Source organism: Primulina tabacum, chromosome 16 (genome assembly GCF_025594145.1).
Source record: "Primulina tabacum isolate GXHZ01 chromosome 16, ASM2559414v2, whole genome shotgun sequence".
NCBI lineage: Eukaryota > Viridiplantae > Streptophyta > Magnoliopsida > Lamiales > Gesneriaceae > Primulina > Primulina tabacum.
The window spans coordinates 22966574-23027568 of NC_134565.1; the positions used below are offsets into that span (position 1 = coordinate 22966574).

The window sequence follows — 60995 nt, forward strand, 5'->3', positions numbered from 1 at the left end:
GTGAAAAGCTCGGGCGAATGAACTCCTTGTCAAGAAGTTCCTGAATCTGTTTCTTGAGTTCTGCCATCTCTGTCGGTGCTAATCGGTATGGTGCTTTCGATATCGGTGTGGTACCTGGCATAAGCTCAATAGAAAATTTCACCTCTCGCAGAGGTGGTAAACCAGAGACGTCATCAGGAAAAACGTCTAGAAAGTCCCGGACAATAGAAACATCGGATGCTGACTGTTTGGGCGTCTCGGGAACAGATACAAGAGTAGCTAAAAATGCTCGGCACCCTCGATGCATGAGTTTCCTAGCCTGGACATAAGGTATTATACGCGGTAAATTAAAATACATGTCTGGTTCGAATAAGAATTGTTTCATCCCAGGCGGTCGGACGAGAACAGATCTCCGCTGGAAATCAATCAAAACTCTATTCCTCAATAGCCAGTCCATCCCTAGAATTATATCAAATTCTGGCATCGGCAGAACGATAAGATCCGAACACACGAGATTACCATGAAATTCAAGGTCTATATCTTGGATCACATTAGTAGCTGTCATCTCTTCTCCAGAAGGCAATGCTACTGAATACGCTATGTCTAGCCCAATTGTCTTGATCTGAGAGAATTTACAAAGGTGTCTGAAATGAATGAATGAGTAGCCCCTGAATCTATCAAGACTTTCGTAGCTGAACCGGCTATAAAGATTCTCCCTGAAAGATTGAAATATTATGCTAAACCCAATAGTTTTACAAGAACTATGCTTATAGACATGCAAAGGTCAAAGTTCTTTTAACCTAAATTCCCGTAGCTAACACTGATTAGAACATGCAATCCTATCATAAATTCTAAGTTCAAATTCTTAACCCAAAACATTAAACTTCTAATACATTTTAAAGATTTAGGATACCTGTCATGAGCATCTTCTCCGGGTTAGTCTCCGTAGCATGGAGAGCAAAAACTCTGCCTTGGGTAGGCAGATTCTTCTGAGGGCAATTCTTCAATATGTGGTCAGTACTACCACATTTGTAACACTTTCCCGAACCATACATACAAGTCCCAGCATGACGACGTGAGCACTTGGCACAGACTGGATACTCCACTGTCCTCGGGACTGCTCATCCCTGTTGTTGCTGCTGTTGCCCTCTGATCCTGGGTGGACCGTGGAAAGGTCTTTTATTCTGATGCTGCTGCTGAGGGGGACGGTGTGGTGCATGAAATTGTCGTTTACCCTGGCGATCGCGCTCAATATCATTCTGGTCTTGCTCTGCCGCTAGAGCTCTAGAAACAGCAACATCATAGGTAGTAGGGCCAGCCACCCTAACATCACGGTGTAAGATCGACCGTAGACCATTCATAAACTGCCTCAACTTGGCTCCCGCATCATTTGCAATCAGGGGCACAAAATGGCAACCCCTCTCGAACTTACGGATGAACTCCGTAACAGTCAAGTCTCCCTGCCTCAGGGTCATGAACTCCGTGGTCAATCTGGAACGCACCTCTTCAGTAAAATATTTAGAGTAGAATACCTCTGTGAAACGCGTCCAGCTCAAGGTAGCCAAATCCAAAGCTACGGATGCTCCTTCCTACCACATGCGAGCGTCTCCTCCAAACAGATAAGTCGCACAATGAAACCTATCTCCATCTTCGAGCCCCATGAACTCAAAAATAACCTCAAGGGACTTAATCCAGCCCTCGGCAGCCATAGGATCGGACGTCCCTAAGAACTCCTTCGGTCGCATCTTCATGAACCGATCATAGATAGCCTCCGATCCCGTCTGTCTTGCTCCCAATGCATTGTTCGCCGCAAACTGTGCGAAGAACTGAGTCATCCCAGCTAGCATCTGGGCATTCATGTCTGGTGGAGGGGGTGGTGGTAAATCTCTCTCCTCGTTCTCATGACGATGCTCATCGCCTCCCGTGCGATCAATAATGCGTCTAGGAGGCATGCTGTTCCATAATTATAACCCATACGTAACCAACATGCATAATTCCACTATTTTCTTTAAATTCAAATAAATATTGCATAATCGTAATCTTGACATAAAATATTTCATGAAAACATGATGTTAAAATATTTTATGCTTTAAACGAAATGCGTAAACGTAAAACTTACAGACCGAAGATATGACTTCATTAGCTTCTCAAGAGCAGTAGTAGTACAACCCTTTACAAGATCATAGGCTCTGATACCAACTGTAAAGGCCCGTATTTCGTATTCATATTTTTGCGGAATTATTAAAAATTTTCTAAATAAATAATTATCTTGCCTCATTTATAAAATAAGCATGTAAATAATTTTAACTTTAAAATAACAACGGAAGTAAATATTGTTTCAAACAACAACTTAAAAATATATCCAACGAATTAAAACTGAGTTTGAACATAAAAAAAATGTATAAACTAAAACATGAGGTCCTCGGGTTTACTACTGCTGACCCAAGCCAACTCACTGGTCTCCGCCCTCAGCCTCGACCTCATCAGTACCTACAACAATCAATTCTAGTGAGTCTAAAGACTCAACATGTATATATCGTGAATAACAAATAAATATATCATAAAATCGCATGCAACGTAAAAATATAGTATCGTAAAGCGCATGGTGAAAATAGTATCATGAATAATTATAACTACGTACATATCTGAAAATCATACGTAAAAGCTTTGCTCAATAGAGCCCTGTCATGTCATATCATAATTTTCTGGTAGAGATAATGTTTCTAAGCAAGTGGCCCATAACATAACGTGAGTGCCTGATCAGACTAAACCACAGTATACTGGGCGGTAGAGATCACCACAGCCCTTGGACTGGATATCCGTACCCATACATAATCATAAACCTGTCGTAAGTCACCGGGTGGAGAGGTCCTCGGTTGCGCCTACCGACTTCCAAACCCATAAACATAAGGTGGCCACAAGACATAACACATATATCTCAAAAATAAACATTTTATATTTTATGCACTTAATATAATTATAACCTTATTTTTACCAGATGAGTTAGATCGCTCCCAGGCTTGCTGCGACTTAATTCTAATATGTGACACATGCAATAAATCTCATCTTGACCAAAACTTAGCAATAGAACCAAAAACGAGACGATTAGAACCCATAACTTGATTTTTAATCATGGCTTCGTACCAAACCGAACCAACTATTAAACCAACGTTTAACCATGATTTAAATACCCCTAATATACTGGAAAATAACCATGGGAACAGCTGTACACGAAAATTGGTGAAGGGAATCCAAAAACATAAAACACTCTTCCGAGAGTCATTTTGGCACCTTGCACCGTAAATTCTCGTACGACCTCTAAACTCTACCGAATCACAAACGGCCAAAAACATGACTTTTCTAACTCATTAAGGTACTGTCCAGTCCAAGACCATGAGCTAAAAGCCAACCAAGAACTGAAACAAGCACCAAAACCGAACTGAAAGTTGCTGTCAAATTACAGCAGTAGCAGCTTGTGTGTTTGTTGTGTAAACTCTGAAATTTAATGACCAATGGCTTGCACCACCGCCCAAGGACTCTTACCAACATCCTAAGGCATGGCTTGGACCATGGCTAAGGGCTAAAAGCCAAACACAACCCAAGCAAACACCTAGGACAATCACAGCATACCAACCGAAAGCACCACTTGCTGTGTAGTGTGTTGTATTGAACCATTTTACTGTCTTGTCTCATTCCAAGGGCCATTTTATCGACCATGGCTCGATCTAGACATGATGGAGTGTTGTATGAACCACAGTTATGGGCTAGAAGCCAACCACCATCCATCCAACACCCAAAAACCGAAGGTGTACACTCACAGAAAATGAAGAAAACCGAAATGCACTTGTGTTGTTTTGGTGAAATTTCTATGGATCCGTGAACCAATCCTTGAAGGAGTGGTTTGGTCACGTCCTTGACATGTTAAGGTACAGTTCTAACCATGGCTACAGCCCCTAGGACAGCAAAGATTCGAACACACCCATTAAACACTAAATGACAGAAAAACGTGCACCAAATCTGTAGCTTGTGGAAATAGTTGATGTCATGCTTTTATTTGAAATGTTTGGACTCAAACCAATGAATCACTAACATCCTAACATACTCTAAATCATGCCTAGCAACAGCCATGGGTGCCTTGAAAATGAGCCAACCTCCTGAACCACAAAGCAAACCAAAACCGTGAGACACAAAGAGGAAGTCAAAACTTCTGTGCAGAAAATTGTGTAATTGCTGTCCAAATTTCATGATGTTGCATGAATCATGATTATGTATTGGTTTAAAAATATCTACAGGACTTGATTGAAGAGTCAAGAAACCATATATACATGCCTGGAATTTGTTTTGAGGAAAAACAAATCAATACGACCAATACGAGCGGCGGAGTCGGAGTTGGATTTCCTTTCTTGTTCTTTTGTTGTTCTTACACGATTTAAGCTGCTGTTTTCTGATGTTTTTCGAAGGTAATAGTGTGGATTTGCTAGACACTGAATATGAGTGTTATAGGAGGTGTTAAAGGTGCCATAATATACATTAAGTTGGGAGGTTACAAGTCAAGAATTTGAATGGATTTGAATGGCTTCCCATTCCTTGCTGCCGTGGGTTTCTTTCCTTTGTTTTGCTGCATATTTTCGATGGTTTTCTTAGTAGTTAGTTGGGGAGAAATGAGGTGTAATATTGTGTTTGAATTACTACTAATTAGTGAATTAAAAATGAGAAATGAATACCCCATGAATTGCAATTAGGAGTGGTTTGAATGGAGAGTTATTAACATTTGAATTATTTTAATGTTGGACCCAAAATTATTACTAATTTGCATGGTATATTTTTATTAAATCTTGCATTTTAATTGTTTAAGATTTTAAACCTCCATTATATATATTTTAAATGCATTAACAAATTAATTTAGTTTTGCTTGACCTCAAATTTAAGTATTTAAATGCTATGTTTAATTTATTGAATATATTATACCTAGATTAATTCATCCACATTTGTTCACATATTTTAATTTAAGCTTTAATTAAATATTGAACCTAAAAGAACTTATTTACCAACTTAGCTCTAATTAATTAAATAAATTCTAAAACATTCTATTTCTTTAAATTAAATTATTCCTTGACTTAAATTAAATTTAGGAATATTTTCTTATTATTAATCTTATCTCAAATCTCCAAACTCCGGTCCGGCCTCGCGAATTTATCCTGAAAAGATAAAACTAAACATCTACCTTTAAAATAAATAATCATGACTTAAAATTATTAAAATAAATCAAACACTTCATATATATATAAAATATTCATTCATTTTTTTTAAATTTAAATAGTAGCAATTATGCATGGCTTATACGTAATCTGATTTTCGGGTTCTACAAAAGATCAATTCTAGAATCTCATGCTTGGCCTAGAGGTACATAAGTGTGTAGCACAGTATGATGTAGCACCAGTCGGTGGCTCCCAAACTTAATCAAATCTTGGACCTGCAATATCTCGGGCCACCATAGCACTCTATGCCAAAGCACTATTGGGTGGCTCTCCATTCCTGATTGTCCAAGAAAAATGGTTGAGCAGCCCCACTAATCAAGGCTAACTCAAAGATAAAGATCCAACGTGATATTCAATGCAATGTATAAATCGTGAAAAGAAACATACATAATATAATGACAAATAATTATCAAACACATAAGAATGTATGCTTCATTGGCCATCTCAGTTAGTACTTATGTATATCCAATAATGATCGGTAATGCCTACTCATCTGAACCTAGACATTACAACCAAACCAGATATTATACCTTTCCAGATCCATAATGTTTAAAACATGTTTTCTAATTCTTCCTATTATTCCCAACTATTACAGAGGATTTCAGATCACACCTTCGTCAATATTTATTCCCTTGGGGATGCTTACTTCGCCAACTGATCCTCAGGACATAGCCTACTTTGGAAGTACTTCCACTACAAGAAAATTCAGAATCAACAACACAGATACGACAACGGTTTTAACTAAAACCGTTGTTAAAAAACTTTTAACAACGGTTTTAACTAAAACCGTTGTCGTAGATAATTTTTTAAGCAACAGACAACGGTTTTTAAAGACAACGGTTTTTAGGGTCAATAACAACGGTTCTGTAAAACCGTTGTCTTTGAACATTTATGACAACGGTTTCATGAACCGTTGTCTATTAGCGTGTTTTTTTGGACAATCGACAACGGTTTTAGAAAACCGTTGTCGATTAGCGTGTGAAGACAACGTTATTTAGGAAAACCGTCGCTAATGTTAGCGACTGTTTTACCTATATCGTCGCTTATTTCAAATTAGCGACAGTTATATTGAAATCGTCGCTAAAGTTAGCAACAATATCATGTAAAATCGTCGCTAATTTGATATTAGCGACGGTTTAAAATTAACCGTCGCTAAGTTTAGCGACGGTTTAAAATAAACCATTGCTAATATTTGCAACGGTTCTAAATTAACCGTCGCAAATTCAAAAATTCTATCCCGCCTAAACTTCCCTCCATTTTCTTCCATTCACTTCAAATTAGCGACGGTTATTTTAAAACCGTCACTAATTTCAAATTAGCGACAGTTACATTTGAACTGTCGCTAAAGTTAGCAACAGTGTCATGTACAACCGTCGCTAATTTGATATTAGCGACGATTTTAGGAAAACTGTCGCTAAATTTAGCGACAGTTTAGCTTAAACCGTTGATAACATTCGCGACGGTCCTAAGCCAACCGTCGCAAATTCAAAAATTCGATCTCGCCTAAACTTCCCTCCATTTTCTTCCACCACTCTCTACAAATACCTTCAAATTCGCTTCATTTTCTTTCATTCACTTCACAACACTTAAAATTTTCTCACTTACAAGATTTTACAACTTCACAACACTTAAAAATTTTTATCTCTTACACGATTTTACCACTTCACAACACTTAAAATTTTTATCTCTTACACGATTTTTTTACCACTTCAAAACAATTAAAATTTTTATCTCTTACACGATTTTATCACTTCACGACACTTAAATTTTTTTATCTCTTACACGATTGTACCAATTCAAAACACAGATTTATTAAATTGTAAAATTTTTTTTGATTTTACCTAAACAATTAGCGACGGAATGTATAAACTGTCGCTAATTAGAGACGGCTTTGCACATAAATACCGTCGCTACATTTAGCCGGTTAATAAGAAACCGTCGCTAAATTTAGCGACGACGTAAAGAACAGTCGCTAATTAGTGACGGTTGATATATGCTGACCATCGCAAATATCTTTTGCGACGGTTTTGAAAATTGTAGCTACGACAACGGTTTTTCATTTGCGACGGTTTTAAAAACCATCGCAAATTGTAGCTACGACAATGGTGAAAAACCGTTGTCTTTGACCGGACCATTAACAACACTGACTTTAGCAACAGTTTTAAAATGGCTACGACAACGGTTTTTAAAAACCGTTGTTGTATAGCATTTTTCTTGTAGTGTTCATGACTCGACTTGCTTATAGAAGTTGGCTAGAGAAGCCTAAAAAAAGACTCGGAAGTCGGGAAAGAAGAGGGGAGAGTTGAAGAAAATGAAACGACTGAATGGCCTAACTAGGGGATTTTAGAAGGTACAGACTTTTGTTCGGTAGGTCGAACCGGTCCTGTGCTACGTGTCGAGTTCTTACTGATTGATCTGGAATTCTGCCCGTCATAAGTTTTGATCTCTAGGAAACGTGTTAAACTATCATTAGCCATGCTGCCCGTCATAAGTTTAAGTTCGTGAAATGTATGTTGAATACGGTATTTTCACTGCTGTGTGCTACGTATATGTACTTGCTTTTAACAGTGCAGGTGTGTTAAGTCTTTACTCATTAGGCGTGTTTGTTGCATGTGAGCATTTAGATGAGGAGATTGGAGGTGCCGAACTTTGAGTAGGCAGGGCTGGATGTGCGAGCACGACCCGAGGACCACATTTTTTCGCACATCACGTTTTTATGAGCTTTGAGCAGACACGATCAGTTTTACACGTTTTTATGATACGTTGTTGATATTCAGGATTTTTACTTGTTTGTTTTATTCATGCATTATTGAAGGTCGAGTTGGCAATTTTTACATTACATCATTTCTTTTTGTCGATTGTTTACGATTAATTTTTTAATGGCATATTTCTCAGCAGAGTTGCATGCATGCAAATTATTTAAAGTTTTATTTTCGAAAATGTTAGATTTTTAAAAAAATATCCACATTTTAAATTAGTAGACGTTTCTGTCACGCCCCGGGACGGGGGTTAGTTGACACCGGTGTTGCTCTCAAATTTACATTCGAAAACAACAAGCCTCAGAAGTACAAAATTCAGAAACCAGTCTTTTATTCATAATAATCATTGTCTGATACAAATGTCTTACAGCGGAAATGTAAAACTGAAAATAATACTGTCTTAACAGATGCAGCGGAATCTAATTACAAATCAGAACTAAGAACAGCGATCTTCATCACCAGCCCCAAAACTGAAGTTGCTCTCGTTCTTCTAACAACTCTTCCTCGTTTTTATCTGAGATGGGTTTGGTGGGTGAGTGATATGATTGTCACTCAGTAAGCGGGGGCGGGAATAACTCCAAGTTTTCGAAATCATTTTCATACAGAAACAGTAATACGAATAATATACAAAAATTCTTATTTTCATAACAGAAATCAGTATTCAGTATTCAGAAATCAGTAATCAGTATTCAGTAATCAGAAATCAGAAGTTTAACAAGTAAGCACTGACCACGTTCGTGAATTTCATGGCTAAATTGATATCAGTCCCCTATATGTTCTCTCCTCTAAGGGGTGAGGCTAGTAATCAATAATCAGTAATGTTCAGAATATATATTCCTACCATTAGTTCACTAGGTTTCAGTGCTTCAAAATTTAGATATCAGAAATCGATCATACAGAAACTTTGCTTTAAAACATAAATCATCAAACTGGATTCAAGATATTTATACATAAGCCCACTTACTGTAATTTGCTAAATATTTCGGTTGAATTTTGGAAATCTGTTTGTTCTTGCTACTTGTTTCTACTGCTCTGAAAAATGCACTCTCTTCGCTCTAATTTCAAGTGATCTCAAGATTTTGGTAACAACCATTTCAGAGATTGAGGGTGCTATTTATAGGCCAAAATTTAACTGTTAGCCTTCCAATTAATGACTATAATCTGTCATTAACAGCCTTTATTTCATGTTAAATACTTCAGTTACAAGTCCTGAGCAGAACCAGTAGCTATCTGCTGGAATCTCGCTACTGAACTCTTCTACTGCTGGATTTTGTCTGCTGGAAAATACCATCTTCTAAAATATGATTTGCTGCTGGAATTGATAGCTTCTACTGAAATCTGCTAGCTCCTGCTACTGCTGGAATATGAGGTTCTCACATCCCTCCCTCCTTATGAGAAGTTTCGTCCTCGAAACTTGGCTATATATGATCTTCAAAGAGATAAGGGTATTGTGCTCGCATCTTTTCTTCCAACTCCCAAGTAGCTTCTCTTTCGGTGTGGTTGGATCATTGTACTTTGACATATGGAATAGTTCGTCGCCTCAGTACTTGGTCTTTGAAATCCACAATTCGAATCGGAATTTCTTCATACTTCAGCTCTTCATTTAGATTGTTCTCAACCAGAAGTGGTCCAACTTCCAGAATGTGACTTGGATCAGAAATATATCTCCTCATCTACGAGACGTGGAATACATTGTGAATTCTTGACATGTCAGGTGGGAGTGCTAATCTATAAGCAAGTGTTCTCATTTTCTCAAGAATTTCGAATGGTCCGACGTATCTGGGATTCAGTTTCCCAGCCTTATTGAATCGGATAACACCCTTCATGGGTGACACTTTCACATATGTCTTCTCTCCAACTTCGAATTGCACGGGTCTTTTTTTCAAGTCAGCCCAGCTTTTCTGTCGATCTTGTGCAGTTTTCAATCTCTCCTTAATCACAGCAACTTTATCCACTGTTTCTTGGATTAGTTCGGGTCCAACGATGGCTTTTTCCCCTACTTCATCCCAATACAGTGGTGATCGACATTTTCGTCCATACAGAGCTTCGTATGGTGCCATCCCAATACTGCTGTGGTAACTATTATTGTAGGCGAACTCGATTAAAGGTAGGTTCTCACTCCAATTACCACTGAAGTCTAGAGCACATGCTCTCAGCATATTTTCTAGAGTTTGAATTGTCCTCTCAGTTTGGCCATCAGTTTGAGGATGGTACGCCGTACTAAGAGTAACTTTTATCCCCATAGCTTGTTGAAAGCTCTTCCAAAATCGAGATGTAAACCTAGGGTCTCTGTCGGATAGTATGTTAGCTGGAACTCCATGTAATCATACGATCTCATTCATGTACAGTGTGGCTAGCTTGTCCAAATTATAGTTCATGCGGACATGTAAGAAATGTGCAGATTTTGTGAGTCTATCTACGATTACCCAGATGCCGTCATGACTTTGTCTAGACTTTGGTAACCCGACAACAAAGTCCATGGAGATATGTTCTCATTTCCATTCTGAAATTTCTAGAGGTTGCAGAAGTCCTCCAGGTCTTTGGTGCTCCGCCTTGACTTGCTGGCACACGTGACACTTGGAAACAAACATTGTCACGTCTTTTTTTTCATTCCAACCACCAAAAATTTTTCTTCAAATCTCTGTACATCTTGGTACTGCCAGGATAGACTGAAAATTTTGACTTATGTGCTTCAGACATTACTTCTTGTCGAAGGTTATCGATGTCTGGTACACACAATCGTCCTTTCGTCCACAAGATTCCTTTGTTATCGATCTCAAAATCTGGTGATTTCCCTTCTTTAGTTTGCTCTTTCAATTTCACCAAAGCGGAATCTCTATCTTGACTTATCTTGATTGTCTCTCGAAGACATGGTTGTGCTGAAAGTGATGTCAGGATCACCTTACTCATATTCTTTCGACTTAAAGCATCTGCTACCTTGTTGGCTTTGCCTGGATGGTAGCTTATCGTCAAGTCGTAATCCTTCATGAGTTCAATCCACCGTCTTTGTCTCATATTTAGTTCCTTTTGAGTGAACAAATATTTGAGACTTTGGTGATCAGTGAAAATCTCACATTTGGCTCCATAAAGGTAATGTCTCCAAATTTTTAGTGCGAACACCACTGCGGCTAGTTCGAGATCATGCGTTGGGTAATTCTGTTCATACGGCTTCAACTGTCTTGACGCGTATGCTATCACCCTTCCCTCTTGCATGAGTACACATCCTAAACCTTCTTTAGATGCATCACTATAGATGGTGAAGTCTTTGCCTTCAGTTGGCAATACCAGCACTGGTGTGGATGTAAGATTCTTCTTCAAAATGTCAAAGCTTTGCTCACATTCTTCACTCCATTGAAACTTAAAGTTTTTCTGTGTGAGCTTGGTGAGGGGTATGGCTATTGGAGAGAATCCTTCAACAAATTTTCGATAATAGCCTGCTAGTCCCAAGAAGCTTCGAATTTCTGTCACATTCTTTGGTCTAGGCCAATCTGAGATTGCCTCTACTTTCTTAGGGTCAACAAATACTCCTGCTGCTGATATTATGTGTCCCAAGAATGCAACGCTCTCTAGCCAGAATTCGCATTTCTTGAACTTGGCGTAAAGTTCTTTTTCTCTCAGCGTCTGGAGGGTGAGACGAAGATGTTCTTTGTGGTCTTCCTCACTTGACGAATATACCAGAATATCGTCGATGAATACCACAACAAACTTGTCAAGAAATGGTTTGAACACTCTGTTCATGAGATCCATGAATACTGTCGGAGCGTTTGTTAACCCGAACGGCATCACCATGAACTCATAGTGTCCATACCTTGTTCTGAAGGCTGTCTTCGGAATATCGTCTGTCTTGACCTTCAGTTGGTGGTAGCCTGACCTTAAGTCGAGCTTGGAAAAGACTGAAGCTCCTTTGAGTTGGTCAAACAGGTCATCTATCCTTGGAAGCGGATACTTGTTTTTTATTGTGATCTTATTCAGCTCTCTGTAATCTATACACATTCTCATGATTCCGTCCTTCTTCTTTACAAATAGGACAGGAGCTCCCCACGGAGATGCACTTGGTCGAATTTGCTTCTTATCCAACAATTTTTGAAGTTACTCTTTGAGTTCTTTCAACTCTGCCGGAGCCATTCGGTATGGTGCTTTTGAGATTGGTGCGGCATTGGGCACTAAATTAATCTCAAATTCCACCTCGCGATCGGGAAGTTCGCCAGGGAGTTCTTCAGGAAAGACATCCGGAAATTCTTGTACTACCGGAATCTCTTCTAGGGTAAGTGTGGTTTCTTTCTTTACCTCGCTTAACATAGCTAGGCAAACTTCTTCTCCACTTTTCATGGCTTTCCAAGTTTGAGAAGCAGAAAGAAGATTCATTCGTTCTTTTGTCTTACCATGAAATAAAAGTTTCTCTTGGTGTGGAGCTTGGATGGTTACCGTCTTTCCATGACAGTCTACTAAAGCATGATTCTTGGCTAACCAAACCATTCCAAGAATCACGTCGAATTCCACCATATTTAGTTGAATCAGGTTTGCCTTGAAATTATGCTCTTCTATAAGAACACTAATATCCCAATATAGAGTGCGAGTTTCTAAAATTCGATTTGCAGGAGTTGCTACTCTATATGGTTCTTCTAAGTTATCAGGCTTAGCACCTAACTTCTTCTCAAATCTCTTAGATATGAATGAATGTGTAGCACCACAATCAAATAACACATAAGCAGGTATATTATTGATTAGAATGGTACCAGCTACGACATCATTTGAGTTGTCAGCCTCTTCTTGAGTGATAGCATAAACTCGAGCATTTGGCTTGTTCTCCTTAGGCTTGTTTGGAGTTGTTCCTCCTGCTGGACCACCCCTTGGATCCGGAAAAGGGCATTGAGCAATGCGGTGGCCCAACTTTCCACAACGGAAACAAGCTCCAGAATTCTTACAGCATTCACCAGTGTGAGTGAATCCACAATTTTGGCACTTGACTCCTTCTTTGCTTGATGGAGAAGAAGTGGTTTCTGTAGCTGGAGCACTGGTGAATTGATTGCTTGAAAACCTAGGCCTCTTGAATTGTTGGCCCGGTTTGTATTGGCTTGACTGAGGACGTTTGAGTTTGTTCTCACCTTCACGCCTCTTGATGTCATTCTCAGCCCTGATGGCGGCTCCCATCAATTCATCAAAACTATTGGGCTCGATAACGGCAAGAGCAGATTGAATACGGCTGTTCAATCCCTTCTTGAAGCGATGCATCTTCAAGGCCTCGTCTCCCATGATGGTTGGGGAGTAAGTTCCCAATGAGTGGAACTTGGATGAATACTCCACCACTGTCATGTTTGGTTCTTGAACCAAACTTTCAAATTCTGACAGATTTTGCACTCGAACTGCTGTTGGGAAGTACTGCTTCAGAAATGCCTCTCGGAACCTTTGCCAAGTGATAGGTCCCGCCCTTACCATAGCTGGTGAGACTCCTTCCCACCATTTGGCTGCTTTATCCACAAGAAAAGGTGTAATCATATCTACCTTGACTCCTTGTGGAACCTCAAGTAGTCGAAGATGGTTCTCCACCTCTTTCATCCAATTCTGTCCGACCTCAGGATCGGCGCTTCCGTCGAAATTCGGGACTCTTGCTCTTCGGAGAGCCTCATAGTGTTGTGTAGTCTCATTCTGAGCTGGAGGTGGTGGCGGTGGCTGATTAGCATTAGGGTTCACAAACCCTTGTAGAGTGGTTGCCACAATCGTGGCTATAGCCATCAAATCCGCCTGACTGAGGCCAACTGCTGGTGGTGGTTGTTGTTGTGCATCCTCAACATTGCGGTTGTTATTGCGGTTATTGTAACGAGGATTGCGATTGTTTCTAACTGGTCGTCCAACCATTTCCTACAATTATGAAAGTTCTAAGGTTGATGGCAGAATAGAGACTAAACAACGGAAGCAAAATGATTGAGTAATTGCTCCAAAAATTAAATATGAAACCAATGGATAGAAATAGATTTTATTGATTCCTCAAGAAAGTGCAATTACAACGAAACATCGAAATTGAAAACAGAAATGCAATTGGAACAAGTGATATTACAAAGAAAACCACAACTAATGTTCTAATCTATCACTTCTCCTAATCCCAAATCCATAGGATCCTCCACGACTTCTTTATCTTCTTCGGGATCCTCTTCAGGTTCATCTTGGTTGGCTATTACTGTTTGTAGATGTTCAATATGACCATGCAGAATTGCATTCTGGTCACTAAGAACTTCGACAGTGTCCTGCAGCTCTTGAATCTGAGCATCAGTATGTTCACTATACTGATTATGCTGGTGTACAAGTTGGTGATTTTGATCCTTAAGCACTTGGATCTTCTCAACCAAGGTATCACACAACTCGATAAACTCGGCAACAGTCTCTTGAGAGGTCTCAAACTCTTCTTGAGTCTTGCTATTCCTCTCTTCTGCTTCATGCAGATAGTGAGCATATCGTTGAACATCACACCTCAAGTGTTCTGCTCGACGCTCTAACTCGTCTTTGTCCAGCTCTAGGCAATAGTTATGCTCCTTGAGTTTCTCTAGCTTCCTCTCTAAGCTTTTAATGTAGCTACTCTGGTCAGCCATATCCTACATCCAAAACATGGAAGAGAATGTTCAGAAATGATCTCAAAAACACAGGTCAAGTTATAGACGAATACTGGAATGAACAAAATCAGTACTGTCTATTCATTTAATAGAAGAAATAGCTCAAAAATTTTCGGTCTCAGAATTCCGTTAAAAATTTACTAAAAATTCTTCACATCAAGAACATAAATGGTGCCAAGTTTGGTGCAAAAATGCGAAGCCGTTTGGAAATAAAAATTCCTCAAAGTTTTGAAAAGTTGAAAAATTTTACGGAAATGATGATATCACTATCTTAACGAAGGATTTTGGGGTTCGTTGGCGATGCTAGATAGATTGAATGGTTCTAGGTTAGGTTTTTCTCGTCGAGAGCTTTCCAACGCATACTCTTAATAGTAAAAATTCTTCCTGGATCAAAAGTTATGGCCGTTTGAAGTTTGCGCGGAAAACACCTCAACTTCCATGCCATTTGCAAGGTCTACTGCATGCACCTGCTAGAATTCGCAGTCTACTGCCATCAGTCTGCTGCTTTTCCAGCACTGTCTGCTGCTTTTCAGCACTGTAAGAACCAGTCTGCTGCATTCCGAGTCTACTGACCCAGTCTTCTGCATTCAGACCTACTGGTTTCCATCTATTGGTTCTGATTTCAGACTACTGGTCTGATACTACTGTTTTCGGTCTACTGGTTTTGGTCTACTGTTTTTTTTTCTACTCATTTCGAACATGCTGCTGAAACACTCAGAGCTCTACTGTATTCTGATTTGTTTCCCTTACTGATTTTTCCCAACTGTACGTAGTTAGTCTATATTTTCAGTAGTCTATTACAGTAGTTAATTTTCAGAAGTCTATTACAGTAGCTTATTTTCAGTAGTCTATTACCGTAATTTATTTTCAGTAGTCTATTACAGTAACTTTTAGGACTTATTTTCAGAAGTCTATCAGAACTTATTATTTCTAGTTCCTCCTCCCTAGATTATGAAACCTGGTTTGCTCTGATACCACTTCAATGCACGCCCCGGGACGGGGGTTAGTTGACACCGGCGTTGCTCTCAAATTTACATTCGAAAACAACAAGCCTCAGAAGTACAAAATTCAGAAACCAGTCTTTTATTCATAATAATCATTGTCTGATACAAATGTCTTACAGCGGAAATGTAAAACCGAACATAATACTGTCTTAACAGATGCAGCGGAATCTAATTACAAATCAGAACTAAGAACAGCGATCTTCATCACCAACCCCAAAACTGAAGTTGCTCCCCTTCTTCTAACAACTCTTCCTCGTTCTTATCTGAGATGGGTTTGGTGGGTGAGTGATATGATTGTCACTCAGTAAGCGGGGGCGGGAATAACTCTCAGTTTTCGAAATCGTTTTCATACAGAAACGGTAATACGAATAATATATAGAAATTCTTATTTTCATAACAGAAATCAGTATTCAGTATTCAGAAATCAGTAATCAGTATTCAGTAATCAGAAATCAGAAGTTTAACAAGTAAGCACTGACCACGTTCGTGAATTTCATGGCTAAATTGATATCAGTCCCCTATATGTTCTCTCCTCTAAGGGGTGAGGCTAGTAATCAGTAATGTTCAGAATATATATTCCTACCATTAGTTCACTAGGTTTCAGTGCTTCAAAATTCAGATATCAGAAATCGATCATACAGAAACTTTGCTTTAAAACATAAATCATCAAACTGGATTCAAGATATTTATACATAAGCCCACTTACTGTAATTTGCTAAATATTTCGGTTGAAGTTTGGAAATCTGTTTGTTCTTGCTACTTGTTTCTACTGCTCCGAAAAATGCACTCTCTTCGCTCTAATTTCAAGTGATCTCAAGATTTTGGTAACAACCATTTCAGAGATTGAGGGTGCTATTTATAGGCCAAAATTTGACTGTTAGCCTTCCAATTAATGACCATAATCTGCCATTAACAGCCTTTATTCCATGTTAAATTCTTCAGTTACACGTCCTGAGCAGAACCAGTAGCTATCTGCTGGAATCTCGCTACTGAACTCTTCTGCTGCTGGATTTTGTCTGCTGGAAAATACCATCTTCTTAAATATGAGTTGCTGCTGGAATTGATAGCTTCTACTGAAATCTGCTAGCTGCTCCTACTGCTGGAATATGACGTTCTCACAGTTTCAAGGACGGTTTTCGAGTGAGGCTATAGCGAGGTGACAAAAGGTGTTCCAACACTTTGGCTTGTTCATACAAATTATACACTCTCAGAATAATCTATGTTTAGAGTTTATTATTGGATCAGCTAATGAGCCTTGTGTTTTCTGATTTGATATTTAAAGCTGTGGCTCCTTGGTCGTTGTCATCTCTTATTTTAAAACTTACGATCCACTTCAAAAATCACCCACCGATGAATGACCCAAGATTGAGTATTATAGTACTGTTTGAGAGTCCAACGATCGGAAATCTTAAATTCAAATCTAATACAAACTCAGCCACCAAATTTATCACAAAATAATCTTTTTACTAACTTTCTTTTTTATCGTACTGTTATTTTGCCATCAAATACTGTTGTATTTCAAATGATATGCTTGATCTGATAGCTGTTAAGATTGAAATTAAAGCCACTGTTCAGGTTCGGAAGACTATCAGAATATTTTTTTTTTCTGATCCAAAGATTTAGACTTAAGAAAAATTCAGAGTGTTGAGATGTATCAGCTCCAGTTTGGATCAAATCATTTGCTTCCCTGAGATACTTCTCTAATTTCTTCTTATTTTCTGATTTGTTGAAGCCTACTTCTCACAACTTTTCTTCTGATAGATAATGGCTTCTCTGATAATTCTAATTTGAGCTTCATTGTTTCTTTGCTTCCGAAGCTTTACATTATTCTGATATGATGCACTGCTTAGTAGGTTGATCTGATAGTTCTGTACTGCTACGCTATTCTGCTTTGCTTCTTCTCTGCTCTAATCTACTAATAATAATAATCTTGAGCTGATCTTTATAATAATAATAACAATAATAAATAATAGATATATTTAATAATTATATTATGGATTAAAAATTATGCAAAATTTAGGCTTCGCTGCTTGCGGGACAATAAAAAATATACGACTCATTTTAAATTTAATTAAATAAAAGGGATTTTGACTTTTTTAAATCGAAAAAAAAGGAGTTGACTGCTGTTAATTAGGTGAGTTCATTTATTAGGTCATTAATTAGTTAGTTAGATTTTACTTTTTTAAAAAATATTTTTTTAATTGATATATCCCTCCTCGATTTGAGTTTTCATTTATTCCCGTTATTTTTGTGTTCTTCATGACAAAATAATCAAAAATCATTTGAAAATTTGAAGATTTGTAGAGAAGTAAGTATATACTCGAATGCTCTGTATTGCTAGATTTGTTTCAATTTAGTTCTGATTGTTTTTTTTTTTTTTTTAGAATTTTTGTGAGTGGAGTTAGTGTGAGTATTTACAGTCGAGGAACGTGTTTATTGTGTGGGTCGAGAAGGTGGATGGAGTGTGATTCGAGTATGATCCTATGTGCTAGGTCTGGATAGTGGAGTGTGGGTAGAGAGTGCTAGTTCCGGTTATTGTCTCGAGTGGGTCGAGGTGCAGCTGGCACACCTCGACCCCAGCATGTGCACCAACCTGTGAGTCGAGGTGTGCATGTGCACAACTCGACCCACATAATACGTTTATATAATAGCATATTTATAATATAACATATTTTTTTAAATACATACTATTGTCTATAATATAATAATCTTATCTATGTTTTGTAGGTTATGCCACCTGTGATCAAGAGAAGACGTGGAAGGAAAAAATAAAACAGATTTTCATCTGTAGGAGAATTTGGTAGAAAATAAGATTGAATGATATGTAATTGGTTTGAATTTAAAGACAATCGATTTGATTTTATTAATATGTAATGTGTTTGTGGTGAATTTTTAATTTTGGTGTGGGTCGAGTGGACAAGATTGTAATGTGTGTAGTATATTTTTAAATTTGGGTCGCGCGGGTGGTAAATTATTTCAATTTTGGGACGAGTGGGTCGAGTGATAATGTTAGAGGTTTGGTTTAGGGTTTTGTTTAGGGTTTAGGGTTTGGGTCGAGTGGGTAGGAAATTTTTGATAATTTTGAGTTTTGATCATTTTATAATATATAATTCACTTTATATATAATTAGAATGTAAATATATATAAAAAATTTATTTGTGTAAGCATTAGTTATATGTTATAATTTAAGTATGTTAGTTAAAAAATTCATAACAAGTAGAAGAATGTATCTCTTATTCTAACAATGTGGGTTGAATTTATACTCGACTAAAAATCTTAACAAATTTTATAATTCCACTAAAATTCATAACAAATTTTATAATAATAGAACTAAAAAAATTCATAACAAATTTCATTACATATTCACTTTAATTAATATATATCGAAGCATATGAAATTAATATTTATTGTATATAAATATTAACAAATTTTGTAATTATACTAAAATTCTTAACAAATTTTATAATAATAGAACTAAAAAAATTCATAATAAATTTCATTGCATATTCACTTTAATGTAATGAATGTATATCAAAGTATATGAAATTAATGTTTATTATATATAAACATTAACAAATTTATAAATTTTATAATTATACTAAAATTTTTAGCAAATTTTATAATAATATGCTTCTCGACCCATCTATTACAATATATTAAAATCTATATAGATTTTACAATATATTAAAATATATATATATATATATATATATATATATATATATAGATAGCTTTATGGGTCGAGAAGCCAAAATTATGTGTCTCGACCCATCTCGACCCACGCGACCCAAAAAATTGAGTCGCGTGGGTCGAGTATAATCTCGACCAAATTTTGTGACGAGTCCTAACCCTCGACCCAGTTTTGATTGAAATTGTTATAATCCTTAGCACATAAAATTAAATTATCAAATTGAGTGTACTGCACCAAATATTCTATCTCTTTCTCATTTAAAAATGATACAATATTCTTACAGATTTCAACATATCTTGATCCTAAAGTTAACTTGCAATCAAAAAATTAATTCCTTCCAAGTTTAGTGGGAAAGTAAACATATAAAAAAAACTTAACAAACAAAAAGATTATTAGTTGTATAAATTTAAAACAAAACAAAAGTTATTAATTATAAAAATTTAAAATTAATGGGTCGTTAAGTCTTCACGTCACGACCCCGAGTGAGTCGTGAAGTCACGACCCTGGGTCGTGAAGCACGGCGTGCTTCACGACCCAACTTTGGGTGCCGTGCTTCACGACCCAACTTTGGGTTTCACGACCCAGGGTCGTGAAGTCGTGGGTCGTGAAAGTCGTGTTTCATGACCCTTGGCTTCACGACCCAGGGTGAAGCTCTTCACCTTGGGTCGTGAATACTGACGAGATCCAATAAATTTCATATCTCAAAATAAATTTTTTATCAATACGTGGTTTTCTTGTTGGATTTGTTGCAGAGGAATAACTTGTAGACTCGTGGTTTTTGTTAGCTAAAAAATGAGAGGATGGAAGGTTGAGAAAAAAATTTTTTTTGTGAAGATAAAGAATGAAATGGGATCTAGGATTGAGTCGAGAATGATGGAAAAATTGAGTCAAGGAAGTTTTTTTATTTAATTAAATTATAAATTTTATTATATAAAAAATTAAAATACACTAATAAAAAAATTAGTTTTTAAACAAAATATAAAAAATAAATTACATATGCTACTTTTTTTTAATAAACTAATGCGTGACTCCCGTTTTCCTCTTTTTCCCGCTGCTACCATACGCTCGGGCGTCGGAGCTTAAATACATATCGCCGCCTTGCGCAACCGCGCCACTTTCACCGACCGATTAAGAAATGGGAGCAATTGACGACAACCCTGATCAGGATATCTCTTCTCCTTCGAGTGTGACCTCATTAGACCCGTGGAAACACCGAATTCTCATCCCTGCTTTACTGGCAGGTATCTTCTTCTTGTATTTATCACTTAATTTCAAATCCGCGATTAATTTTGCTCAATCAGTGTTTCTTTGATACGTTTGTTTTTGACTGTTCCACCACTTATTTGAGATAAAAGTCAAAACTATGTTTTTCAGTCTACTTTTGTGATTGGAAAGCTCACCCGTTTGTGCTAAGAAATGATCTGTTTGTTTCCTGTATAAATCAGGAGTTGCTGGAGGAGGAGTTGGGTTAATATCAAAGCATGGAAAAGTTCTTGGCCTTTCTAAAACAGCCGCAGCTTATGCATCTAATTTTGCAATTGTCACCGGTTGTTATTGCGGTAAATTTGTTTTTGTTTTTTGAACCTTTTATTCTTGGTATTTGAATTGTTGTACTCTGAAGTAATGTTGGTCTACCTGCCTTTCAGTTACGTTTCTTGCAATGCATTTACCTAAGGTTATTGCTTGGATTGATGGTTTTGAGACTTGGATTTAAAATTATTTGACTTGTTCGAATGAACAAATTTTAAGTGGATGTCACTATATATCAAGTCATATAATTTCAATGGTAATTATGATTGATTTCAAATACACTCGAGATGTGTCATTTGAAATACGTTCCATTCAAATATACCCAAGTGTCATTTGAAATTTACCCCAAATCAAATTCATTCATTTGTATAAAATTCATCATTCCAAGTGTAATCTAATAGTTTGAAGAAAAATGGTTTTGATATTTGGACATGCCTTGGATATGTACCTTAATATGTGATATGTGCATCATTTTGGCTTTCAGCTTTGCGTATGGATGCGATTATGCAGTAATTTTCTTGTTAAAACTTAAAAATCACATCATATTTTGAAAAAGTGGATTCTCATTGTAGTGTTGAGTTGAATGAACTAGGGATGAATTCTGAGATATGTATTTATTTAATAAATTTGTTCTTCGGAGCAATGCCAATTTATTCATTGTTCTAAATATCCATAAGCTATCTCCTTTTTGGTCAGTCCAATAATCAAGATTATAACTAATTTTACAATATTATCACATCTATGCTTATTATGGGAATCACTATATGTGTGTCTGTGTGTATTATCAAAAATTGCATTTTTTTTTGGAGTACAAAGGTGAAGAGTCTCTCCATGTATAATTGATTTCAGGCACAATAAACTCTTGTTGAGAAGACCATGATAAGCTCCTTTGAATTTGGTTCTTGGATGGCCAACCAAGTGCATTATTTGTTTTTGTGCGTATATATATAGATGAGAGTTATAACTGTTGTCCAAAAGTTTTATCTTTGTCCATAAAACAGTGGACTGAAGACCACAAGGGTTGAGACCCCAAAAGAATTTTATTTATCACTAAAATTGTTTCTGTAATGTCTTTATGAACAGATTAATAGAAATAAGGAATGTTTAATTTGTACACCAAGCAAATGAATGTATTATTGGTCAACTCATTCTACAAACTACTCATCATAGTTCTTTAATTCACAGGTTCGCGTGAATTTGTCAGGGTTAGTAGAACGGGAAAACCAGATGATTTGCTGAATTCAGTTGTTGGAGGCCTTGGCAGCGGAGCTATTCTTGGACGCCTTCAAGGTCAGAATCTAAAAATTAAGCATTAAAATTCCTGTCTGTATCAAGTGATTTATGGCATTTGGATGGCCTTTACAAACAAAAAAAATCCGGGACCTAATTTTTACTTCTGTTTTTCTCTTGAAGCCAAAAATCTCTACTCCATCCAAAAAGAAAAAAAAATTACTGCCTTTCCTTTTTTTGGTTTTAAATAGAAACAATTCTTAACAAAGCACTTTTTAAAGCCAGGTGCTGCTTTATCTAAAGTAGCTCTTAATCTCCAGCCTTCTAAATTGCACACTTGGTTGAATGTAAAACTTGCAAACAAATTATTGTGGTACTTTATGCATGTTTTGCATTTTATGAACACTCTATTCTAAAAAAATTATAGACATGCTTGATTTTGTTTGTTTGTGGTTTGTGTTTCTAATGGGCGAAGATCAACATAGATTGGTTTTACATTTACTTTCAACTTTTGTAAATTTAGTGGTTTCTCACTTTACTATTCTCCCCTTGCATGAATGCAAAATTTAGGGTCCCCCCTCATTCTTTATTCTAGCTTCTGCTCAAGATTTCGTTCATGGATATTCATATTTGATCTTGCTGCCTCATACATCAACTCTCTCTGATGAGAATACCTGGAAAGTATCATCACTCGCAATGCACTAACTATTCATAAATCCTCCAATTCTGTTCATCCTTGGGGAAATCTTTTATTTGTGTCTTCTTTGTCTGTTTTTCTATGAATCTGTGGTACAAAGAAGCGATATTATTCATAGAAAGAGACTGGTTTGTTACTATTAGACGTTTGATAATAAAACTTGAGCGGGAGAGATAAGTGTAAAGATGACAAATTCTATCATAACTTTCGTAGTATCTCCGATCTATATGGCATGATATACATTTATATGTATAGCTCTTGAATGAGAGTACATTTAACCTTTAGCAGAATAATTACCAGCCTTTCTTGTGAACGTCTGAACCTTTTTGATTCATTTGAATTTTCTTTATGTTCTGCATATTTGATTCTTGTTAATTGAACAATTAGTCACCTCTCTTGGTTATGTTTCATTAGCTGGTCAAGCTGGTGCTGTTCGATATTCGGTTATTTTTGCTGCTGTTGGGACGGCTGTTGATTATGCTACAATAAAATTAAGACATGTCATAAGCGAATTCCGGGATAAAAGTGGCGGTTGGTTCAAGTTGCCGGAGTGGTCACCCATACAGGTACTTGATGATGAAGCAGTTGCTGCGAAACGTGCTCGGGAACAAGACATATATAGAACTGTCCATAATCTGAAAAAAGAAGAATCATGATATATCTTTTAGTTCCTCTTTATTAGCTGTCTGTCTTACTTCTGGATGTGAATCTTGATCTTCTGACTTACAAGGATTCGGCTCATTTCTTTACTACACAGTTATATCGGATATGTATGAAAACTGTGTTTATGCTTTCGTTTTTCTCTCAAGAATAACAATGATACGGATAGGTTAGGACAGGGTATTACCAAGACGACGTTGCAACCACGATTTATGTATAATAATAGTAGATGAACTAAACTGACCCTGAGATAATCTTTGTGCCCTGGTCAAGGTAAAACTTGTGTGAGATGGTCTCACGGATCATATTTTGTGAGACGGATCTCTTATTTGAGTCATCCATTAAAAGTATTATTTTATATGCTAAGAGTATTACTTTTTATTGTGAATATCGGTAGAGTTGACCCGTTTCACAGATAAAGATTCGTGAGACCGTCTCACAAAAGACATACCTCCTGGTCAAAAGCTAGTCAGTATGCCTAGCACAAGTTAGTTAACGCCTATAGCGATATTTGAGTTCGTAACACGTGCATACATATATGTACAACAATATTATACATACATAAAAATAAACAGTATCCGAATTGTTACTTAGAGATAGATTCTCTCCCTTCTCACTAAAATGGAAAGGAGTGGCGCGTTTCAATCCTGGTTCTCGAGCTCTTGATCTCTGGTTTGCTTACTGAATTTTATCTTCTCGGTGGTTAGATTTCTTGTTCTAATCTTTGCATCTACGGGTTTGCTCGCTCGCTTTTTCGCGATTTTCAAATCGCGATTAGGGTTCCTTCGAGTGGGTAACTTACAGTTCGTTGGTATCTCTTCTTATAATTTTGGGTTGTTTGAGAGTGTTATCTCCTTTTTCAGTTACTTGCTTTGGATTTCCTGATTGCCGTGTTTAGAGTTCGCATTTTACACTTGAAAGTGTAATACATATTTCACTGCAGTCTATGTGTTTGTGTTATTGTCATAATGAGTTCAGCGAGCACCAATACAGATGTTAGGGCTGCGCAACAGAGCTCTAATCCTACTTCTGATGGTTTGAGAATGGAACAGAGAGTGCAAGAGCAGATTGTGAATGGGACGAATGATGTTGTTGTTGACAGTTTAGAGCAGCTTACAGTGCCTATTGTGAACCATTCTCTTAACAACTCGACTAAGGGCGTGGATGGTTTATCTGATAATATCAAGAAACCCGCGAAGACTATTCCAACAAATATGAACACACGCACTGGTACTCCTGTTATGAATAGCAAGAAAGACAGAGTATCATATGCGAGTTTGTTTAAGAACAATAGAACGGCAAATGAAGATTACAAGCTCGAATTTGTTGACACTGGCAGCGATAAACTCAAGTTTGGCTTTAATGATATTGATTCCATCGAGGATACATATGGTATATGCCTTCTTGGCTATGTGATTAGTGGAAAACCTCCTACTGTAGCATTATTTGATTTAGTGAGGAGGTGGGGCTCAGATGTTAAGTTCCAAGCACATGAGACTGGCTGGATTGTCTTCACTTTTCCTAATGTTGAAGCTAAAGAACGTATCTTATGTGGAGGAGCTTACATGGTTTTCGGATTCCACTTGTTCCTTAAAGAAATGCCGAGATGTTTTAGATTTAGAGAGAAAGATATGAATACCGTGCCATCTTGGGTACAAATTCATGGTTTACCTCCGGATTGTTGGAATTTCAACATATTGAGTAAATTGGCTTTTCGATTAGGCACCCCTATACATATGGATATGCTTACTCATCAACGCAAAAGGGTTAGATATGCTAGTGTTGATTGAAATTGAAACCTCCAAACCAAATATTTCTGAGTTGGATATTGAGTTGCCAATAGGTGATGTGGTCATTACTTTCGAATATGAACAAGATCTGAAAAACTATACAATTTGTCACAAGGTAGGACATACTAAGGACACTTGTGCACAGAATCAGCGAGGCGGTCATGGTTTGAATGAAGGTGTAGAACATAACAGAGACAATCCAAAACGTGCTCGTTCTAAGAGTGTTACTTGGAGACCAGGCCCTCCTAGAAGGCGTTCTGCTGCGAGGAAGACATCGAATCCAGGTACATCGCGTAATTCTTCAGTAGCAACAACAAAAAAGGATGACAAACCTACTGTTCAACCAACTGAAGTTGTTGATAAATCTGTCATGCAAACCGATGTATTGCACCCTGCTGTAGATACAACCATTAATCAACAGTGTACTACTATCGATAAAGGTAAGCAACCGATGGAATGTGAGCATAATGGCACAGATACTTGCACAGCTAGAAATCCTGTTGATGATTTCAAAACCGTGAGTAACAAGAAGAAAAATAAGAAGTTTAAGAAGAATAATAAAGGGGAGGAACTTGGTCATGGTAACAACAAGGATATGACAGTGTTCTTTGAAGATATGGAAGCTACAATTTCTTGTGACACGGAGTTTGTTGGTATGAACAATTCGACCAATCAAACTCGGTATTTTGGGAATAACGTAAAGGGGCGGCAACCCAAAATTGCCTCTGGTTCTCAATGAAGGTGGCTTGTTGGAATGTTAGAGGTTTTCATAAACTTCTAAAACAAAAGAGTACCCAATCTATTATGGGTACTCATAGGATCGATGTTTTTGGTATTCTTGAATCGAAATTTGATGATAAGGCGCTCAACAACATGTTGCGTGTTAGATTCGGAGGTATGAATGTCATTCATAATTTTCAGCTTAGTCCCAAAGGTAGAATTTTTGTTTTATGGAACCCCTTGCGGTTGATCTCGATGTCACTGGTATGCATGAGCAATATATCCATGTTAGAATCATTTGTCGCAAAACACAATATATGTTTTTGGCTACTTTCGTGTATGGGCTGAATACTATTTGTCAAAGACGATCGTTATGGAATGGTTTGATTGCTTTTGGTACTACTTGCCAAGATCCTTGGATGCAATTGGGCGATTTTAATAATGTGTTGTCTTAGGAAGAGAAGCTAGGTGGTCTAAAAGTTAAGAACTATGAAACCAAAGATTTTGTGGAATGTGTTAGTTCAGTTGATCTTTCAGACCTACGTTACATTGGTTGCTTCTATACGTGGCTGAGTCCTCATGTGCGTAGCAAGTTAGATCGGGTGCTTGTAAACAATCATTGGTTCAACTCGAATGTTGTGGGCTTGGCAGAGTTCTTGGCTCCGGGTTGTGTGTCGGATCATACCCTTGCTATAGTCTCCTTCCTCGAGAATTCGGAGCAAAAGAAAATACCATTCAAATTTTTCAATATGTGGGCATTGAGTGACAATTTCGAGTTATTGGTGAAGAGAAATTGGAAGTGCAGAGAACGTGGTACAGAACAATTCAGACTCAAGCAAATGTTTAAATGCTTAAAGAAACATCTTTAGGTGCTCAATCGAAGCCAGTTTAGTCACATTTCGTCACGTGCTACTAAAGCGAAACAGGAGCTTGTTGGCTTGCAGGAAGCATTATTGAACATTGATATCGTGCATGAGGGATACAAAGATGTGAAGAGCAAGGCAGAGAGATTGTTGGAGGCCGAGAGATTATTCATTGCTCAGAAGGCGAAAATCAAGTATACACAACAAGGTGACCGTTGCACAAAATTCTTTTATGACCTTATTAAGAGAAATAACAAGCGTAATGCTATTGTGGCCCTTCAAAAATCAGACAGTAGCATCACCACTGTTACGCATGAAATTGCTAATGAGTTCATCATTAATTTTAAGAGTTTATTGGGCTCGAAAGTTGCAACGTCTTTTTGTTCGGGAAACCAATTAGATGGACCGAGAGTACATACTGATGCTTGGCATAATCTTGTCAAAATCCCAACTAAGCCTGAGGTTGAAGCTGCATTGTTTGATATTGATAATGACAAAGCTCCGGGATCGGATGGATTTGGCGTATACTTCTTCAAAAAAACTTGGCATATTATCGGTCCAGATGTATCCAATGCTGTGTTTGAGTTCTTTAGAAATGGGCGCCTTCTGAAACAGTGGAACCACTCCATAATATCATTGATACCGAAAATGGCGGCTGCTACAACAGTTAATGACTACAGACCTATTTCGTGTTGCACGGTATTCTACAAGATCATCTCGAAAATGCTTGTTAATAGACTGAGACAGGTGATTGGTAATTTGGTTGACGGTGCTCAAGCGGGCTTTATTGAAGGAAGATCGATTGTGGACGATATTCATTTGGCACAAGAGCTACTACGGAAATACACTAGAAAACGTGGCTCGCCTAGGTGTATGCTGAAAGTTGATTTGTAGAAGGCTTATGACACGGTAAATTGGAGCTTCTTGAATGAGGTACTAAATTACTTAAATTTTCCAAGTACATTTATTACATGGATCAAGGAGTGTGTATTGATGACTTCTTACTTTGTTTTCATCAATGGACATTTCCACGGTCACTTTGAAGGGCAACGAGGACTTCGACAAGGTGACCCGCTATCCCCCTATCTATTCACTTTGTGTATTGAAGTTTTGGCTCGTGATTTAAAGCGAATGTCTCGTGACCATGAGTTTGGTTTCCACCCTAAGTGCCGAAACTTAGGAATCACTCACTTAGCATATGCCGATGATCTGTTGTTGTTGTCTAGAGGTGATGTTTCTAGTGTCTCTATGATCATGAGTTGTTTGAATAATTTTGGGGACATGGCTGGGCTTAGGATAAATTTTTTGAAATCTAATGTCTACATGGCAAGTGTATCAGATGCAGTCACACACGAAATCATTGATGTCACTGGCTTCACACCTGGGGCCTTACCGTTTCGGTATTTGGGAGTTCCACTTGCGGTACACAGGCTTACAACATCAGATTACAGCGCCTTGGTCGATGCAAAATTTAAAAGCATGAAATAAATCGTTGATTGCAAAAACTCTATGGAACATCCACATAAAGAAAGACTGCCTATGGATAAAGTGGGTGAATCATTTGTATAGCCACGTGCCAAATGTCTGGAGTTGGGACTGGAATAAAGAACAACCACCTCTTATAAAACAGATCATTAAGATTCGAGATGAAATGATTTCCGTGCATCGATCAGTGCAAGCTTCGGTTTTGGTGTTGGATAGTTGGTTCGGGGGCAATAGCGGTTTGTCAAATGCTTATGATTTCTTTGTGGGTAGATGGAATCGATGGCCTTGGAAACCTCTCCTTGCAAAAAACTGTATTTTACCGAAACACAGGTTCACGTTGTGGCTCGTTGCTCACCGCAAATTGCTTACTAGAGATAGTTTGGGTTACCTTGAGGATAGATCATGTGTTCTGTGCCATGATGAATATGAATCGGCTAACCACTTGTTCTTTCAATGTCCAATTTCACGTGCAATCTGGATGCTATTCGCTCTTGGCTAGGAATGCGAAAGCTCATAGGCTCACCAAATGCTGTACTAGCTGCGTTTAGAAGTGCTTATCGAGGTAGCTCTGCATTGAATAACATGCGTTGTGTCGCTTTTGCTGCCACAATGTATCAAATATGGAACATCAGAAATAGGATGATTTTTGACAATGAAGAAGCAGATATCGAAGGAGTGAAGATGAAGATCAAAATTCACATGCTACGTAGTGTTCCGAATGCAATTGATGTAATTTGATTTTCGACATACATTAGTTTTTTGTTATTGTCTACTGATCGTGTAGGTTGTACGTGTTCCTGGGGATGCCCGGTGTATTTGTTTCTGTTTTAATTTTTACCTCTTTTAATAAATTATTCATTAAAAAAAATATTATACATACATAGAATGGATATATTTACACATACATTTCATGTTAATTAAAGATATCGTAATTTTAATAAAATTTGCATTATAAACGCATGTTATTTTATTCATATTAATCATACAGAAAACTAATTAAATCAATATAATTCCATAATTTATGCTGGCAATATAATCTATCTAAAAGAGTCATTAGTGAATTTTCTGCTGACATACTAATAGATTATGTAAAATAAGGATTACTATTTATCGACTCGACGACTTAATTAATAATCATTGTAGAGCTTGAAAAAACTAGATTTTAAGGGTGAGTATAAAAAAAATTATATTGCGGGTCAAAAGTAGGAAAATTATTTTCTTTGATATTTGATATATTCTGAAAAAATCATGAAAAGGAATGGAGAAACTCCAATATGTGTGAGACCCCAATTAACCCATAAACAAGCACAATCGAACGTAAAAGAAAATTACATATTGATCATCTCATCCTATCCCATAAAACCATAACTAAACAAATAAAATTAGCAGGTTCAATTATAATTGAACAGTAAATATATAAAACTGGGCTGGATGATATAGAGTGAATGGCTGATGGCCGTACATGATAAACGACATGTGAAAAACAGCATATTGCTTGGGAAAAAGAAATAGATGTGTTATGAGTACGGCCATGGTTTATATTCAACACCATGAGTTTAGTTACATTTTACTTGGCAAATTCACGAGACTAGTGAGACTAGAGAGACAAACTCATGAGTCACGTGTCCCTTGGATCTTGTGTTGATAACAAAGTGCTCCGGATATTTTCTCACCAGAACGAGCAGCCCGTACCATGGTTTTCCTTTGACTTCTGGACCGGAATAATCCTCAGATGTCAGGTATCTTCTGACACGACTGTGATGCCAGATATTACTGAATTGTTCCACCAACTGCACAGTAAAAATGCTGATTATTGAAGGCACATCACGTTGCCACTTGCCAACAAGTAAACTTCATAGGATGTACATCATTGAGCAAGAAAGATTTGCAGAATGACATCGAATCTATGTTTGGGCCTTGGATTCCTCAGAGGAAAAAGCACTTCTTAACTATACCTTCGAGTAAAATCTGAAAGAAAAGCTTCCGTATGCATGCTTCAGTTTTTTGGGTGCACTATATTATATTCAACTCCATTTAACATGTTAAAAAGCTTGATATAGATATCGACTCTGATTAAAAGCCTCATCACTTGACTTCAAATCAAACCTAACAAACCTTATCAACAAGTTACAGATACAATTTGAAAATATAATCCAGAAACACACAAAATATGTAAATTTGAATGGCGGTTAAAAACATGATGACAGGATATATTTAACATGTTAAAAAGCTTGATATAGATATTGACTCTGATTAAAAGCCTCATCACTTGACTTCAAATCAAACCTAACAAACCTCATTCTGCAAGTCACAGCTCACAATCAACAAGCTACAGATACAATTTGAAAATACAATCCAGAAACACACAAAATATGTAAATTTGAATGGCGGTTAAAAACATGATGACAGGATATAACACATCTAATGTCAAAACAAAGATTCCAATAAATTCAAACTCCCTGACCGTTATTGATAGGTAAAGCTGAGAAGAGTGGGGTTTAAGAGTTCAAATTAAAGTTGGTACAAATAAACAACCTCATAATGAAGATTCTCCATAGGCATCCATTCTCCAGGACCACATAAATCAGACAACAGTGTGGCCACTGATGATACAACATCTTTCTCTTCCAACTGAAGGAGCTGCTGGTTGTCAGCTTCCCTATCCACTCGTAATCTCCCTTCAGCCTTCTTATCTGCAATCAACTTCCATTCAACTCAAATTATAGTGGATTGATATAACAGGTAGGAAACATATCTTAACCCTCAATTGTAATTTTTTTTTTTGAAGGATGGGAATTGTTGGTTTTTGAACCAATGACCTCCTCCCATTTTTGGAAGGGATGATGCCACTCTATCAAATCGTCAAATTTAGTTTTTTATTAGTTACCTTGCATTCCCATTTTTCTTTAGTCTTGCCCCAATAAAATGTGGTTAAATGCCTAAAAATTTAAATGGAACAAAAAGGGTGAAAACGACTTAAGAACTTATGGACTCCACGTGGTGACTAGAACATTTGAACCAATCACAAACAGCCAAAAAAATATGTTATTAGAATCGGATTAGAATTTTCTTTAAAAGTTGTCAAATAATGTGACTGGTCTGGATAGAGTTAGCTATATAAGACCTGATTTTCTCAACACTTTGAAACAGTCAGACCACAAATTTGTACGAAAACGGTCCGATAGTTCTTATGAAGTTATACACTCAAATATAACGGATTAATAAGATAAATAACTGTGAAAATTACACAAGTATTTTTATGGATGTTCGGAGATTTAAGCTACTATGTCACCCCTTCTTCCACTTAGTAAGGATTTCACTAAAAGACTTTGGTTTGTAATATCTCACTTCAATCTTAGGACTTATCAACTGTATAAGTTGAAACTCCAAGTGTTTTCACAAATGGTTGAGACTCGCGGTCTAACAACCAATACAACACGAATGAAATAAAGTAATGAATCCTTCGATTCAATATGTCGAAAAACTCTTCAAACAATCTAGGCAAGAAATGGTAGAGTGAGTTGATAGAAGCCATTGAAGATCTGATGAATGTTCTTTGATGAGTGGGCTGTTGAGTAGTGTATATCTAGTGAGGATTAAGAGTGCTCCGAAATTTTTTTTAGAGAATGCTTCAAGTGTGTACAAATCTCGCCGTTGTTCTCTCTTCATGGCATTCTCTATATATAGTTCTTCATTTTTCATTCAATGTTCGACTGTAGGTCAATAAATGAGCATTAATGCAATAGTTCTGTTGTCATTTTCCTTTCCTTATATATCGTAAACTTTAATTAATGAGCAATTTGACCTATACCAAATCTAAGAGGTAACAACAATTAACTACCTTTCGTAGACTTTTAAGGAAAACAGTATGATCATCTAATATCCTGTTTTATCGTGCATGATCAGTCTACCAATTTTCTGATAAAGTAGGTGAGATCTTTGTAAGATGTTTGGCTTATATATGAAGATAACTTTACTCGACCGTTGATTAATGTTCTTGGATAAAAAGAACGGTCGATTGGTCCATGTGCCACAGACTGGTGCACAGGAACAATTGAGTAGATCAATTATTCTGCTGATGATGAAGCGGTTGAATAGCTTAGCATTACATGACCGATTAAATGGATTCTTTTGAAGCGGTCGAGTACCTGGAATACATATCAAACGGCAATTAGATCTAATATGATAAGTTATTATTTGTTATCACCGAAACCAAAGGATCTAACTTCTTTTTTTTTGTGATGACAAAACCTAAGCCTCTGAGATAATACGCGATAAAAGAAAAATCTAATATACCTTCTAAACCAGGAGCTTCCACCGGATCCACCACCTCTCTTTTGATGGTCTCTCTTCTTCTCCTCTTCAGCTGCTACTCTTCTTCTAACTTCGTCTAGCCGCCCTTTAACCTCTTCTTGCCTTCGTTGTACTTCTTCCCCCTTTTTTGCATAAACTTTCTGAAAATGATCTATAATTTCTTACAGCTAGGTGCCAAGGGTAGCCTGAAGAACGTCGATACGATCCCCAAGTCTTGGTTCAGTTTTTGTTGACTGTCTAGACAACGTGACTATGACATCGCTGGTGTGCTTATTTGTACTCTTAACTTCATCCATGCAACTTCAGTCGGATTTAATTTCTGACAAATTACATATGATAGCTTGGCGAAGAATAGAGATTCTAATGTCGGAAGAGTGTAGACGAGCATCAAAGTCAACCATCAACTTTCGAACCTTCTCAAGATGGAAGTTAACCTCCGCAAAGTGTGCATCGACCGCAATTGGATCAAGTTTAACTGAGGGTTCAGCATCAGAGATGATGTTTGAATCTGACCAGTCATGTTCATTGTCATTTACTGTCTCCACATGCTCCAGAAGTGCCTTCACGACTTGGGAGGATAGGACAGGCATCTTTTGGAATCTCGGACTCGACCGGTGGAGAAGAGATGATAGGAGAAGTAACATCAGTAGTAATCTTCGGAGAAGGTGAGGACCAGGGCACTTTCTCTTCAAAAATAATCTCAGGAGGTGCACTTTTGGGACCTGCATCTTGATCTATGTCCATGCGAACTTGAAGCCGATGGTCAAGACATCCGATCCAGCTGTGTTACGACGGCAACATCATCGGGAGCGTTGGGCTGTTGGCATCAAAATTTGACTGCCGCTAGATTATTATCAACTAGAAAAGGCTTTCCTTTAGTTGAAAAACGATAAATGTCCCGCGGCCCAGAGCTACTTCATTTTCATCCGTCTCGGGCCAATCTAGAATCTTCCCCTACGGAACTGCCAATTTCTTTAGAAGGTCCTCCAGAATGGTCTTGAACAGTACAGATGCGCGATATTCAAACCATCTGTCTAACATCTTCATTCTTTTTGCCAGCGCCTTTAATACTTGGGACTGTGTCAGAGCGACATATGTCTGAACAGCAATGAAAGGTTTGATGGCGGCTACATTGCCCTTGTCCTTAGGGTCCAATGGAGGAGCAGTGGATGTTGAGGAAGAACAACACCTTCAGAAATGCGGATGTCAGCCGCCGATCGAATGGGCTGGACTTGTGGAGCAGTTTCGTTGAGTCACTTCGGACGCCAACTTGATTTTCTTCTTCTTGGGCTGCTCATCACCCTTTGACTGCTTGGGGTCATCAGTATTCGACGTTTTGATGCAGTGGTCGGAATTTGGGGCTTGGTGAACACTTGTTTTAGAGAGACGCTCTCCTGGTTATCCTCTTCATTGGTCCAGAGTAGACCATCTTCCTTTTGATCGGTGCCCTAGCCAGTGCCGCCTTCTTTTTCTGAGCATGTTGCTCAGCACCTACCTTTGTCAGTGATTGCTCAGTGGCGGTGGACAAAGTGTTCTTCTGCAGGAATTCGGTGACGGTCGCAACATTGAGCCATTTCTTTGGATGTAGCATCTCGGTGATGCCAAACGTCACCTTCAAAATTTCAAGCAGATGACAGATCTGCAAACTGAACCTTTCCTTTGGTCATTTCGCAAAAGAGTCCCAAATAAAATATCAGACCAGTTGACACCGATCTTCGATGTTATCATCGCTATGTACTGGAACTTCTCCTGGGTGATCTTGTCGTATGCCTCTGCTTTGGCTAAAAAAGGCTTTGGCCACAATATTGGCAAAGAATCTAAATTCCATCTTCAGATTATGCTTCTCTATCGGAATAGACATACGGCTACAAGCCAGAGAACTCAATGCTCCATATTTCGGCCTTTCTGTCTGGAGATCTGAAACTTTTGCCAAACCGGTTGCCAGCATTTCCAGAGCATCTCCGAAAATTTGAAAGAAGCTGATATAGTTTGACGCTCCGATTGTGGATATGATGCTCTCATGCTCCATCCTCGCTGAGGCGAAGTACTGCTTGACAACAGATGGATTGAAAGTGGAGTTGCAGGTCAGAAACTTTCTCAGACCGGAAGCTTCTAGCATCTCCAGAACGGAAGAGATAGTCTCGTTCTTAATGTAGAGAATTGGTTCAAAATCGATGGTAAGACAAGTCTTTTGTGAAAGCACAGAGAATTTTAAGAGAACTAAATTTGCAGAAAGCTTTTGAAAATATTTGTGAGTGTAAACATGTGTAAAGGTAGAAAATGAGGTATATATTTGATTAAATGAGACAATCACAACAGTACGCGTGTCAGTACAGTTGTGGATATTTGAATTTTGAAATTTTAAAAGGACATATGAAACAACGCTGAAATAAAGTCGTGCGTGAAAGCTGTAAGTAATTTTAATATGAAACATTTTTCCCTCAAATCAATTTAAATATAATATTGAAGACCTTAAATGTCAGTGGTCAGATAAAATCACAGTCTCCAAAATTCATTCAACCATTTTGATGAAAAACTTTTTGTGCCAGCTGGAAAATTGTTTTATAACGCTTGAAATGTCTTTACTTCATTATAATATGATGAAATGTCAATTATTATTCCCCTGAACATATGTTTACCAAACAAATAATGTTTCTAAAGTAAGAAAACTTAGCATCCGGTAACGGTTTGGTACGAATGTTTGCTGCCTGTTGATCAGCTGAGATGTATTTCAGTCGAATCTCCTTTTTTTATGACATGATCCTCTATGATGTAATGTCTAATATCAATGTGTTTTATTCTAAAATGCATCACAGGATTGTATGTTATGCTAATAACACTTTTGTTGTCACAAAATATGGGAGCTTAAATCAACTGGATCCCATAATATTTGAGAAGTTGAAAGCATAAGAGTTTCTCCAGGCTTCATCTTGGCAATATCTAACTTCTAAATGGCCGCAGTTGACTTGTTCTCTTTTGTCTGGTCGTTTCTCTCACAAATTTGAGTCAATTTTTCCCAGATTTCTCTAGTTGTTGAACAAGTTTTAATTTTACTGAACATATATTAATAGATAGTTTTATAAAAGATATCTTTGGCCACATTGTAAAGATTGACCTTCTTCTTATCCTCGACGGTCCATTCAAATCGATGTTTCTCTGCAATCTGTGGAGCACCCTCAGATATTGCTACGGTTGTACTTGTCTTTACAATCTTCATTGTCATTCAGTGATAACATGCCACATGTCATCATCATGTGTAGATAAGTGTCTTCTTACAAATTTTCTAGTCGCCGTAATTTTCTTTAGAGAACATTTGAATCTTATCGAGAGAAGCCATTGAGTATATGAACATTAGAAGTTGTGAAAAACCCACTTTGATACCACTTGTTAATATGAGTTAGGAGTTTAAAGTGGGTTGAATAAACTCTTTTTAAATTTTTATTTAAAAGCTATAAAATAATGAGACCGGTCTCGATATGTTAGCTATACAAGACCTGATTTTCTCAACAGTTTAAGAAACGGACAGACTACAAATTTGTGTGGAAAACGGTCAGATGGTTCTTATGAAGATTATATACTCAAATATAGCGTATTAATAAGATAAATAATTGCGATAAGGAAATGACACAAATATTTTTATGGATGTTCAGAGACTCGAGCTCCTACGTCACCCCTTCTTCCACTTAAGAAGGATTTAACTGGAAAACTTTGGTTTTACAATGTAAAACCCTTTGTAACCACTCACTTCAATCTTAGGACTTATCCAATGCATAAGTTGAAACTCCTAGTATTCTCACAAACAGTTAAAACTCGCAGTCTAACAACCAATACAACATGAATGAGGTAAAATAAATAATCCTTCGATTCAATCTGTCGAAAAACTCCACAAACTATCTTGGCAAGAAACTATCGAGTATCGAGTGAGTTGACAGAAGTCCTCGATAATCCTTGAAGATCTGATTAATGTTCTTTGATGAGTGGACTGTTGAGCAGTGTATATCTTGTGAAGATGAAGAATGCTCGGAAATCTTTTCAGAGAATGCTTCAAGTGTGTACAAATCTCGTTGTTGTTTTGTCTTCTTGGCATTCTCTACATACAGTACTTCTTGAATCTTTTCATTCAACGTTCCACTGTAGCTCAATTAATGAGCATTAATGCAACAGTATTGTTGTCGCCGTTTATTCCTTATATATCGTACACTTTAATTAATGACCAGTTTGACACATAGTTGTCAAGGGCGCAAGGCGCACCGAGGCACGCACAAGGGCTCTGGAGCCCGAGGCGCAAGGCAAAGCGCACGCCTTATCGAAGCGAGGCGCACATTTTTAATTTTTTTAAAAAATATATTTATCTTAGAATAATATATTAATATTAAAATATGAAATAATTAAGTCACAATATCACACAAAACAACAAATAATTAATAAGTTCATAATAATAAGTAACACGCTGTCACGTTGTTGGCTTCTGTAATTCTGTTGCAGTCTGCACAGCTCTTGTCGCCTTCTGTTATTTAATTTGTTAACTGGGCTACTAGGGTTTGGGGTTGGGTTGGGCCTTTTACATTTTAAGTTAATATTTAAAAAAACAGAGAAGTTGCATTTTACTTCTATGTTACTGAATTTAAAAAAAAAAAAGCAATCTCAGGCGCGCCTGAGCCCTTCCAAGGCGAGCCCAGGCGCTTTGTATATTGTTTCGCCTGGGGCCGGTGGCGCCTCTCGCGTTTGACATTTACCAAATATGAGAAGAAATGAACATTGACAGCAAAAAGTAACTAGCTCTGTTTATAGACTTTTAAGAAAACGGTATGATCTACTAATCTCATGTTTTGTCGTGCTTGATCAGTCTACCAACTTTTCTGATAAAGTAGGTGAGATCATTGTAAGATACGTGGCTTGTATCTGAAGATACTTTATTTGACTGTTGATTAATGTTCTTGGATAAAAAAAGGTCGAGTAGTCCATGTGCCAGAGACTAGTGCGCATGAACGGTCGAGTAGATCAATGACGCTGCTGATAATGAAGTGGTTGAACAGCTTAGCATTACAAGACCGGTTAAATGGATTCTTCTGAATCGGTCGAGTACTTGTAATGTAATATAGATCAAACAGCAGCTAGAACTAATACAATAAGTTATTGCTTGTTATCACCAAAACTAAATGATCTAACAAATACTGATCGAGTTCTCCTAACATATGATATCATAGATTATAACATTATGGAATTCTATGTGCAACAAACTCTTGTCAAGTCCGCATGGAGACAAAAGTTTACTGAATGAATCAATCAAAGATAACTGAAGCCTTTAAAGCAGCCAAATGAATCACGTCAACAAGAGATCAAATTTTAAAAATAGAACTATAGTTGATGGGATAAGTAAATTATCCTGCAGGATGGAAATTCAGACACAATTTCTACAAAGGATGTTTTACGGAAGCTATGCGTCGAATAAAAACAAAATTTTTGTCAGTCGGGAAAAAGCAATATTCACCAATGAAAATTAGGAAGCCTAAATCCCATTTCTAAGTGACGCCCTTGAATATGGAATACCTAAATATGATACTTCCGAGGGTGAGAAAGCTCAACACGGTGGAATGTGCAGTGTGCAGCGTGTGTTAGATGCAACGAACACATCAAACCACTGCAAAGCTGTTTTGACCTAAATTGAAAAGAAATACTGCCTATGGTGGCATAAGTAGAATGAGTACTGAAGATGCAAAATACTTCTTAATCATCTACTCGAGTCCAATACCCCTAACAAATTGAATAAGACAATGGTTTAATGTACTCCAAATTTAGCAGGTCAAGATCTTCAACACAAACAAGGGTAGCAAAAGGGAAAGAAAAGAAAAACAATCATTTAAAACCAGAAATCTAATTCTAGGCAAATTCTAAGATTATATCTGAAGACCAAAACATCCAGGTAAAGATGACAAAAGCAAAATTCAAATTCACGGTCCATCAACCAAAGCCAAAGAATATAATTTGTTGGCCTCAGTGATTCCTCTCTTTCCAATCACCATAGACTATAAACAGAACAAATAACTCAACATTCAAATGTGTGGCCTCTGAGTCAAGAATTCCACCAAAATTCTTGGTATGAAATCAGGTGCCTAATGCCTTCAGAAACACTGCATTATGCCTGAGTCCACCAAAATTTATCAACGGCTAGATTATTTAATTTCGGGAGCCCACGGTCAAGGAGGCAAATAAATAAATTTAATCATAAGATATGATATGCAATATGCATTGCAAATTATACACATTTCAAATTGTAGAAGCTAGAGACGTGAAACTCAAATTCTAACATCAAACAATGCAAATTTCCAAATTCATAGTTTCACGGGGCTTAATGTAACAGATCAAATTGCGAGTAAAAAACTTACCTAATCGCCCTGAGCTCCCAGCCTTCCCACTAGAACCATATCCATAAACACCACTATAGGAACCATCGACTCCATCACCTCTTTTCATTCTCTTGCCTCCCGAAGACACATCATCCACACCACCACCAGCGCCTCCACCACCTTCCTCCTCGTTGTACTCCTCATAATACTCAGCCCTTCCCCTCCCCTGCTTGCCATACCCCATCCCTCCAACCCCGGAAGGAGGCGGCAACCCCAAATGTTGCTGCTGACTCGGAGTAACATGATGATACTGATTCCCAGATCCCCCCATTTGATAGTTACTCACATGGTGCCTTGGACCAATAGGCCCACCAAGAATGCTCCTAACCGGTAGCAAAAAGTAAAATTCTTTGTCTCCGATTTGGAGCAGGTCCTGTGAGTCGAGTTTAACAGGGTTATGGCCAGGGAGATGCAGAACACCCTCGACAAAGCATCCGTTCTTGCCAAGGACCTCTAGGGCAAAACGACGCCTTTGAAAGTCATAGAAGATGCGAGCATGGTTGCGGCTGATGTTCATTCCACCGCCGAGAGAGGAAAGGTCCACGTCTACTGAAGACTTTTTGGAGTTGCGACCTAGGATTATGGAGTACGTCTGCATATAGTACTCAAAATCTTCACCTTGTAGCTTCGCGAACCCAGCCTCCACATCGCTACCCCCGCTGCTCCCCATTGTTTTGTAAATCAATGTGTTCAGAATTGAGTTATGGTGTATTGTAGAAGGCGAAAAAACAACAAATTAGGGTTTTCATTTTGGAATTAGGAATTTGGATTGAGAAATTAGAAACACATGAAAACATAAATCAACAAATTAAAGGCCATTTGGTTTGAAAGCTCCGCCCAAGACCCCGATATAATATTGGTACCAAATACAAATAGTATCATCTTGTTACATCTATCTAATAATAATAATCTCTACTATTTTATTAAATCTTAGATTAGATGCATGGAAAAACTACGAAAATTTAGAAAAGTAGACCTCGTCACAATCCCGTTTAAGAAAATAGCTTTTATTTGTCAAATTCTCAATTTACCCTTTTATTAATTAATTTAAAATCATTATTTAAGTAATAAAAAATACTTAAACGCTTAAACATAAGATCTCTTCCCCTTCCTTCAACAGCTCACGTTCCCTCCAACAGACGTTCCAGTTTTCTTAGTTTTTTCTTAGACTCTCCTTTCTTCTCAAAAGCACAGAAGACGATGGATTGGACAGATTGATTTCTCGATTGCGTGTGAATTCCTCAGTCATAAACCATATATTTGAATGGTAAACACTAGGTCAAACTCTCATTTTTGTAGCATAGTTGTGATATTTTTGTGTTAGAAATCTGTTCAAAATTTATTATTCTAATATCCAAAAAAAATATCATCACTTGAAAAAGTGAAAAATAGTTGAGCTACTGCTTGTCATTTTTGAAATGAATGTTTGCGTAAAATAATTTTAAGCATCTATTGGGCTAGTGAGTTAAAGTTGAAATTGTTTGAAAATTGAAAATTCAAGTTTTATGGATTTGTTTTCCTACTTCTTTAGATAGTTGAGAATTTACAATGCTAAATTTACAGATATGTTTTCCGACCTCACCATCATAATGCTTCAGAAAATGTTAGGAGCTAAATGCATCCATTAATTGTGATAGATAGAAGCTTGAACTTCGAAACACTTGATAGGTAATAGATGGTTATTTCGTTTTTTTATTTTATTTGTTTATGGATGAATTGAAATCTTGTAGGAGATGAATTTCCTAACCTTTCAACTTCTTTTATATCAAATATTTCATTTCCTCCATCAATTTTGAAGTTGATTTTAAATTTTTTTTTATCAAGATCTCTTCTCTTTGAAACTTGTTGCTGATAGAAGAAAGAATATCAGAGATGGTTGCACAAAATATTTGGGGGAAAATTTAGGAAAATAGACTCCATCAAAAAGTCATTTACGAAAATAGTTCTCTCACTACAAATGTCATTCTTGCCCCTCTTTAAATTATTATTTTAAATAATAAAAAACCTAATATATCACTTAATCGGTAATCTCTATCACTTAATCGATAATCTCCTCCCCAGCCCCTCTTCTCTTTCCATTCGTTCTCGATCATTTCATCTTCCTTCATCTTCCTCTGCTGCCATTTCTAGGAAGTAAAGAAACTCTTCTTCAGGCCCGCCAAAGATGACACCAAACCACTGCGGCTGCCTCCTTTGCCAGATTATTTCAGGTCCAAATCCCAGGTCCCATGATTTATAATCTTGCATGTTCTCTATCTTTCTGTGTTGCTTTACCTCAGTTAATTTTCTTTATTCTGCTGCAATCATAACCACAGGCAGCCGCACAAAAAGCTACTTGTACGTATTGTATTGCATCAATATCTCGTTTGTTCTGTTGTGATATTTTTTTATCTCACAAATATTTGATTTGTTAGGATATTCTACAAGATTGTAGAAAAGATATATTTAAATAAATTAGGCATATGCTTTAGTTGTATATTATTTTATAATTATGAGACAAGCACTATTTATTTTTCGATGTTGATAGAGAATTTTTAGGAAGTGAGGCAGCAAAGAAAGCTTGTTGCATTGAAATTGAATGATGTTCTTTCTGTTTTTCGATGATTCGATTATTTAGGTGGCGATTTTTTTTAATAGTGAGTGGTTTTGAGTTAGTAAGAAAAAATATTTCATAACACGTTTGATGGGTTGCTGAGGTGATTGGGTTCATAAATTTCCCAATTTGAACTTGACAGCTCCAGAAAAGAAGAAATAAGAGAGAATGGATACTATAAGAGAGAATGAACTTGATACAGTATCAATAGCAATTCATATCAGTTAAATAATGATTTAAAACAAAAGTTTACATATTGTTATTAAGTATTGCATAATTCTTTTGTTATTGGAACAACTTTCATAAATTTAATGAAATTTGGTTATTTCAGTTTTTGGATGGATTAAGTATCATATCCATGTCTATATCCAACTAAAGGCATCAACCAACTGAAATTCCTAAAGGAGAAAAAATCGGAGATGTGTGCACTGCACACAAGATTTATGTATGTTTATTATTGCTTTAGAAATTTCATGAATTTTAACATATTCAGTTTGTTAATGAATTAACCAATAAGCATGTCTGTAGATTGAAATGATTGAGTTGTTGATATTATTGATTGACTTTGTCTCAATCTTTTAATATCAAAGATTTCATGTAATCTATTAATTTTGAAGTTGATTATTTTTTTTCGATCAAGATCTCTTCTCTTTGAAACTTCTTGTTGGTAGAACGAAGAATGTCGGAGATGGTTGCACAAAAGATTTGGGTATGTTCATTTTTGTTTTGAAAAATATTTATTTTTTGTATTTCTCTTTAAATTTCATATAAATTTCATGAATTTCACATAATTGAGTATTTAATTTATTGATACTACTAGTTGACTTGATTAATTTTTTTCAGGTTAATCTTCAATATCAATTATCAGAGGAGAAGTATTTTAGTTGCAAGTTAAGTGTACATTCCAAATATCAAAAAGTCAGTGAATTTATATTAGATTGCTTGAATGAGCAGGATATGGACTTCATGGTTGAAAACACACAATTTGGCAATCTGATTAAGTATGATGTGGATTATAATTTATCTAGTCAGATTTTATGGTTTATGATGACGAGACAAGTGTATGCAACAGACGATGATGAAATGTGGTTTGTTGTAAATGATAGACCAGTCAGGTTTTCTAGAATATAGTATGCATTGATAACAGGGTTGGATTGTTCTGATCATTTTTCTGATTAAGTAGTAGAAGTTTCAGACTTTGTGAGATATTTTCAAGGTAGTGATAAAGTATCTGTGAAGGAAGTTGAAATGAAGTTGAAGGATCTGAAAAGTGTGGATGAGTTGTTGAGTATAGAGAGAGTATAGATGGCTTGTTTGTACTTCGTCTGTGGTGTACTATGGCCTATAGCTCCAATTAAAAATCCTCAAGTTGATAAAGAGATTTTTAGCCTGATTGATGATTTTGATGTTTTTAATAAGTACCATTGGGTTACAATAGCTTTCAAAGAAGCTATTTGTGATTTGAAGCTTGATTTGAAGAAAAAAGAAGTGTTGTTGAGCAAAAAGCAGAAAACGGTAAGTCTTTGAACTGTGGAACCCATGATATAGTTGGATTCATCAATCCGCTACAGGTAATTAAATTTTTTTTGCATTTTTCCATATGATTTGAATATGGTTGATTATATGTGTTTTTATAATTTTTGAATTTAGATTATTGCATACGAATGCGTTCGTGGTATTGGGGAGCGTTTTGCGAAACAATGAGAAGGAGACAATATGTAATGCCCGAGATTTTATCCTTTTAATCTGATATTATTGATTTATGAATTGATGTGATTATGGAAGGAAAACTCCGAGAAAGAATTTGGAAAGCATGTTATATTGTGAGTATTAATCTAGCAAACCTCGTGCACATGCGTGGAGATGAAACATGCATATGCGCGAGAAGCACATGCCGAGGCAGAAGACCTCGCGTATAGCGCGAGACGGGGCGCGCATATGTGCGAGCTGGTGAATTTCATTATTGCCGAGACAGTAAGTCTCGCGCATATGCGCGAGCAGATGGATTTGTCATGTACCGAGACAGTAGGTCTCGCGCATATGCGCGAGGACCGAGTGCACATATGCGCGAGCACTGCTGTATGAAATTGTGACACTTGTCTTGCCATGCATGGGAACATGTATAAGCCTCTTTCAATTTTCATTTTTTTCAGAATCTTCAGCAAGAACCGAGAAGCCTTCATGGGTGAATTCTCAAATTCTTCATTTTAGAATTGTGATTTTGTGAGATCCGACCGTCCGATTTTCAATCCGAGTTTAGTTCCGTGCTTCTCTAGTCAGGAGCTTCAAAAGGATGTAAGTTTATTTACTTTCCTGTATGGTTCGAAAATTTGGTATTGAAGAAATCATGATATGATTGATATTATGTGTTCTTGAGATTATGATAAGCCTGTAATCGAAACCAGATTGAAGAACAGATAGTTTATGCAATTGTTATCAATTTTCAGCCTATATTGAATGAGATTGTACAGATTTGGTAATTGTGGGCTGTAATTGTATTAATTATGAGTTGTGATTTGTATCTGTTGACGTATGAGTTGCCGGATATATCGAGATTGCGAGGTTATGCCGTCAAAACAGAATAAGATTGAGATTGATCAAATCATGTCTTGCTTTGAGGTATATGTTGATATTGTACTTCTTGAATGTTATTCCAGATTGGTATTGAAGACTTCGAAATCGGTAGAAGATCGAGCCAAAGCCAAACCCCGAGAAAAGAAAAGGAAGATATAAATCAATGTTAAACCGAGAGAGATAACTCGAGTAAGAGATAACTTGAGTTTCCTAAAACCACATTCTATATTGTTATTGCTTTGATGTGTGTGCAATTCTTGAGATTGATATGCTTAGTCTATTGAGTTATAGCAAAGCATGTATTATGAGACTTTGGCAGAGGTGCCAAGTCACTGGACATTTGGTTTATATCGATGTGCTTAGGAGAAGATCGACTCCTATTGTAGAGATTCGATATAGTGGACCAAAGTTTGGAAATAAGAACGTACCACTACCTAGCTGGGAAGAGTAGGTGGGAGACTTGTTACGTTCTTATTCAAATCGGGATCCCTAGATAATAGTCGAGTCAAAGAATAAGAGTTAAAGAGTTTGATTTACAGCTTTGTATTGATTTCTGTTTTCGTAGATTACGATACATATTGTGTTTTAAATGCTATAGGCTTTTGTATATGTTTATATAAAATGCATGTATACGTTGTTTATACTGGAAAATATGTTTATCACCGAGAGTTATCCGGCTGTTGTTGTGTTTGTATGTGTTCATGACAACAGGTGGGACAGGATCAGGGTCGAGAAGAGCTTGATAGATCGAGATTAGAGTAGTGATCCGGGCTTAGAAGTAGAGCTGTTGTTCAACACATGACATGTAGTTGATAAACATTAGTTTGTTATGACTTTCTTTTGTACAAGACTTGTACTTTTGATCATGTTGTAGATATTGAACTTGATCTTGTAATTTGAATAAGATGAGACTTAACTTGTTGTAGAAATTTGTACGCTTATTTATAAGGTGTTCAACATTTTAAAAAAAAATTTGCAACCCATTTTATTTAATTGATACATTTAATCCTAATGATGATTGAAAAGAATGAGTTAGCGTCCGGGTCCCCACACCGGGTGGTATCAGAGCTGTATGTTCCTTAGACTGGAATAGAAGCGAGTGAGCGGGGTAGATTGAATTTTATTTCCTATTTTTGTAATGCTAGCATGTTTTACTGCTTTGAAAATACATGTTTACCTGATTATCTGATTTGATTGGAAACGTGTATTATTGAAAGAATGAATCAGAACCGATTCTTGATCAGAGGTATGATGATCAGAGGAGGACTGAGACAGATTTGTTATATTTGGTTACTAACCATTTTGATAATCAGATATGCTTCCTCGAAGAATCCCAAAACATGGTTGTACTTCAAACAACCCAATGGATGTTACAGCGACACCCATGGAAACACTGTTGAAGAGATTTCAGTCATTAAAACTGCCGACTTTGAAAGGAACTGAGAATTCTATTGAGTGCGAGAGCTGGCTTGATGATATTGAGATGTTGTTTGATTCACTTGATTACACAGATGAGCGTAGAGTTAGACTGATTGAGCACCAGTTACACGATGTTGCAAAAAGCTGGTGGCTCACAACGAAGAGAGCTTTGGAGCACCGAGGTACAATTATTACTTGGAACATCTTTAAAGCTGAATTTTATCAACGATTCTTCCCAGTATCATACAGAAAAGACAAGGGTGCAGAGTTTGCTAATCTGAGACAGGGTCATCTGAATATTGAAGAATATGTGGTCAAATTCTCTACCTTGCTACGTTTTTCTCCTCATGTGGCTGATAATGATGAAGCCGTGGCTGATCAGTTCATTAATGGATTGAATCAAGATATTTTTACACTGGTAAATGCAGGGCGACCAAATAATTTTGCTGATGCCTTGAATAAGGCAAAAAGAGCTGAAGCGGGCTTGATTAGACAGCGAGGAACTTCATATGTCGCTTCAACACAGAAACAGCAACAACCTTCAGCTCAGTTCCACCAACCAACTCCCAGATTTGATAGTGGTGGTAGCAGCAGTGGAAAGAAAGATAATTTGAAAGCCCGAGGGAAACAGTTTAAGAAGTCTGGTAATAGTTCATCTAGCTCCAGTGGTTCACGACAGAACCAGAGTTATACAGAGGTCTATTGTAGAACATGTGGAGGAAGACATCCATAAGAGCAATGACAAGGAGTGCTTGGTAGTGCAATATCTGTCGACAGCCGGGACATTTTGCCAGAGTCTGTCCACAGCGAGGTTCTCAACGATCCCAAGGAGCAGAATCATCTGGATCAGTGGCTCAGACTGATAGACGATCATCTGCTGTTCACTCTTTCCAGCCACCCACTAACCAGTCACAGCAGAGGCCAGGAGGAAGCCAGACTGTTAGCCAACCTCCGAGACAGCAGGCCAGAGTGTTTGCATTGACTGAGGAACAGGCCCAAGAAGCACCTAATGATGTGGTTGCGGGTAACTCTTCTCTTTGTGATTACCCTGCTTATGTATTGATAGATACAGGGGCATCCCATACTTTTATCTCTGAGCGATTTGTAATGATACATGATTTGCCTGTTGAGTCTTTATCTGCTGTATTATCTGTCTCTTTACCTTTGGGGAGAGGTCTTATATCAGTGAAGTCTGTTAGACATTGTATGCTGCAGTATGATAGTAATGAGATAGAATTAGATTGTATGTACTCGGTTTGTCTGATTTTGACTGCATTATTGGTATCGATATGCTGACCAAGTACAGAGCTACCGTAGATTGTTTCCAGAAAATTGTAATTCAGACCTGAGATGGCTGATGAATGGAAATTTTACGGTAAGGGTTCCAGAGCTCGAATTCCTTTGATATCTGTTTTATCTATGACTCGTTTATTACAGAAAGGAGCAGAAGGATTCCTTGTGTATTCAGTAGATGTACTGAAATCGAGCCCTTTATTGGCAGATTTGCTAGTGGTATGTGAGTTTGCTGATGTCTTTCCAGATGAGATTCCGGGTTTGCCTCCAGTCCGAGAAATAGACTTCAGTATTGAACTGATACCAGGTACAGTACCTATTTCTAAAACTCCATACAGAATGGCACTAATTGAATTGAAATAATTAAAAGATCGTCTAGAAGATTTACTAGCCACGGGTTACATTAGACCGAGTGTTTCTCCTTGGGGCGCTCCAATACTGTTTGTCAGAAAGAAAGACGGTTCAATGAGACTTTGCATTGATTATCGACAATTGAACAAGACTACGATAAAGAATAAATATCATTTGCCTCGTATCGATGATTTATTCGATCAGTTGCAGGGTTCTTCTGTTTATTCCAAGATCGATCTGAGATCTGGATATCATCAACTGAGAGTCAGAGATTCTGATATATCGAAAACAGCTTTCTGAACCAGGTATGGCCACTATGAATTTATAGTCACGCCGTTTGGTTTAACGAATGCTCTAACTATATTTATGGGTTTGATGAACCGTATATTTCATAAATATCTTGATGATTTTGTGATTATCTTTATTGATGATATTCTAATTTATTCAAAGAATCTGATTGATCATGCTGCACATCTGAGAACTGTATTGAAGATTCTAAGAACTGAGAAACTGTATGCCAAGCTATCGAAATATGAGTTTTGGCTGAGACAAGTTGTATTTCTGGGGCACATTATATCTGGAGATGGTATTTCTGTTGATCATAGTAAAGTTGAGGCTGTGATCAGTTGGCCTAGACCGACATCAGTGCCAGAGATACGCAGTTTTATGGGTTTAGCGGGCTATTATCGTGTATTTATCAAAGATTTCTCTAGTATTGCTAAGCCGATTACTCAGCTAACTCAGAAGAATGCCCCTTTTGTTTGGTCAGAAGCGTGTGAATCCAGTTTTCTAGAATTGAAAAAGAGATTAACCAGCGCTCCGGTGTTGACTATTCCGTCAGGTACTGGTGATTTTGTTGTTTATTGTGATACTTCTCACAGAGAATTAGGTTGTGTTTTGATGCAGCAAGGACATGTTATTGCTTATGCCTCGAGACAATTGAAACCACATGAGACTCGCTACCCGATTCATGATCTTGAATTGGCTGCCATCGTGTTTGCATTGAAGATCTGGCGACACTATCTATATGGTGAGAAATTTGAAATTTATTCTGATAATAAGAGTTCGAAATATCTATTTTCACAGTCAGAATTGAATATGAGGCAACGTAGATGGCTTGATTTATTGAAAGATTTTGATTGTGAAATCAAATATTATCCGGGAAAATCAAATGCAGCAGCTGATGCACTGAGTCGAAATGTATGTTTTTATCCCAATCGACGATTGGTGTTTAGAATTTAATTGAAGATTGCTGTTTTTTTGGATTAGTATTTGAGACAGATTGTCAACCTCTGAGACTCTATGCTATTCAAGTTGAACCGGAGTTGATTTTTCGAATTAAAAAAGCACAGAAAATTGATCAGAATATTCAGAATTCGATTATGATGGTCAAATCAGAGCATCAATCAAAATATCAGGTTCGTGATGATGTGTTATATGTGAATAGTCAACTTGTTGTGCCAGATTATTCAGACTTGAAACAGCAGATTTTGACAGAAGCACACTGTAGTCGTTTGAGTATTCATCCCGGTGGCAAAAAAATGTACAATGACCTGAAGAAACAGTTTTTGTGGAAACAGATGAAATCAGATATTGCAGAATTTGTGTCTAGATGTTTGAATTGCCAACAGGTGAAAGCAGAGAGGAAGAAACCAGGAGGTCCGTTGCATAGCTTATCTATTTCAGAATGGAAATGGGATCACATTTTCATGGATTTTGTTACGAAGCTACCACGATCCTCCAGAGGTTGTGATGCGATTTGGGTCATTATTGACAGATTGACCAAATCAGCATGTTTTATTCCTTACAGAATGACGTATAGACATGACCAGATGGCAGAGATTTATGTCAGAGAAGTGGTCAGATTGCATGGTGTGCCAAAGTCCATTGTATCAGATCGTGATCCTCGATTTACGTCGCACTTTTGGCACAGTTTGCAACAAGCTCTAGGTACGAAATTACAATTGAGTTGCATATTATCCTCAGACAGACGGACAGTCAGAGAGGACTATCCAGACATTGGAAGATATGCTTTGAGCTGTAGTGCTAGACTTTGGCACTAGTTGGCAAGATTCATTACCACTTTGTGAATTCTCATACAATAACAGCTATCAGACAAGTATAGGATGGCTCCGTTTGAAGCGTTGTACGGCAAGAAGTGCAGATCCCCTCTCTATTGGGATGAGATATCCGAGGTACCTGAACTTGGGCCTGATATGATTCGAGATATGACTGAGAAAGTAAAGCTGATTCAGCAGAGAATGAAGACAGCTCAGGATAGACAGGCTAAATATGCAAATATTCGACGTCGACCGTTAGAAATTGAGCAAGGAGACAGAGTATTTATGAAGATTTCTCATTTCAGAGGCATTGTCAGATTTGACAAGCGAGGGAAATTGTCTCCACGTTATATTGGTCCTTATGAGATTCTGGAGAAGATAGGTAATCGTGCCTATCGACTCGCTATTCCTCCTTCTCTATCTGGTATACATGAAGTCTTTCATGTTTCTATGCTGTGGAAATATCTGCCAGATGCTTCTCATGTGCTTCAGCCTGACGAGGCCGAACTTGATGAAACTCTGAGTTATTTTGAAAAACCGATCCAGATTCTAGATCGTAAAGAAATGCAGCTCAGAATGAAGACTATTCCGCTGGTGAAAGTGCAATGGAGTCGTCATGGCATTGAAGAAGCTACTTGGGAAACTGAATCAGACATGAGACAGAAATTTCCAGAGTTATTTCACTGATGTGAGTTTCTTATTCAGTTTCTGTTATATATTCTTATTGGACTATCCAGACATTGGAAGATATGCTTTGAGCTATAGTGCTAGACTTTGGCACTAGTTGGCAAGATTCATTACCACTTTGTGAATTCTCATACAATAACAGCTATCAGACAAGTATAGGATGGCTCCGTTTGAAGCGTTGTACGGCAAGAAGTGCAGATCCCCTCTCTATTGGGATGAGATATCCGAGGTACCTGAACTTGGGCCTGATATGATTCGAGATATGACTGAGAAAGTAAAGCTGATTCAGCAGAGAATGAAGACAGCTCAGGATAGACAGGCTAAATATGCAAATATTCGACGTCGACCGTTAGAAATTGAGCAAGGAGACAGAGTATTTATGAAGATTTCTCATTTCAGAGGCATTGTCAGATTTGACAAGCGAGGGAAATTGTCTCCACGTTATATTGGTCCTTATGAGATTCTGGAGAAGATAGGTAATCGTGCCTATCGACTCGCTATTCCTCCTTCTCTATCTGGTATACATGAAGTCTTTCATGTTTCTATGCTGTGGAAATATCTGCCAGATGCTTCTCATGTGCTTCAGCCTGACGAGGCCGAACTTGATGAAACTCTGAGTTATTTTGAAAAACCGATCCAGATTCTAGATCGTAAAGAAATGCAGCTCAGAATGAAGACTATTCCGCTGGTGAAAGTGCAATGGAGTCGTCATGGCATTGAAGAAGCTACTTGGGAAACTGAATCAGACATGAGACAGAAATTTCCAGAGTTATTTCACTGATGTGAGTTTCTTATTCAGTTTCTGTTATATATTCTTATTGGACTATCCAGACATTGGAAGATATGCTTTGAGCTATAGTGCTAGACTTTGGCACTAGTTGGCAAGATTCATTACCACTTTGTGAATTCTCATACAATAACAGCTATCAGACAAGTATAGGATGGCTCCGTTTGAAGCGTTGTACGGCAAGAAGTGCAGATCCCCTCTCTATTGGGATGAGATATCCGAGGTACCTGAACTTGGGCCTGATATGATTCGAGATATGACTGAGAAAGTAAAGCTGATTCAGCAGAGAATGAAGACAGCTCAGGATAGACAGGCTAAATATGCAAATATTCGACGTCGACCGTTAGAAATTGAGCAAGGAGACAGAGTATTTATGAAGATTTCTCATTTCAGAGGCATTGTCAGATTTGACAAGCGAGGGAAATTGTCTCCACGTTATATTGGTCCTTATGAGATTCTGGAGAAGATAGGTAATCGTGCCTATCGACTCGCTATTCCTCCTTCTCTATCTGGTATACATGAAGTCTTTCATGTTTCTATGCTGTGGAAATATCTGCCAGATGCTTCTCATGTGCTTCAGCCTGACGAGGCCGAACTTGATGAAACTCTGAGTTATTTTGAAAAACCGATCCAGATTCTAGATCGTAAAGAAATGCAGCTCAGAATGAAGACTATTCCGCTGGTGAAAGTGCAATGGAGTCGTCATGGCATTGAAGAAGCTACTTGGGAAACTGAATCAGACATGAGACAGAAATTTCCAGAGTTATTTCACTGATGTGAGTTTCTTATTCAGTTTCTGTTATATATTCTTATTGGACTATCCAGACATTGGAAGATATGCTTTGAGCTATAGTGCTAGACTTTGGCACTAGTTGGCAAGATTCATTACCACTTTGTGAATTCTCATACAATAACAGCTATCAGACAAGTATAGGATGGCTCCGTTTGAAGCGTTGTACGGCAAGAAGTGCAGATCCCCTCTCTATTGGGATGAGATATCCGAGGTACCTGAACTTGGGCCTGATATGATTCGAGATATGACTGAGAAAGTAAAGCTGATTCAGCAGAGAATGAAGACAGCTCAGGATAGACAGGCTAAATATGCAAATATTCGACGTCGACCGTTAGAAATTGAGCAAGGAGACAGAGTATTTATGAAGATTTCTCATTTCAGAGGCATTGTCAGATTTGACAAGCGAGGGAAATTGTCTCCACGTTATATTGGTCCTTATGAGATTCTGGAGAAGATAGGTAATCGTGCCTATCGACTCGCTATTCCTCCTTCTCTATCTGGTATACATGAAGTCTTTCATGTTTCTATGCTGTGGAAATATCTGCCAGATGCTTCTCATGTGCTTTAGCCTGACGAGGCCGAACTTGATGAAACTCTGAGTTATTTTGAAAAACCGATTCAGATTCTAGATCGTAAATAAATGCAGCTCAGAATGAAGACTATTCCGCTGGTGAAAGTGCAATGGAGTCGTCATGGCATTGAAGAAGCTACTTGGGAAACTGAATCAGACATGAGACAGAAATTTCCAGAGTTATTTCATTGATGTGAGTTTCTTATTCAGTTTCTGTTATATATTCTTATTGTATGTGATTTGATTGCCTGCGATTTCGAGGACGAAATCATGTCTCAGAGGGGGAGAATTGTAATGCCCGAGATTTTATCCTTTGAATCCGAGATTATTGATTTATGAATTGATGTGATTATGGAAGGACAACTCCGAGAAAAAATTTGGAAAGCATGGTATATTGTGAGTATTAATCTAGCAAACCTCGCGCACATGCGCGGAGATGAGATGCGCATATGCGCGAGAAGCACATGCCGAGGCAGAAGACCTCGAGCATATGCGCGAGACGGGGCGCGCATATGCGCGAGCTGGTTAATTTCATTATTTCCGAGACAGTAAGTCTCGCGCATATGCGCGAGAAGAGGCGCGCATATGCGCGAGCAGATGGATTTGTCATGTGCCGAGACAGTAGGTCTCGCGCATATGCGCGAGGACCGGGCGCGCATATGCGCGAGCACTGCTGTATGAAATTGTGAAACTTGTCTTGCCATGCATGGGAACATGTATAAGCCTCTTTCAAACTTCATTTTCTTCAGAATCTTCAGCAAGAACCGAGAAGCCTTCATGGGTGAATTCTCAAATTCTTCATTTTAGAATTGTGATTTTGCGAGATCCAACCGTCCGATTTTCAATCCGAGTTTAGTTCTGTGCTTCTCTAGTCAGGAGCTTCAAAAGGATGTAAGTTTATTTACTTTCCTGTATGGTTCAAAAATTTGGTATTGAAGAAATCATGATATGATTGCTATTATGTGTTCTTGAGATTATGATAAGCATGCAACCGAAACCAGATTGAAGAACAGATAGTTTATGCAGTTGTTATCAATTTTCAGCCTATATTGAATGAGATTGTACAGATTTGGTAATTGTGGGCTGTAATTGTATTGATTATGAGTTGTTATTTGTATATGTTGATGTATGAGTTGCCGGATATATCGAGATTGCGAGGTTGTGCCGTCAAAACAGAATTATATTGAGATTGATCAAATCATGTCTCGCTTTGAGGTATATGTTGATATTGTACTTCTCGAATGTTATTCCAGATTGGTATTGAAGACTTCGAAATCGGTAGAAGATCGAGCCAAAGCCAAACCCCGAGAAAAGAAAGGTATAAATCAATGTTAAACCGGGAGAAATAACTCGAGTAAGAGATAACTTGAGTTTCCCAAAATTACATACTATATTGTTATTGCTTTGATGTGTGTGCAATTCTTGAGATTGATATGCTTAGTCTATTGAGTTATAGCAAAGCATGTATTATGAATCTTTGGCAGAGGTGCCAAGTCACTGGACATTTGATTTATATCGATGTGCTTAGGAGAAGATCAACTCCTATTGTAGAGATTCGATATAGTGGACCAAAGTCTTGGAATAAGAACGTACCACTACCTAGCTGGGAAGAGTAGGTGGGAGACATGTTACGTTCTTATTCAAATCGGGATCCCTAGATAAGAGTCGAGTCAAAGAATAAGAGTTAAAGAGTTTGATTTACAGCTTTGTATTGATTTCTGTTTTCGTAGATTACGATACATATTGTGTTTTAAATGTTATAGGCTTTTGTATATGTTTATATGAAATGCATGTATACGTTGTTTATATTGGGAAATATGTTTCTCACCGGAGTTATCCACCTGTTGTTGTATATGACAACCTGTGAGACAGGATCAGGGTCGAGAAGAGCTTGATAGATCGAGATTAGAGTGGTGATCCGGGCTTAGAAGTAGAGCTGTTGTTCAACACATGACATGTAGTTGATAAACATTAGTTTGTTATGACTTTCTTTTGTACAAGACTTGTACTTTTGATCATGTTGTAGATATTGAACTTGATCTTGTAATTTGAATAAGATGGGACCTAATTTGTTGTAGAAATTTGTACATTTATTTATAAGGTGTTCAACATTTAAAAAAAAAAATTTGCGACCCAGTTTATTTAATCGATCCATTTAATCCTAATGATGATTGAAAAGAATGAATTAGCGTCCGGGTCCCCACACAATACATCTCTTCCACGCATGTGCCAATGGATTTCCAAAAACTGGTCAAAAAAAGGATCTCCTAGATATATTGACATTTTAGATGCATCAAAGAGTGGTAAAAAGATTAGTGTATTTAGCATATAATTTAGTTTTATTAATATATTTTCTATTTGTGTATTACTAATTTAAAATATGTTAAATTTACAGATTGTTAGGAGTATTTTGTCACCTACTGATCAAGAATCTATTGCTCCTTATATTAGAAATATTTTCATTGAAGATTCTTGTACAGATTCCCATTTGTCCTATATTAATTCATTGTTGTTGGAGGGAAAATATTTGTACTGCACTAAGAATCCCACTCTATGTGAATCTAAAGAGACCATTCAATCCAAAGAAGAAGTCCATGAAAGGAAATATTGTCCCAAAAATAGGTCAAAGACGTCTTCTAAATTTTGTCCAGCCAAGAAAGCACTAGAAAAACAATCTCATCAAGTCGAACGAGATGATGTCCTCGGCCAATAAGATACTAGTGGACAAGTTAAAGCTTTACAAGAGCACGTGGACAGAAACTTTGTGGAGTTGAAAGATATGATTGCAAATTTGGATAGCAAACTTGAACGTATAATGGAAGTTTTGAACATTTCAAGTTCATCCAAAAGACGTTTGGATGAACCAACCACTGTCATTGCACAATTTAAGAAAAAGACGACCCATGAAAAATGTAAGCTCTGTGAGTTTTAAAATGTTAGAGATAATTATTTATCTGATTATAATAATATGTTTTTTTAATTGTAGGTGAGCCAGGGACAACTGTTTCCAATCAAGGAGTGACTCTTGGGCAAGAGGCGATTGTTGAACCATTCATATCTCCTCTTACACATCTTGGTATATTTTCTTTTAAATCCAAATTGTAGTATGCTTTTTTATTTCACTAATGATATTTAATTTGTTAAATCATAGATAACCCGGTCAAAGAGGTAACTTCTGTCAATCGAGACTTGAATAAAGGAATGAGCCGAGAGGAAGAAGTGTTTGATCCACTTAACAACGCCACCCATCATCGTACGCTTGATTTTCAAATTTTAATTTAAACGTTTACATATTTTTATTTAACATGATTTATTTGTTGAAACGTAGATGATCCACATTCCACCAAATGACAAACGATTTGGAGAACAGATTATTTTCTACGCACGGTCCAAGAAAAAAAATTGTAATATGTGTTAAGTGTTTGTAAATTATATATTTGAAATAATAATTTATTTTATTATGATACAATACTTTATTTTAGTTGTAGGTGGGCCACAAAAGACCTCTATCATTGAATGTGGTGATAAAAAGCTGCACATGCTAGCCTAGTTGGTGCTGGTGATGTAGCAACTATGTTTGTTAACGATAAGCCATTACCACAGGAAATCACACCATCTCCCGTAGTTCACAAGGGTATGTGTTGTACTTTATTCTTATTTTTTTGGAATTATGATTTGACGATATGTACTAGTATCTAAAACACATGCATTACATATGTAGATGCTCAGAAGAGTACGAAATCTCAATTTTGTCGCTCTCCATATGTACAGCTACCCGAGACACCTGCTTTGGCAGCACTTGGTTATACCGGTCCTTACAATGGTTCATTTGAACCGGTGCAATGTGTTTCCATTAAGAAAGTATTGCAAACTGTTACTAAAGAAATAAGTAGATTGAATGATCTATTTAAAGCAGGTGTGTTTGGATTATATGACAAGTCGTGGTTTACGGACCTTCTCAATGCGAGGCACTGGCTCGATCAAAGCGTGAGTAGGATTTTGTGTTATATTTATGTTCTAATCATAATATTATATATATAACATGCTTCCAACATGTGCAGCACATACAAGTGAGCATGTATGATTATCTGTGTTGCAGAAGACATACCCACATTTGGTAAAACAGGATGTTGCCATAATGGATCCATATTTTTCTCAAGATATAGTCTTCACATATCGTAATGCTCCTGATGATTTTGAAAATAGCAAGTGGAAGAATTTATTTCGCTATGTTGATGGATATTGTCTTCATTGGAGTTCAGTACCATGGGAAAATGCATCTTTCATATTGATTCCATTAAATTTGCCTATACATTGGGTAGCAGTTGTAGTGAACGTGAAAGATGGAATCATTACTATGTATGATTGCAATCATAGTTGCTACACAGATGCTGAAATGAATGTTTATATTGAGCCGATAGAAGATGTAATTCAACATCTTCTACATTATTGCAAGGTCAAGATTCCAGACATTTGGACAGTAGCACGACCCAAAGATTTTCCACAAAATGCCAGCAGGTATGTTTTTGAATTTTTGGATTTTTTTAAAAAAGAATACACGATCTACTATATAATTTGATCTCGATATATTTTTATGAGTTTAAAATAATTTATTTTACAGTTCTGATTGCGGTGCATGGATGATCAAGACATTTGAGGTGGAGTTGTCTCAGCAGTCTCCATATTCATTGAATGATCAGATTGTGAATTCATATAGAAAATATTTAGCAACATCTGTATGGTATGGTGAATGGATTTTATAAAGTTGCAATGATTTTGTATGATGTGAGTCTCTCGGATTTATGTTGATGTGATGGTCTCTCAACTGTAATAGATTTGAAATGGGTTTGTCGAAGTGATGTATGGTTGAATGATGTTTTTTATGAATGATTGTTTGGGTGTGTTGGATTTTGTGGGTGTGTTGGACTGATTGAAATGCATGTTGCACCAACTGAAATAATTTAGTAACCGACGAAACATATTCATTAACTGACTGATAAAACCCATTGAACCAACTGAAATATTTTATTAATCGTCTGAAACATATGAATTAACCAACTGATAAAACTCACGGAACCAACTAAAATATTTTATTAATCGACTGAAACATATGAATTAACCGACTGATAAAACCCACAGAACCAACTGAAATATTTTTTTAACCGACTGAAACATATGCAATAACCGACCGATTAAACCCATTGAACTTACTGAAATATCATCTTTTTTTTTTTTGGAAAATTGCACATACACGGACCTTGGGTAAGGGTCCGTGCCATTACGGCTGCCAAAAATTAAATACATGGACCCCGGGTAAGGAAAGTTGTAGTATTATATCTTAGCTATCTAATAGAAGAAACCTCATATCATTTGAATCAATATCCAAATATTTATGCTAAAACCCGTAACTACCGCCACAATTCGAACCAACCAAACAAACAAATACTTCAACAAACTTTCATTCCATGTTCTACCATAATCATGCTTTTAAACATCATTAACATTAACATAATACGCATACAAGCCATTAGAAATATTCGTGGTGTTACAATCTCCCCTTCTTATAAAAATTTCGTCCTCAAGATTTCAACTAAAATATATTCATTAACTGACTGATTAAGCACATTGAATCAACTGAAATCTTTTAACAACCGACGTAAACATATGTTTTGACCGACTGGTTAAACACATTTAGTAACTATACTCTATATATGATTGATTTGTTATGATCAATCGATGAGAATGTCATTTCAACTTTATAAATCATCTGACTCTCTGATAGACTGTTGCGACTTTGATTGTTGCACTCCCAAGAGCAGGTTGTCCACAAGTAGTATAATTCGGTGAGTCCGAACTTCGTATCCACTAGAAAGCTAAGGTAATTACAAGTCCACTACAACGTCTTTTTGTTTTTGTTTTTGTTTTTTTCTTTTAATGGTTTGAATCTTTAATTGGTAATTTTTAATTGTTCGAATTTTAATGTAAGTAGTTGAGATTAAAGGATCCACTCTTGGTATTTTAATAAAGTTAACATTAATGAACATTATTGAAATCCACTTAATAAAATGGTTCCAATATATATTAAATAATCATATTTATATTATGTTATATATTATTATCTTATAAGTATATAATATATACCAAAACTTGTAAATGTTGTCAAGTATTTATTGTGCTATATATGTATTTGTAAACACTAAATCAAGGTTACCACTTTAAATGGTTGGTAAAACCAAACAAACATTTAAATGGTACCAAGAAATTAATATTACGATATTAATATATAATAAATCAAGGCATCCACTTTAAATGGTTGGTAAAACCAAACAAACATTTAAATGGTACCAAGAAATTAATATTATGATATATTCATATATAATAAATCAAGGCATCCACTTTAAATGGTTGGTAATACCAAACTAACATTTAAATGGTTCCAAAAATTTATTGTAACATATAACAACAATAAATCAAAACTCCCACTTATAAGTAGGGTATAATAATACTTAAAGAAATAAATATAACATAAACAATAAATAATGATTAAATAATATAAAACATAGATTCTTACCTTTTAATAACCTTATTATAATGCCAAGAGTTTCACCTTTTAATCTCAACTTTGGGAAGTTAGCTACTCATTATTCAAAGTGTTAAACTTTGATTATGAATTTAACATGCTAATTATATTTAAATGAAGAAATAAAGGAAAAACAAAGAGAGAAATATTATGAACTCAAATGTTTGTTCATAAAATGAGGGATATCTCAATACATTACAATGCACCCCTATTTATAGACAAATTTTGGGAGACAACAACAAATAAAATATTATTTTTTACACATAAGTCTTCATTGGTGTTCCAAAAAATTAATATTTTAATACACATCACTTTTGAAAATCTTCCCATCCGAATTTGCTTCTCCACGTAAAACAAAACATGTAGATATCTGAGTTGTTTGAATTGTGGTATTTTTTTTAACCATTTGACCAAGTAATTTGAGAGATATGGTCAAAATGCTAGAGCATGGTAAAATTGCCACTTCTTTGGTAACTTTATTTGTTGCTTAATTTGATCCCACTTGTGAGAAGATTTTTATCTCATGCTTGCCACCAATATTGTAGATATTAACATCAACTTTCTACAGGTCCAAGAATTATCTTAATCCCATTTGCAACGCCAAGGTTATTCTTGTTTTATCAAACCTTTAAAAAATACTAAAAACTTATAATTACACAACAACTTATATTTTATACAATTTATTATAAAACATATAATATTTAAACATTTAATAAAACAAAAACTATATATTTATATTATAAAACATTTAATTAATATACAATTTTTTATCTTTATCACACTCCCCAACCAGCTTATTGCTAGTACCTAGCAATTTAAGCGTTAATAGCAACACAAAACATATTGATTAATTTAAATAGAAATGTAATCAGAACTATCCAAGTGTTTAAATTAAATTTGAAAACTGTCAAAGTTATATCAAGATCATTATAATCTGAACTGATCAATTCAAAGCTAATTTTCATATAGTTAAATGTACATGGCCTTCAGAAATTTCTAGTAAGAGTCTCAACTCCATATCCTCACAGGTTAATAAGTGTTTCAATTTATGGGAATGATTTCTCTCATGGAGTTGGAATACCGATAAATGCTCAGGAAAATGGTTTACAGAATGCAGACAGAAAAACGAGCCAAACTAATCAAAAGATAGGAAATCCATTGATTCAAAATCCAGTTGTTCTTATTATATATTTTTTTCCTGATTTTTTTTTTTACATAATGGAATTAGACTAAGTTTATGCTTCTTGATCATATATTTATTTAATTTGTACAATGTATTTCTCTCTTTCTTTCTTTTTTTTTTATTTTTTTATTTGTATTTTTATGAGAGATAAATGGGTCTCAACATATAACTTAAAAATTACATAAATCTTCAACATCTTTCTTTTTTTTTTCTTTTTTTTTTTCAGGAAATATCAATTTTTTTTCAAAATAAGAACTCAAGATCTAAACAATAGATAGCCTCTCTGATGATCAATAAAGGCTCGCAAGCTGTTTTCTCAATCCTCTCCACTCACTCACAAAATATGTGTAAGTTTAAAAAATTTTGGCACTCTTATCAGGTATATCTTGGGCCATATACTTTAATAACTGATTTTATCACAATGGTTAATCATTCAAAAAGATATTATAAATCATATTTTTATAGTGATCAAAATGTTAAAATTGATTTTTTTTTCCAAATAAAAATTTAAAAATCCTTAGATAGATTATTACAATTTCTAATCTAAACCTTTCAAACATGTAATGTATGATATTTTTGCAAAAATTACTAAGATATAAACAATAAACATGTTTTTACTTTAAACTAATTTTTTTATTTTTTTTTAAAATTTTTAAGTTTGTTCTCCCCCCAATCAGAATATGACATTGTCCCTAATGTCAAAATAACTATTAATAAAGAGTACATAATGAAAGAGATATCACATGAAATTTTATTGAAGATAACAAACTGAAACAAACGCAAACAAATCCGCGATTTTTGAATCAATGATCCAACTTTCTTTTCTTACTGCTTGATTGCGACCAATTGATATTTGTTATCATCGGATCAGGCTTATGAACAAAAGCTTCCAAATCATCAATTAATTGGTCGGCAGTCGAAGCACAGATGAGCATCCGTCGTGAATTTCTGAAATGAAATTCTGTTCCACAGCTTTATCAAGAAATGTCAACAAACTGTCATAATAATTATTGATATTCAACAAGCCCACAGGTTTATTATGGATATTAAGTTGTGCCCAAGAAACAGTGTGAAAAATTTCTTCTAATGTACCAAAACCACCTAGTAGTGCA

General features: G+C 36.6%; 4 protein-coding genes and 1 long non-coding RNA gene across 5 annotated transcripts; 4 read left to right on the top strand and 1 right to left on the bottom strand.

The window, feature by feature from the left end:
• Nucleotides 1-20335: 20335 nt before the first annotated feature.
• LOC142530060 (uncharacterized) lies at nt 20336-23553 on the top strand. The gene is made up of 4 exons (XM_075635821.1): nt 20336-20537; nt 20742-20855; nt 22012-22116; nt 23168-23553. The coding sequence occupies exons 1-4, from the start codon at nt 20432-20434 to the stop codon at nt 23407-23409; spliced, it is 567 nt and encodes a 188-aa protein (XP_075491936.1). The 5' UTR covers nt 20336-20431; the 3' UTR covers nt 23410-23553.
• Nucleotides 23554-23998: 445 nt separating this feature from the next.
• On the top strand, nt 23999-29117 carry LOC142530176 (uncharacterized). The gene is made up of 2 exons (XM_075635970.1): nt 23999-27719; nt 27832-29117. The coding sequence occupies exon 1, from the start codon at nt 24382-24384 to the stop codon at nt 25201-25203; it is 822 nt and encodes a 273-aa protein (XP_075492085.1). The 5' UTR covers nt 23999-24381; the 3' UTR covers nt 25204-27719; nt 27832-29117.
• Nucleotides 29118-29546: 429 nt separating this feature from the next.
• On the bottom strand, nt 29547-39839 carry LOC142528254 (FHA domain-containing protein FHA2). Its single transcript, XM_075633294.1, has 3 exons — nt 38972-39839; nt 30807-30964; nt 29547-30061 (listed from the first exon to the last, which is right to left on the bottom strand). Exons 1-3 carry the CDS (start codon nt 39660-39662, stop codon nt 29852-29854), a joined length of 1059 nt encoding a protein of 352 aa, XP_075489409.1. The 5' UTR covers nt 39663-39839; the 3' UTR covers nt 29547-29851.
• A 1212-nt stretch (nt 39840-41051) lies between these two features.
• Nucleotides 41052-42743, top strand: LOC142530027 (uncharacterized). Its single transcript, XR_012816012.1, has 3 exons — nt 41052-41202; nt 42226-42294; nt 42429-42743. It is a non-coding gene; the product is annotated as an uncharacterized LOC142530027 (long non-coding RNA).
• A 12028-nt stretch (nt 42744-54771) lies between these two features.
• Nucleotides 54772-55442, top strand: LOC142530152 (uncharacterized). Its single transcript, XM_075635945.1, has 3 exons — nt 54772-55032; nt 55107-55196; nt 55272-55442. The coding sequence occupies exons 1-3, from the start codon at nt 54900-54902 to the stop codon at nt 55400-55402; spliced, it is 354 nt and encodes a 117-aa protein (XP_075492060.1). The 5' UTR covers nt 54772-54899; the 3' UTR covers nt 55403-55442.
• The last annotated feature ends 5553 nt before the right edge of the window (nt 55443-60995 follow it).

Excerpts from the sequence above, each read along its gene's own strand:
- LOC142528254 (XM_075633294.1), bottom strand. The coding sequence starts at position 39,662 with ATGGGGAGCAGCGGGGGTAGCGATGTGGAGGCTGGGTTCGCGAAGCTA. Across the intron at positions 30,965-38,971 it reads TGGGAGCTCAGGGCGATTAG|ATAAGAAGGCTGAAGGGAGA; the intron begins GTAAGTTTTTTA and ends AGTTGATTGCAG. Across the intron at positions 30,062-30,806 it reads TGGAGAATCTTCATTATGAG|TTGGTGGAACAATTCAGTAA; the intron begins GTTGTTTATTTG and ends TTTACTGTGCAG.
- LOC142530060 (XM_075635821.1), top strand. The coding sequence starts at position 20,432 with ATGGGAGCAATTGACGACAACCCTGATCAGGATATCTCTTCTCCTTCG. Across the intron at positions 20,538-20,741 it reads CATCCCTGCTTTACTGGCAG|GAGTTGCTGGAGGAGGAGTT; the intron begins GTATCTTCTTCT and ends TGTATAAATCAG. Across the intron at positions 20,856-22,011 it reads TGTCACCGGTTGTTATTGCG|GTTCGCGTGAATTTGTCAGG; the intron begins GTAAATTTGTTT and ends TTTAATTCACAG.
- LOC142530176 (XM_075635970.1), top strand. The coding sequence starts at position 24,382 with ATGAGTTCAGCGAGCACCAATACAGATGTTAGGGCTGCGCAACAGAGC.
- LOC142530152 (XM_075635945.1), top strand. The coding sequence starts at position 54,900 with ATGATTGCAAATTTGGATAGCAAACTTGAACGTATAATGGAAGTTTTG. Across the intron at positions 55,033-55,106 it reads AAAGACGACCCATGAAAAAT|GTGAGCCAGGGACAACTGTT; the intron begins GTAAGCTCTGTG and ends TTTTAATTGTAG. Across the intron at positions 55,197-55,271 it reads ATCTCCTCTTACACATCTTG|ATAACCCGGTCAAAGAGGTA; the intron begins GTATATTTTCTT and ends GTTAAATCATAG.